The following is a 60,948-nucleotide window of genomic DNA, read 5'->3' as shown; positions in this document are numbered from 1 at the left end:
AGGCCATTGGCCAGGGGAACACGGAGTGGTGGCGCCCTGAAAATGGTGGCCTATGCGATCTTCGGAATGGCATACTGCTGGGAGGCTGGGGAGCTTGCTTGAGTCAGGCAGTAGGCCTTTAAATATGCAAATTGGGGGTCCTATGACAGACATGGGACCCAAGTTGCCATTTTAGGACAGAACTGGGCACAGCCAGCTCTATGCATGCTCCACCCAGTTTTTGAGGGAGGAGCGCTCCTCTGAGCTGCACAAAATTAACTTGGGCCACTGCTGCACCGGGCTCTGCACCCCCACCTCCCCCAGTGACGGAACAACCCCCTCCCCCCAACCTACATCGTGGCGACACCATACCTTCAAACTCGGTCAATGCCTTAGGCAGTTTCCCTGAGGAACTGAGTTAGTGCCCTCTCCTCGTGTGGAGTGAGGGCCCAGGGTCGTGTCTGCAATGGTCCTCTCCTGGTGGTTGTGCACAGCCTTGTTTTGCAAGCAGAACACAGTGAGGTATATTAGAGAAACTCATACAGCACCCCAAATAACAGCGCCTTGATCAACACTTCCCTCCCAGGACTAACATGCAAGGAGTCAATACACATCTGTGTTAGGGGTGCTAAGCATTGAATTACCTGCCCCGCACAATCAGTGTAAAGCTTAGCACTGACGCTACAGTTATAAGGGAGATTTACCAATGTGCACTCCTGGAGCGGCCAGCAACAAGAGTGGATATCAGGAAGTTGCAGGCATGCTCCCCACAATTTTCCAAATTCGCACTCCCAGCGCCTCGCCCACCAGGAACACAAATTCAGAAAATCAACCCTGTAAAGTAAATGCATCCTAAGTCAAGGCTTGACCTTAACTCTTTAATCTTCAAAACGTAATTGGGCCTTATCTCCAGACTTGCACCACAGAATGGCCTGACAGTAACTCCTTATTCTTAATTAACTTAAATCAGACCTTAACTCCATTCTTACACTACACAAGGGCTTGACTGTAACTCCTTATCTTTAAATAACATAAAGCGGTCCTTAACTTCAGATTTACACTACACAAGATTAACACTGGTGAGGAGCAGAAATCACTTTGCACTTTTGGTAAACTTGTGAGTGTATATTTTGAAGAAAGAAAGACTTGCATTTATATAGTGCCTTTCACAACCTCAGGGCGTCCCAAAACACTTTACAGCCAATGAAGTACTTCTTGAAGTGTAGTCACTGTTGTAATACAGGAACGCGACAGCCAATTTGCGCACAGCATGTTCCCACATGCAGCGATGAGATAACGAGCAGATAATCTGTTGTAGTGATGTTGGTTAAGGGATAAATATTGGCCAGGACACCGAGGAGACCTCCCCTGCTCTTCTTTGAAATAGTGCAATGGGATCATTTACATCCACCTGAGAGGTAGACAGTGCCTCAGTTTAATGTCTCATCCAAAAGACAGCCCTTCCGACAGTGCAACACTCCTACAATACTGCACTGTCAGCTTGGATTATGCGTGTAAGTCTCTGGAGTGGGACTTGAATTCACAACCTTCTTGACTCAGAGGTGAGAATGCTACCACTGAGCCACAGTTGACACATACAAAGTTGCACTCCCGATGGGTGAATCTCTTGGTGGAAACGCAAATTCCGAATATATACCCTGTAGTGTAAATTCACTCTAAATGTAAACTTAGTTGCTAAATATAAGCAATGTCATGACACATACTAATTAGATACTTTCAACTATTTAGGCTTTTAAGAAACTGCATGAATGTTGAGGATTACTGGTGAAATTCATTAACTGTTCTTACAGGCGAAGTTGGCATTCATTTCATATTAACTTTGGCAATCAAACCAAAGGACAGAGAGTATTATGGGATTACAATACCTAATGTGCACACAGGTGGTATGTTTTTCTGGGAAGCATTGTCATGGCAGTACAAGGAGAACCTATATCCAATCGGGGAGCAATTAGTACAGCCTAAAATGCAAATGTATGAAAAGAACCATCCTATGGAATGTCTCAGCTCGATAATTGCAGTCAAACATTTTGCATTTTGTTTTACCCAGTAACAGTACTGTGGATTGTGCTGGGCATCAGTAGCCATGGTAAAAAGGAAAATAAAAAGTGCAACTGAAAAATAGCAGGAGATGTTGAAAATACACAGCAGCTTAGTCAACATCTGCAAAGAGAAAAGGCAGGTTAAGGTTTGGAATGCAAAGCCCTTCCTCAGAACAGGAAGGCTGCTACACCTGAAACTTTAGCCAGTCTTTTCTCTTTGCAGATATTGATTGACCTGCTGGGTACCTCCAGCATTTTCTACTTTTGCCACACTATTTCCTCGGGGCCTCTCCCGCCCCTCTGCCGTAACCTTCGGCAGACGTCCAGCCGGTATTGGGTGTAAGTGAGGTTTCCGACAACGTTACAGTGGATGAGCAGGAGATGCCCCGAGGAAATTCACCCCCCTAAACCTCTTCTTTGTGCAGCAGTGAATTTCAAATTCAATTACAGAAGAACCCCACCCCCAACTTTGGAAATGGCCAGTCTACACTCACCAGACTAAGCAGAAACTTTGAGATAAGCATCTGACCTGAACTAATTCAAAAGAACCAGGGGGGAGATAAGGAAACACTTTTTTAAGCAGCGAGTTATGATGATCTGGAATGCACTGCCTGAAATGGTGGTGGGAGCAGATTCAATAGTTAGTAGCTTTCAAAAGGGAATTGGATAAATACGTGAAAAGGAAAAATTTGCAGGGGAGTGGGACTAATTGGATAGCTCTTTCAAAGAGTTGGCTCATGCACAAAGGGTCAAATGGCCTCCTTCTGTGCGGTAAGATTCTATAATTATTGTTATTACAGCAGGATGAGTGCAGCTCCAACAACACTCAAGAAGCTCGACACCATCCAAGATAAAGCAGCCCGCTTGATTGGCACCCCATCCACCACCCTAAACATTCACTCCCTTCACCACCGGCGCACTGTGGCTGCAGTGTGCACCATCCACAGGATGCACTGCAGCAACTCGCCAAGGCTTCTTCGACAGCACCTCCCAAACCCGCGACCTCTACCACCTAGAAGGACAAGAGCAGCAGGTACATGGGAACAACACCACCTGCACGTTCCCCTCCAAGTCACACACCATCCCGACTTGGAAATATATCGCCGTTCCTTCATTGTCGCTGGGTCAAAATCCTGGAACTCCCTTCCTAACAGCACTGTGGGAGAACCGTCACCACACGGACTGCAGCGGTTCAAGAAGGCGGCTCACCACCACCTTCTCAAGGGGCAATTAGGGATGGGCAATAAATGCTGGCCTCGCCAGCGACGCCCACATCCCGTGAACGAATGAAAAAAAAGGATAGCCTGATGAAACAGAAAACTTCACTTACCCCTTGTGTATCTAAGAGAAGTAGGGCAATAATCTCTTTGGAGATTATTGGTGACCCCCTACCTGGAATTATCATTATTATGGGGATCGGGCGGGAAAGTGGAGTTGAGGCCAAAGATCAGCCATGACCTTGTTGAATGGTGGAGCAGGCTCGAGGGGCCGTATGGCCTACTCCTGCTCCTATATCTTATGTTCTTAAAATTATCAAAACCATACTTTGTTTTTCAGTGAGCGACAGCTTTTCAATTCATTGCATGAATTAATTCACATTGAAGTCACTATTATGATTCAGGTACTTTTTAGATATTTTTACGTGTGTCTAGTGAAAACAGCCACTTCATAGGTAAGCCCAAGCTTCCTATGAACTGAAGTGTGGCTTTATACATGAGGTAATGTGGGAGATAGCTTGCTCTGAATAAACATTTATGGGACAAAAATAATTAGGCTTACAGGTTCAGTTTAGGAACCAAGGCCGAATGACCAATGCAGGAATCATACGAAGGATAAGCTTAAATACAACAGAAATACAGAGCCAGTTAAAGAGCTTAACTGACTTTTGACTGCAGGAAGGACACACTTGAGCAAATCAGACAAAGCAGGACGATAAAGCAGAAGAATAGAGGTAATTGTCGATGGTTGACCACAATGTAAACTGAGGCAACTGCTAAATTAGAAAATGGAAACTGCTACGTGACTGTCTGCATCTGGTGCTCATTTATTAAATTGTATGAATAGGGACACAAAGCAAGGTTCAAGTAGAGACTTTAACCATCTTTAAAGAAACGAACCATGAACAGCTAATGAGTCCATCTTACTTATATGTACTACTCTGCATGCAGTCTTATGATGAATGTTCTGAGATTATAATAAATGCAATGAGTTATCTGACATATTACTGTCTCTTGAGTCCACAAATCTGTTATTTGAATTAAAAGGATAGGATTATCCAACACTATTTTACCATAAATATGTACATATGGAAGCAGGAACTCCAGGCCTCTCTGACTAACTGACAAATAACACTCCTGCAGCATCTCCCTCCCCTGTGACCTCTAACACTGAGAAAAATAAGACCAGCAATGTTGTGGGTACGCCATCATCTCCAAGTCACACACCGACCTGACTTGGACATATATTACCATTCCTTTATTGTCGCTGTGTCAGTATTCTGGAATTCCCTACTGAACAACTTTGTGGAAGCACTAGCAACACAAGGAGTGTAATGCTTCAAGGAGAAGGCCCACCACCACCTTCTCAGGGTAATTAGGGATGGGCAATAAATGTGGCCTTACCAGCATCACCCATACCCCAACAGCTAAGGTGGGTACATGGAGTGAGGTCACAGGTCCACCATGATCTCATTGAATGGCAGAACAGGCTCGAGGGGTTAAATGCCACAGCCACTTGCTGCCTCCAGTTATGCGCCACTTTCTCCTGCAAGAAAGCGGGACATGTGTCTGGGTGATGTGCCTGTCATGGTTGAATGGCTGCCAGTGTATGTGGTATGTGGGCTGCGGTTGGGTGGCTTGCAACAGTGGTAATGTGTAAGGGTGAGATGAAGCATCTGATTGGAAGAGTTGAGTACCGATGTAAAGAGTTTGTTGGTATATGGGTGACAGGGGTGTGGTGCGTGGAGCAGTAGATGCGGCTAGTTGTGTCGTTGGTAGGAGAGGCCACGTGACAGTTGACCTCACTCACCTTGACCACTCATGTCAAAGCATTAAACTTCTTCCTGCACTGCATCCATGTTCATGATGCTGTGCGCCTGGCATTGACTTTATCCCCCGCTGCCTCCCTTTTGGGTAAATGTCAAGAGGGCCTTTTGCCCCCCCCCCCACCTCTTGCACCAAGGTCTCTAGTGCAGAGAACCTTGGTGCTCGCACTCTTGCAGGCATGGCACCAACTCAGATCAGCACATTGGTGAGGTCTGGCATGCAAATTGGAAGATGTGGGATTTAGTGGTGCGCAACCTTTACATAAGAACATAAGAACATAAGAAATTGGAGCAGGAGTAGGCCAATCGGCCCCTCGAGCCTGCTCCGCCATTCAATAAGATCATGGCTGATCTGATCCCAACCACAAATCTAAAGAACACAAGAAGTCGGAACAGGACCCGGCCACACAGCCCCTGGGCCCTCTCCGCCACCCACAGGGCATTGACCGATCCGAACTCAGCTTCATGTCCAATTTCCTGCCCGCTCCCCATAACCCCTAATTCCCTTTACTTCTAGGAAACTGTCTATTTCTGTTTTAAATTTATCTAATGATGTAGCTTCCACAGCTTCCTGGGGCAGCAAATTCCACAGACCCACCACCCTCTGAGTGAAGAAGTTTCTCCTCATCTCAGTTTTGAAAGAGCAGCTCCTTATTCTAAGATTATGCCCCCTAGTTCTAGTTTCACCCATCTTTGGGAACATCCTTACTGCATCCACCCGATCAAGACCCTTCACAATCTTATATGTTTCAATAAGATCGCCTCTCATTCTTCTGAACTCCAATGAGTAGAGTCCCAATCTACTCAACCTCTCCTCATATGTCCGCCCCCTCATCCCCGGGATTAACCGAGTGAACCTTCTTTGTACTGCCTCGAGAGCAAGTATGTCTTTTCTTAAGTATGGAGACCAAAACTGTATGCAGTATTCCAGGTGCGGTCTCACCAATACCTTATATAACTGCAGCAATACCTCCTTGTTTTTATATTCTATCCCCCTAGCAATAAAAGCCAACATTCCGTTGGCTTTCTTGATCACCTGCTGCACCTGCATACCAACTTTTTGATTTTCTTGCACTAGGACCCCCAGATCCCTTTGTACTGCAGTACTTTCCAGTCTCTCGCCATTAAGAAAATAACTTGCTCTCTGATTTTTCCTGCCAAAGTGCATAACCTCACATTTTCCAATATTATATTGCATCTGCCAAATCTCCGCCCACTCACCCAGCCTGTCTATATCCCCTTGCAGGTTTTTTATGTCCTCCTCACTCTCTACTTTCCCTCCCATCTTTGTATCATCTGCAAATTTTGATATGTTGCACTCGGTCCCCTCCTCCAAATCGTTAATATAGATTGTAAAGAGTTGGGGACCCAGCACCGACCCCTGTGGAACACCACTGGTTACTGGTTGCCAGTCCGAAAATGAACCATTTATCCCAACTCTCTGCTTCCTGTTCGATAACCAATCCTCCACCCATGCCAGAATATTACCCCCAATCCCGTGATTTTTTATCTTAAGTAATAATCTTTTATGTGGCACCTTGTCGAATGCCTTCTGGAAGTCTAAATACACTATGTCCACTGGTTCCCCTTTATCCACCCTATACGTTATATCCTCGAAGAACTCAAGCAAATTTGTCAGACATGACTTCCCCTTCATAAAGCCATGCTGACTTTGTCCTATTAAATTATGCTTATCTAAATGTTCCGTTACTGTCTCCTTAATAATAGACTCCAAAATTTTACCCACCACAGATGTTAAGCTAACTGGCCTATAATTTCCAGCCTTCTGCCTACTACCCTTTTTAAATAACGGTGTTACATTAGCAGTTTTCCAATCTGCCGGGACCTCTCCTGAGTCCAGGGAATTTTGGAAAACTATCACCAAAGCATCCACAATCCCTACTGCCACTTCCCTCAAGACCCTAGGATGGAAGCCATCAGGTCCAGGGGATTTATCCGCCTTGAGTCCCATTATTTTACTGAGTACCATCTCCTGAGTGATTTTAATCGTATTTAGCTCCTCCCCGCCGAGAGTCCCCTGTTTGTCCAGTGTTGGGATATTCTTAGTGTCCTCTACTGTAAAGACTGAAACAAAATATTTGTTCAGCATTTTTGCCATCTCCATGTTTCCCACCATTAATTTCCCGGTCTCATCCTCTAAGGGACCTATGTTTGCCTTAGCCACCCTTTTTCTTTTTATATAACTATAGAAACTCTTGCTATCTGTTTTTATATTTTTTGCTAATTTCTTTTCATAATCTAACTTCCCTTTCTTAATCAATCCTTTAGTTACTTTTTGCTGTCTTTTGAAGAATTCCCAATCTTCTATCCTCCCACTAAGTTTGGCTACCTTATATGTCCTTGTTTTTAGTCGGATACTATCCTTGATTTCTTTACTTAGCCACGGATGGCTGTCATTTCTTTTACACCCTTTTTTCCTCAGTGGAATATATTTATTTTGAAAGTTGTAAAATAACTCCCTAAATGAACACCACTGCTCATGTACCGTCTTACCCTTTAATCTATTTTCCCAGTCCACTTTAATCAATTCCGCTCTCATACCATCATAGTCTCCTTTATTCAAGCTCAGTACGCTTGTTTGAGAATCAACCTTCTCACCCTCTAATTGGATATGGAATTCAACCATGTTGTGGTCGCTCGTTCCAAGGGGATCCTTAACTAGGACATTATTAATTAATCCTGACTCATTACACAGGACCAGGTCCAAGGTTGCCTGCCCCCTTGTAGGATCAGTTACATACTGCTCAAGAAATCCATCCCTGATGCACTCAATGAACTCGTCCTCAAGGCTGCTCTGCCCAATTTGATTTGTCCAGTTAATATGATAATTAAAATCCCCCATAATTATGGCTGTTCCCTTATTACATGCCCCGACTATTTCCTGATTAATACTTCTTCCAGCAGAGTTGCAACTATTAGGAGGCCTATATACTACGCCCACTAATGTTTTTTTTCCCTTATTATTCCTTATCTCCACCCAAACTGTTTCATTATCTTGATGCTTTGTCCCAATATCATTTCTCTGTATTACAGTGATTCCTTCCTTTATTAACATAGCCACCCCACCTCCCCTTCCTTCCTGCCTGTCCTTCCTGATTGTTAAATACCCTGGCATATTTAATTCCCAGTCGTTGTCACCCTGCAGCCATGTTTCTGTAATGGCCACAAGATCATACCCATACGTAGTTATTTGTGCCGTTAACTCGTCCATTTTATTACGAATGCTACGTGCATTCAGATAAAGAACTTTATTCAATGTTTTAACATAACTCATCAGCTTGTAAACATAGGGATGGGAGCTGCATCTATGTTTTGCATGTGCGATGTCTGATCTTCGTTCAGACTCCGTGCAGGCAGCAGCCTATTATTTTCAGCAAATAATAGGTACCGACTATCTTTAAAAGATTTTTAAGAGACAGTCTGCCTTTAAAAGATTGATGCTTTCCCTGCTGGTGGAAATTGGTGGCAAATTGCATGGAATCCTCGTTCAACGCTGATTTCCTACTCAGATTGCAGGTAAGTCCTCAAGCCTGACGAAAGTCTCGTCCTGCCTGCGCAGAGGCCATTGGGCGCAGGGTAATAGCGGATCGCAATTCCCACGCCCAATAAAAGGCCCTATTCAATTTTTTTTTTCCCCCAATGTATCTCAAACTACAAATTATAAATCAGGTTTACTAATAAGTAAAATTAAACAGAGGCAAGAGCAAACAAAACAGAATTCACTAGATTGCAGAGAAAGAGCATTTGATTTCTCACTACTTTAGACTCATTTTGGAATAATGGACATCTTTAAATTTTACTAATTTTTGTAACTTGGACATATATATATGAGGAAAAGCTTACCTAGGAAATTGTATATTCACTGAATGTTTCCATTTCCTAAGTTTATTCAACTGTCTGATCAAGTGAAGATTAATTTAAAAAAACCTTGATACAGGCCTCAGTTTTACCCTCTCTTTGCTTTGAAGTTCAAACTGAGACAAAGGAATATCTAAAGGTGTCATTCACAACTAGTCAGAAATTGTGACAAAAGAAGTTACACAGAAATTGGTTGGCAGTACACTGAGCCAAAGATCATGTCTTTGTAAGATGTCAGCCTTAGCTCAGTGGTAGCACTCTAAGTCAGAGGGTCGTGAGTTCCAGCCCCACTCCAGAGACTTGAGCACGTAATCCAGGCTGGCACCTCAGTGAAATACTGAGGGAGTGCTGCACTGTTGGAGGTGCCGTCTTTCAGATCGGACGTTAACCCGAGGCCTCATCTACCCTCTCGGGTGGATGTAAAAAAATCCCATGGCCTTATTCGAAGAAGAGCAGGGGAGTTATTTTGGTGTCCTGGCCAATACTTATCCCTCAACCAATCTCACTAGCTGGTGAGATTATCTGCTCATTATCTCACGGCTGTTTGTGGGTCCTTTCAGTGCACAAATTGGCTGCCATATTTCCCTACATTACAACAGTGACTACATTTCAAAAGTACTTCATTGGCTGTAAAGCACTTTAGGACATTCTGAGGTCCTGAAAGGTGCTATATAATTGCAAGTTCCTTCCTTACTTTGAAGTGATACTCTACAAACCAACCAGTAATGTGGATTTCCTCCAATACAGAGAATTCAAATCAGCAGAGAATTTCTCCCAGAAGCAGTTGGAAGAAGTCATTTTAAAGTGGCCCAAGGCTGATGTTCAACAGACGAAGTAAAATTAAAACATAGAACACCCAAAGTCATGAAATAAGACACATCTCTGATTTATTAGTCAGCTTGAGAGCAGGCAACATATTTGAAGTCACACATTCTGAAAATGTTGTAAAGCTGCTCAGTTTTATCACGAGTGCCAACGTGATATGACATTTAAGCTGCAGTTATACCATTGCTCTTGGCCTCTGTGCAATGCAGTGTGCTGTTTGCTGACCAGACTTATATTGACAACTGCACCCTGCTGCAAGTCTCAACAAGGTCGGCCGCAAAGGAACTCTGCACCTTTGTGTGACGCGTACGCAGAGCTGTTGTCATGAGATGCTAGTTTTTAATATTAGGAGAGAGAGGCAAGGAACATATGTTCTCTCATCACATTAAACAGATTCCATACAAAGTTTTAGAAGTTCCCAGGAAGTCCAACATACTGTACTTGGTGAGAACTCAAAGTTTGTGATGGTGTCCTAGAGTGGATCTCACATTGTTTAGTTTTAGTGCACTTGGGAGTCTCATCACTATAAGAATTTAACTGCCATTTTCCCGTTGAAGCACAGTTAAAAGTTCTTCACATCAATACAAAGGTACGAGTATCACTGCGCCCTTAGATGTCTCATGAACTTGACTGCGCTCAATGCATTTGTAACTGTTGCTCAAGTGTTATGTAGTCATTTGCACTCGTTGTTTGCTAATAGAATTTGAACAAAATCAGAAATTATTTCTAAAGAAAATTATATAAATAATCATAGGTTGCTTACCTTATACCAATGTGTTGAGTCACAGAGAGATGCCAGAATTGGAAAAGAAGAGCTGGTTGCTATGCGAACAGATCTCTTTACATGGTCCTGGTATGTGTTGTATTAGTAGATGGTTGGAGCCTGGTTTGGTGGATTTTGTGTGCTGTGAAGTTAGACGTTGGACAATAATTTGGATGATGACATGTGGTACTGAGATTTGCTGGTGGTGGGGTTCAAAGTGTCGTGCATTTAGAATAATTTTCCATATTTCCAGAGCACATGATGTATTTTTTTGAACAGTCGATTCATGTATATTGTTCGTGTGATAGGATTGTTGTGTTTTGTGTCTCCACCTTTTTTCACTTTTTATGGGAAATCCAAAGATTTATTTGGGTCTTACCAGAACAGTGCTTATTACGCAGTGAAATCTGATCACATGGTGCAACATTTTGTTTGTGATATTTGACGATAGTTCATTGAAAATATGTCAGTTCCAATTTCCCGTTGCTAGCCAGGCATGTCATTGTGGAGCCATCTTAACCTCCAAGAAATCCAACTTACCTCATCCCCAAACACAATAGTCTCTAGTCATTTCAGAATACAGGATGAGACATCTGTTAAAGAAATAAAGACAGGCATGAAAATCAAAGATGCTGATATGCCAAGAAATAACAGTTCCCCTGGGAAATGGAACACTATTTGTCAAACTTGTACAATTCAACAAATGGCATATGCGTAATGTAGACAAGTGCAAGGTGATTAGACTGGAGAAGGAGAATAAGCAGGGTTGTGGGAGACAATAAGGCACAAGACAGGAGAAGGATCTGGGGGATAGTTTCCCTACTTTACAACATTGACTACACTTCAAAGAGTACTTAATTGACTGTAAAATGCTTTGGGACGTCCTGAGGTCATGAAAGGCTCTATATAAATGCAGGTTCTTCTTTCTTTCTTAATGGTGAGAAGTCTCATTGAAACCAATAGAATATTGAAACCATCGGTGAAGTGTGAGATAAATAAGTTACTAAGTTTCATAGCCAGAGAGATAAAGGATAAATCCCAGGGGGTATAAGTGAGCTTGTACTCCAATCCCATCTGGAGTTCTGTGTACAGCTCTGGTCACTGTACTACAGTGAGTACATCCAGGCTGCAGAAAAGGAACAGAGAAAGACAATTAAAGTGATATCAGGGATTAGGCATGTGAGGGATGAGGCGACACCAAGGAGTCTGGGAATGTTTACATTGGGAAAAGGCAGCTCAGGGAAAATCTTATAGAGGGTTTAAGTTTCTAATTGGTAAACTAAACCCTAATAAAGTGTTGACATAAGTACAAAGAAAGAGTTTTCATTTATATAATGTTTTTCATGTCTTCAGGATGTGCCAAAGTACTTCACAGTCATTTAATTATTTTTGAAGTGTAGTTACTGTTATTATGTTGGCAAATGCAGCAACCAAATTCAGCACAGTGAGGTCCTACAAACGGTAGTGAGATAATGATCAGTTAATCTATTTTTGGGTGGTGTTGGTCAAGGGTTAAATGTTGGCCATGGTACTGGGAGAACTCCCCTTCTCTTCAAATAGTGTCATAGGATCTTTTACATCCACCTGAACAGGCAGATAGGGCTTTAGTTTAACATCTCATCCAAAAGATGGCAGCTCCAACAGTGCAGCAGAATGAAGTGTCAGCCAAGATTGCTCAAATCCTTGGGTGGAGCTTGAATCCATGACCTGCAAACTCTGTAAATAGGGGGCACGGGTTTAAGCTCAGAAGAGAGCAGGTGAACAGACAGTTTAGATTGAACTACATCACAAACAGGGTGGTGAATGTATGGAACAGGCTGGCCCAGGGAAGAGGGGCAGGTCGACAGTGGTAGCAAATTCAAGAGACGGATAGGTTTTTATCGTGAAAGTCATTTTTGAAGGACACAAGACTTGTTGGGCGCTAAATTGGGCCGTGTAGCACCTGTTGTTTCGGCGCTACACGGCCTCTCTGGCATCCAAGATGGTGACTTGGATGCGCAGGCACGTTTTCAGCGTGATGTGCACCAGACGCCATCTTGGTATAGGAGTTAGCGCAGGCACAGAAAACAAATGCTGGAATCATGTAAAGTAGGGAGAAAATGGCATCAATCAGTGTGCAATGCTGATTTAAAATGGTAGATACCATTTTGGGACTTAACGCTCAACTCAATGCACAGTCTTAACCCTGACCATCTGAACGTGTCTTAGAGTACCTGGAGAACCCCCTACCAGTGCTGTTTAAAGGGACCATGCAGGATTTACAGTTAGTGGCCGGATTATTGCTTCTGGCTGCCGAGACATTTGTAACCGTTTTTGGAGGTCTCCTAGACTTGAATACTAGGACCTGGGGACATAGCCTAACATTTAGAGCCAGGGCGTGCAGGAGTGAAGTTAGGAAATGCTTCTACACACAAAGGGTGGGAGACGTTTGGAACGCTCTTCTGCAGATGGCAGTTGATGCTAGCTCATTTGTGAATGTTAAATCTGAGATTGATAGATTTCTGTGAACTAAGGGTATTAAGGGATATGGGGCTAAGGTGGGTATATGCAGTTAGGTCACAGGTCCACCATGATCTCATTGAATGGTGGATCAGGCTCAAGAGGCTAAATGCCACTGTCACTTGCTGCCTCCTGTTATGCGCCACCTTCTCCTGCAAGAAAGCGGGATGTGTGTCTGGGTGATGTGTCTGTCATGGTTGAATAGCTGCTGGTGTGTGTGGCCTGTGAGTTGTGGGTGGGTGGCTTGAAACAGTGGTTAGGGGTGTAAGGGTGAGGGGAAACATCTAATTGGAATAGTTGAGTACTGATGGAAAGAGTGAGTTTGTTGGTATGTGGGAGATGAGGGGTGTAGTGTGTGGTGCAGTTCGTAGGAGAGGCCTCTTGACAGTTGACCTCACTCACTTTGACCACTCATCTCAAAGCATTGAACTTCTTCCTGCACTGCATCCACGTTCATGATGCTGTGCGCCTGGCATTGACTTTGTCCCCTGCTGCCTCCCACTGCCTTTTGGATATATGTCTATATATCTAGAAAGGCCTCTTGTTTCCCCCCCCCGTCCCGTGTATATAGGATGTCCCTTCTACTGTCCACCTCTTGCACCAAGGTCTCTAGTGCATCAGCAGAGAACCTTGGTGCAAGCACTCTTGCAGGCCTGGTACCAACTCAGATCGGCAGATTGTTGAGGTCTGGCGTGCAGATTGGAGGATGTGGGATTTAGTAGTGCATAACCTTTATTCAATGTTTTAACATAACTCATCAGTGTGTAAACATAGGGTTGGGACCTGCATCTGTGTTTTACGTGTGTGATGTCTGATCTCTGTTCAGACAGCAGACTGTTATTTTCAGCGAAGAACGAACTACCTTTAAGAGATTTCTAAGAAATTCCCCCATCCTCCCTTTAAGAGATTGGGCTCCTCCTGGTGGTGGAAAGTGCAAATTGCGTTGATTCCACTTGCAAGGCCTGGAATGGAACGATGATGGCAAGTGCGTCCTTCGGCTGGCCAAAACTTGCGTCCTGCCTGCGCAGGGGTCACTGGGCGAGGGGTAATAACGCATGACACTACCTGTGCCCAAAAATTACCCTTATCCAATTTTCCCCCCATTCTTTTTTAAATTTGGGACTGGCTAGTGATCCACAGTGGCCTTTTCTGGTCCTATTCTGTGTCGACTGCCTCAACCATGGCTCAGTGGTAACACTCTCGCCTCTGAGCCAGAAGGTTGTGGGTTCAAGTCCCACTCCAGGGACTCGAGTACAAAATCTAGGCTGACACTTCCAGTGCAGTACTGAGAGAGTGCTGCACTGTCGGAGGTGCCGTCTTTTAGATGTGTCGTTAAACTAAGTCCCCGCCCCTTATGCCCTCTCAGATGGATGTAAAAGATCTCATGGCACTATTTCGAAGAAGATCCTTCAACCAACATCACTAAAAGAGATTATCTGGTCGTTGTCCCTTTGTTATTTGTGGGATCTTACTGTGTGCAAATTGGCTGCCGTATTTACTACATTGCAACAGTGACTTCACTTCAAAAGTACTCCATTGACTGTAAAGCACTTTGGAATGGTCCTGAGGTTGTGAAAGGCAAGTTCGTTCTTTCTTTCTATACATTCCTATAAAACAATGTGTGAGCCTTTGCATTTACACAGGCAAAAATAATCAGTCTCAGAAGGAAAGGGCAAATGGTCATATCAAATAAATCAATGCAAATGGAATTACCCTTCAAAAATAATGCACTAAACCATTTTGAAAATAACTATTTTTATCTGTGTGCTGCCAGTTGGTCTGTGGGGACTGTTCTGAGCCCAAATTTGTCACGAGCAGCGACGAAAATACAGCGTGAGCTTCAGTTTTATTACCCAGCTGAATCAATATGCTAATTAACCAGAGACATAACCGAACGACATTTAGATTATTGCTCAACAACGTTTCCTGCCACGTCAGGCTGATGGTATATATTTCACACTCCCGTTTAAAAATCCCTCAGTGTGTGAACGAGCTGAGAGCTGCTTTCACAAACTGGATGCAAAAAAAAACTTTTACCGAGAAAAAAAACAAAAGAAATGGGACTGAGTCATTGTAGAAATTTAGTGGGGGACTGTCTCCAATAGACTGCAGCAGGGGGGTCACAAAAAGGGGGAAGAGGTTCGGGAAAAATGGGAGCTGTGCTCAGTATGATGGAAAGGGTCAAATTTGAAGATGGACCATGTGAAACGTGATACAACAAAGGGAATTCCCAATAATGTTTAGCAGGAAGAGATAAACCGTGAGTTTTAAATCTAACTTTACTACCTTATGGAACACAGAAGAACATTTGGTGGGCTGTGAGCTGGAAGCCTTTCTTTTGTTTCTGTCTATCCCCCAGTTCTGAGAATATGTTGATCCATCTCAGACTGCACGTCACGTCGGTTCTGAGGCTGGGGGCTTCGTTTTGTCACAAACGGCCACGGACCGCTCAGCTTTGGAGAGAATTTGCACAGTCCCAAGGACCGATCGGTGCCGGGCGAATTTCCCCTATGGAGAGTCCCAGGTAGAGGGACCTAGTGACCCCCGTCTGTTTGTCAGGGCTTCTCAACTCGCCTAATTTCCTACAGCAATGACTCCAAACAAAAACTAACCTGGCCGAGTGATTGGAGTCCTGGGAGCACCGGCCAACTGGTGCCCAGTCTGGATTCAATGTGCACGCTGGGTGAACTGGTGGACACATCTTGAACTTCAAAGGTTCTCCACAGACCAAATGCTCTGGGCAGTCTCAGACCTGATTATGGACATTAACGGCAGCTATATAAGTAATATCCGCTGGCACACCATAGAGGGAACCCTACAAGAACTCGACACCCCTGTGATGATAGCTGGCTCTTTGGACCCCCAGCTCCTTCAGATTGTCCACTATCCCACCACAAGCGTTCGGCCAACTCCTGCCGCCTCTTTGCAGCACAATGACACCAAATGCGCGAAACAGTTTCTGCCCTATGGCGACACGGAGAAGGTGGTCATCGGGGCCATCCTTTCCGTCATCACCCTGCTCACCATCTCCGGCAACTGCCTGGTTATGATCTCGGTGTGTTTCGTGAAAAAGCTACGCCAGCCCTCCAACTACCTGATCATGTCCCTCGCCCTGGCCGACCTGTCGGTGGCCGTGGCCGTGATGCCCTTTGTCATCGCTACCGACCTGATAGGCGGCCAGTGGATATTTGGACAAGTCTTTTGCAATGTCTTCATCGCGATGGATGTGATGTGCTGCACCGCTTCGATCATGACTCTGTGTGTGATAAGTATAGACAGGTGAGCTCTCCAACAACCTGCTCCAGAGTATCGGTGTCTCTAATTCATTGGTGTATCTGCTATAGAATGAATGGAAGTGTAAGAACTGGACGTGTTGTCCAGTTATATAAGGAAGTGTATAAATAGATTACAGATCGATTGCTGTTAAATGAATAATCTAAACATTAATTAGCTCAGTTATCAGAATTAAGTAAGATATGAATTAAAAACACGAGTATGCGTGAATTTATCCATTTTAAAAATTATAGTGAAATAATTCCCGAACTGTTTCATTGAGTTCAGGTAGTTTGAGGTGACTCCTCCACAGAAAGTAACTGTGAATACAGTAAACGTGCAATCTCGACAAAACATGCACTAAGCAGAGATGTCACAACGAAAACAATTCGGTCAACACGAATCAGTATGATTCTGGACTTTCGTATTTAGCTCAGCCAAATATCCCACTTCAAATTCTCATTTAAGTGGCTGTTGAAGGTATAGATAGCTGAAGGTATCCCCGGTTGATAGATGAGAAGAGGGAATCATCTGTCCGTACTGACATGTCTGCGATATAGAGTCTTTGCTGTATCTTCACTGTCACAGATTATCCTGTGTAGTGGTATGTGTGGGTGTACAGTGCCTTTGTAGTGTTTTTGTTTAAATCTCCATGTTGAATGAAGTCTTTAGAAACATACAGTCATTCTCCACCACCTGCAATTGCAGAAAGCAGGGTGTGTCGGTGGTTGATGGTATGTGTCCTCTTGTAGAGGAACGGATGTTCCTATCAAGCAGGAAGTCCTGTTGTCAGCAGCGATCTCCTGCTGTAGAACGAGCAGAGATCTCACTGATAACCGCATTTCTGGTTACACGGGTGTGCGGGGCTGGGCAACAAAGTCACTACTCGCTCTTATACAATGAAAATGTCCCTTTCGACCAGTTGATGTTGATGCGATATCTTGTGGGACTACAGGAGTGCCTCAGCACAGACAACCTTCCCGAACCATAAGATTGTGTAGAGAATCCACATTTAATGTTACAAACATGTATTAAGAAACGAATCGCTTAAATAGAGTGAGAACAACATTTTTCGGATCCCCGAGCTATTCTATTTTTAGCAAGAAATTGCCATCTGCTGGTAAATTGCCCTTATATAGTCAGGACACGAATGAAAACATGAGAATAAACCAGTTCCCCTTTAGGTAATCTTTATATATAGTCATTCAAACAGCATGTGCCTGCTTTTAATTTTTTTAAAAAATCCTATTGCATTGTTTTTATAAGGCCGACATAAAACCGCCAATACTGAACAACAAACCACTAGATTTAGAATCAACACCGTTAAACTTAATTAGAAATTGCGGCTTCAGCCTTTTTAATTGTCCACAGGAAGCCCTTTTGTAACGAATGCCCATGGCGCCTCCTTTAAGGTAAAACAAGTCTGATGTGCATATTATGTGTTTCCATTACATGGATAGTTTTGTAAATTTTGCTCCGCATAACTTACAAATGGACAGACAAGATGAGAAGAGGACAGTTTTAAATAAACCCATTCTATTGGCTTAGTATTACTGCAACTTGTATCTTTTTCCCTGTCATATAACTCAACAATTCCATACACCAGGGTCCTGTTTTGGAGAAGCAATTGTTTTATTATAGGGTAAGCAGAAATGGGGAAATATAAGAACATAGGAACATGAGAAATTGGAGCAGGAGTAGGCCATACTGCCCCTCGAACCTGCTCTGCCATTCAATCTGATCATGGCCGATCTTCGACCTCAACTCCACTTTCCCGCCCTATCCCCAAATCCCTTGATTCCCTTATTGTCCAAATATCCATCGATCTCAGTCTTAAACATATTCAATGACTGAGCATCCACAGCCCTCTGGGGTAAAGAATTCCAAAGATTCACAACCCACTGAGTGAAGAAATTTTTCATCATCTCAGTCCTAAATGGCTGACCCCTTATCTTGAGACTATGACCTCCAATGCTAGACTTTCCAGCCAGGGGGAACAGCCTCTCAGCATCTACTCTGTCAAGCCCTCTAAGAATTGTATATATTTCAATGAGATCACCTCTCATTTTTCTAAACTCCAGAGAATATAGACCCATTCTACTCAATCTCTCCTCATAGGTTAACCCTCTCATCCCATATGTCCCTTGACTAGTCATGTCACACCACTAAAGGTGTTGTCTCCCCTTCTCAGTTTGTCCTTAACACTGCGGTAAACTACTCTCATGCATTGGCATGCTGTTTATTTGTAGTTTAAATAAAAAATAATCAGTCCCTGAGTACTAGGGCTGAATGTTATGGAATTTAAATAATCTGTGCAGAGAATGATTAGGGGAAAACAATTGCAGAAATTCAACAAGAACATATATTTTGCTGAGTGAAATACTTAATAAAGAATCTATATGATAACAATGATGTCTACAAATATAGCACGCATACATAAACACAGTTAAAGAGTTAATACACTCTCCTCAGCCTACTTAGGTAGCTAACATTACAAGCACTGCCACGTGGAGACTTCACCAATGAGTTTTTGGTGATTTGAAAGTCCTTTTATCATCAAATCAGACCTGTCCTATAAAACAGTAGTAACTCACAGGTAAAGAAACAAGTATACACATAAACAATACTAAACAGCAGGGTTATACCTTTGCTCTTTAAAGCTTGGCTATAAGGGTACAAAAAGTCTGGCTACAGGGTAATAAAAAATTGTCAAGGTTCACACAAATAATAGGCACCTGACAAATTATCAGAGGACCATCGGCATCCTTGGAGCCATATTCCAGCAACGTACCAGCCATGGTATCAGGAAATCACCAGCATCATTGGAACCATATTCTAGCAAGATATTAGGTGAAGTATCAGAGGACTACCGGATATCCTTGAAACTATACTCCAGCAAGACATTAAGTGAGGTATCAGAGGACCAGCAGCATCCTTGGAACAATATTACAGCAAGATATCAGGTAGGGTATCAGGGGACCACTGGATATCCTTGGAGCTATAAAAAGGTTTAGGAGAGGAGGGCAGGGAAGGAGAGAAAGTGGACCGAGAAAGATTGTTGCAAACTAAAAAAAAGGGAAGAAAGGTTTCCTGCTAAAATGTGATGTGCTTGCAAAAAACTTGGGGAAATTCCTTTATTGTCTTTACATTTACTGTGGAAAATACATTCTCACTTTTAAGAAATTGCTGCAATTAAGTGCCTTTTATCTCATATACATATATATATATATATAATTACACACAATGTCCTTAAAGATAAAGGAGGCAAGTTTGAGAATAGTTTAGAATGTAATTTCATAACAGTGTGAGAAATGTTTTTGTACTTCAGCAAAATAAAAATCAGAAAGAAGTAACAGATTAAAGCTTTAAAATTTGAGCTGTCACTTTAACTTTAATCCACATTTATGGAAGCAGATATAACTGTAAGAAAGTAAAGTAAGTTATAGAAGAATGTGGAAGATCCCATATTGTATATTTTGTTATTAATAAATATAGTTCTGTAATGAATATATTGTGTTTCATAAGGAATATATAAATTATCCTGGCAATCTTAAATCATTTGTTTCATTACTCTTAGCTTCCTTGTTATTCCTGACTGTCTTTATATTAATCATATCAATTCAATCTGACATGTCAACATCAGGTCAATGTCAAAAAGTTTCTTTCTTCGTGTAAGTGCCAGTATCTAAGTTTGAGATAATGCTAAATGTTTATGTCTATTTATTTCTTTTCCAGTTGCCATTGATTTGGTTACTTTGTCATGGTGATTTATTTTTGATGCTTTATACAATAAAGCAAAAGGATTTAAGTATTCTCAAAGGGTGAAACAAAAATTACTTATTTAACAATACTAAATTACTCAGCTTCAGAAACAATGGGAAGTTATGTTAACTTTTGTGTCATTTTGGTGCTGTGACAATTTCTGACTGATATATTTTGATGTATTTCTATATAATATCTAGATAAACATTATACTCAGCATTTAGTGATAGAGAGAAGGACCTCCCTTGATAACTTTAGATTGGGAAGCATTCCTCTAGGAAAGGGGTCAGCTTTCAGCAGCCTCAAGGGTTTCCCTAATGGAAGTAATTCCATGAAGCACAGTATGTAAAGTATCCAGTCCTTCATTAGAAAAGGGTATAGGTGTATCCCTGGGGGTCTCCATTCCAGAGTTCAATCCCAAACTAACAGAAAACCTGCGTTAATATCCAAGAAGTTAGACAAGTTTTCACTTGTGCTTTTAAAAACTGTGCAGTTTAGTTTGGATCTGCCTTCCAGCTCAGTGACCTGGAATCACCCTGATCCAAACTGAGGTTTATCCACAAAAACAAATATTTATAAAACATATATATTTCTAACTGTGCCATAGATTTTTTGACATGTTATATATTTCACTGCTCTCACATGACACGAGTACATGCGTACACACAAGCTAAAAAGAGAGCACATCCCTAAGCTGAGCCTTGACTCATTTTGGGTGGTTGAGTTGTGCTTTAACCTTTAGGCAGTTTGGGGTTTTTGTAGAATTGTCTTCCCTCTCAGTGATCTAACCGCACTCCCTGTAAGCAAACCTTGTTCCCTGTGATCTAGAAGCTACACCTTTTCTTTACTCTGAGGATCAACAATCACGTTACTTGTAGCAATTAATTTAGGTGATTTACATAGTTTCGTTTATCCTGTGCTGACAAACCCTTTTTCAAGTAGTGAATATTACCAAAAGGTTTATAGACTAAAGACCAGAGGTTTATGGACTAAAACATCAAGTAAATTTATTTGCAATTAAATAGTAATATGAAGCACAAAAAATTCAGTAAATATTAAGAACTGCAAATATATATAATATATACGAGAACATTTATGATGCGCCAACAACTTTCTGTAAAAAAGATTCATCTGATTGACAAGAGTCTCTGTAGATTTGATAAAATTCTGGTTTCTGACACAACAACTTGCATTTATATAGCACCTTTAACGTAGTAAAAATGCCCCAGACACAGTAAATTCAGTTAGTTTTGTCTTCTCATGAAATCTTTTGTGTCAGTGTATTGTGTTTCGTAACTCTCAATCAGGGATTGAAATGAAGCCTCTCAGTTGGTCAGGTGCCAGATTCAGAAGTACATTTGGCTTGTTTCAATCTCTAGCATTTACCCCGTTACATGCCCAAGTCCTGCACTTCTATTCGTTTCTTTGACGCATAGTTTTTCAGACACATTCCACCATTCTTCATACTTATACACAATTGACAAAAGAAGAAAAGATGTTGAATAATCCCAAAAGATAACAGCATTTAATGTAAACAATCTTACAACACCAGGTTATAGTCCAACAATTTTATTTGAAAATCACAAGCTTTCGGAGGCTTCCTCCTTCATCAGGTGAATGTCAGGAAATCCTTGAACGTTTCGCATTTCTATTCAGAGAACAATACCTGGTGATTACAGATAATCTTTCCAACTGCCTGTTGTCAAGGCAATCAAAGTGTTCAGACAGAGAGGTGTTACCTACAGGACCACCGAATATACAAACGGCCAGAACACAAAACAGAGAGAGAGAGGGAGAAACATCCGAAAGGAAGAGAAAGACAGAAAATGACCTGTTGTATTAAAAACAGATAACTTTTATTCGCTGGTGGGGTTACGTGTAGCGTGACATGAACCCAAGATCCCGGTTGAGGCCGTCCTCATGGGTGTGGAACTTGGCTATCAATTTCTGCTCGACGATTTTGCGTTGTTGTGTGTCTCGAAGGCTGCCTTGGAGTACGCTTACCCGAAGATTGGTGGCTGAATGTCCTTGACTGCTGAAGTGTTCCCCGACTTGTGATTTTCAAATAAAATTGTTGGACTATAACCTGGTGTTGTAAGATTGTTTACATTTGTCAACCCCAGTCCATCACCGGCATCTCCACATCATGGCTAGAATTTAATGTGATTGAGTTACTTAGAAAATCTACACTGAATACATCATTTGTTGTACAAAGGTACAAAGCTGTGAATTAAATCAAGAAAAGAACTACTTTGATCTTTTAAGTAAACAATACTAGCAATTAAAACTTCATTACACCCATAAAACAATCCCAATATACACAAAGCCAGCAACTGCACGAAGTATCAGGTTGTAATTGCAGAAAGAATAACTATCAATCAAAAGCAAAATACTGTGAATGCTGGAAATCTGAAATAAACACAGAAAATGCCAGAAACACTCAGCAAATCAGGCAGCATCCGTGGCGAGAGAAACAGAGTTAACGTTTCAGGCCGATGACCTCTCATCAGAACTGGAAGATGTTAGAGACGAACAGCTTTTAAGCAAGTACAGAGCCAATGAAGAGGGAGCAGGAAAAGAACAAAAGGGAGAGGTCTCTGATAGGGTGGAGGGCAGGAATGTTGAAATAACAAATGGGCTGATGCTACAAGGCAGAATTGGGTGATAATGAGACAAGTCTAGAAACAAAAGATGGGTCTGGAGGAGGTGTAAATGGCTACAACAGAAAGCAGAGGGGTAGGGAAGCATGGAAAATCTGGCAAAGCGGAGTGTTGCCATGGCCTGGGAATGTGGTGGAAGGCAGGTAGACCCTAGTGGTGCAGACCACCCTGCCATGTACCGATAGGTGATCCCTACCCTAAGCATTAGTCCACACCTTCTCTACTCCCAGTGGCTCTGGTACAGCCATCCTCTATTACTAGTAGCTGCTGTCCGAGAGAAAACGGGAGTGGTGGTTAAGATCTAATGTTGTTAAGCTCAATGTTAAGGTCGGAAGGCTGCAGTTTTTTTAAATACAGAATAATTTCCACTGTTATATTGGCCACTGGGAAACTTTGCATTTTTTGCAATTTGATTTTTTGTAGAGGTGCTTTAGTTTTTGTGGAATATTAAAGAAAACATTTCAGGAGCCCATATACACTCATATGAGTGACATTATTAGGTCCCAGATGATGCAATTAATGTAAATCACATCACTGATACATTTTGGGAGTCATGATGTGGAGATGCCGGTGATGGACTGGGGTTGACAATTGTAAACAATTTTACAACACCAAGTTATAGTCCAGCAATTTTATTTTAAATTCACAAGCTTTCGGAGGCTTCCCCCTTCCCCCTTTCACATCGTTCACCTGAGGAAGGGGGAAGCCTCCGAAAGCTTGTGAATTTAAAATAAAATTGCTGGACTATAACTTGGTGTTGTAAAATTGTTTACATTTTGGGAGGGAGACCAAGAAAAGGTGATGCACATTAAATAGTAAAACTTTAAAAGAAGTAAAGGGGAAGAGAGACAGAGGCCTCAATATTAACGAGGAGGCAGGGAGGATGCAGGAGAGGTAGGTAGCGGGCAAAGAACCCGGCAAGGCTGGGGGCGTGGAGGCCCTGCCGATGTTAATTTAAATAAAACTCTGCAGAGTCCCGCACGACACCCGACCAGATTGACTAACTGGCTGGTGGGCAGGAGTGTAAATCTGGTCGCTGCCAGGGACTGGTGGGAACAGTCTGTTGGAGGGGATTCCCTCGAATCGCGGTGGGAGGGGGCAGCCTGGTTTCTTTTCAGCGATCAATCACGGCAGGCTGGTGCTGGGAATTCCCCAAAGATCGGGGGGATGCCAGTGTTGGGGAGGGGCTCCTTGAGGGGCCTGGGGGCGGCACTCTTGCTTCTCCTGGCCCACAGGAGCTCAAAGAAAGGCAAATTTTTAAAACTTACCTCTTCTGGCCAGTCGACTCCTGCTGCCTCGTAGCTGCTGCTGGGCAGCAGACAGAGTGGGACTCCCCGCGTGGACCTTAAATTTACTTCATGGCAACGATGACATCATTGGGCCGTGACATTTGAATCTTAAGTAGGCCCCTGTTTGGCTTTAGTGGGAACGTCGTCGAGGGCCTGAATCACCGCCATTAGTATTACAGCGGTCTGGAACGGGGCAAGTTGGAGGAGGGATCTTAAGTTCTTGCCTGTTGGGGGAGGGGTAAAATCGAGGCCCGGGCTTCAGATACAGAAATCTCTAAAAGTAGATTGACAAGTTGATCAAGCTGTTTTAAAAATGCATATGGGATCCTAGATCTGCGAGTGAGGCAGGTACGGGGATCCAGGAGGTAGCATTGCAGGAGCCTCAGCCTCTGCACTTGTCCAGTAGATATGAGGTTCTTGCAGCCCTTGTGGACGAGTGCATGGACTGCAGGGAGGATGAGCAAACTGGCCACGGCACCATGGTTCAGGGGGTCATTCAAGTGGGGGGAGTAAAAAGGAATCTAGTTTTAGTAGGCAACAGTATAGTTAGAGGGATGGACACTGTTCTCTGCAGCCAAGAGCGAGATTGCCGAAGGTTGTGTTGCCTACCTGGTGCCAGGGTTAAGGACACCTCCTCAGGGCTGGAGAGAAACTTGGAGTGGGAGGGAGAGGATCCAGTTGTCATAGTCCACGTAGGTACCAACGACATAGGTAGGACTAAGAAAGAGGTTCTGCTGAGGGAGTTTGAGCAGCTAGGGACTAAATTAAAAAGCAGAACCACAAAGGTGATAATCTCCGGATTACTACCTGAGCCACGAGCAAATTGGCACAGGGTAAAACAGATCAGAGAGATGAATGCGTGGCTCAAAGATTGGTGTGGGAGAAGTGGGTTTCGATTCATGGGGCACTGGCACCAGTACTGGGGAAAGAGGGAGCTCTACCGTTGGGACGGGCTTCACCTGAACCATGCTGGGACCAGTGTTCTGGCAAACCAAACAACTAGGGTGGTAGAGAAGGCTTTAAACTAAATAAAGGGGGGGAGGGCTCAGGTGGGGCAAAGTTTAGATTGATAAAGCGAAAAGACAAGGAAGTAGTACAGGAAAGTGATGGGGGTAATGATAAACAGAGTGTGTCAGGAAGGGACAGAGCGTACAAACATAAGAGTGCACTAGCAAATGGGGCCGGGGTAGGAAAGAATGGTAAAAATTAAAGGTTCTTTATCTGAATGTGCGCAGCATTTGTAATAAGATAGATGAATTGACGGCACAAATAGAAACAAATGGGTATGATCTTGTGGCCATTACAGAGATGTGGTTGCAAGGTGACCAAGGTTGGGAGCTAAATATTCAGTGTTATTTAACATTTCGGAAGGATAGGAAAAAAGGTAAAGGTGGTGGGGTAGCTCTGTTAATAAAGGATGAAATTGGTATAATAGTGAGAAATGATCTTGGCTCAGAAGATCAAGATGTTGAATCAATTTTGGTGGAGGTAAGAAATAACAAGGGAAAGAAATCACTGGTGGGAGTAGTATATAGGCCCCCTAACAGTAGCTACACTGTAGGGCAAAATATAAATCAGGAAATAAGGGGGACTAGTAAAAAAGATAATGCAATAATCATGGGCGATTTTAACTTTCACATAGATTGGACAAATCAAATTGCCAAAAAAAGCCCTGAGGAGGAGTTCATTGAGTGTATTAGGGACTGTTTTTTAGACCAGTATGTCAGGGAACCAACCAGGGAACAGGCCATTTTGGATCTGGTAATGGGTAATGAAACAGGATTAATTAATGGTCTCAAAGTAAAGGTTCCCTTGGGAAGCAGTGATCATAACATGATGGAATTTCACATCCAGTTTGAGAGCGAGGATCTTGGGTCTGAAACTACTGTATTAAACTTAAATAAGGGCAATTATAAAGGAATGAGGGCGGAATTGGCTAAAGTGGACTGGGTAAACAGATTAGATGGTATGATGGTGGATAAGCAGTGGCAAACATTTAAAAAGTTATGTTATGACTCGCAACAAAAATATATCCCTGTGAGGAGGAAAGACTCCACAAAAAGGGTGAACCAACCATGGCTAACTAAGGAAGTCAAGGGTGGTATCAGGTTAAAGGAAAAAGCATACAACATGGCAAAGATTACTGGTAAGCCCGAAGATTGGGAAAACTTTAAAAACCAGCAAAGGATGACTAAAAGAATAATAAAGAGGGAGAAAATAAATTATGAGAGTAAACTAGCAAGAAATATAAAAACTGACAGTAAAAGCTTCTACAAGTATATAAAAAGGAAGAGGGTAGCTAAAGTAAACATTGGTCCCTTAGAGGATGAGACTGGGGAAATAATAATGGAAAACAAGGAAATGGCAGAGGAATTGAACAGATATTTTGTATCTGTCTTCACAGTAGAAGACACTAATAGCATACCAATAATAGTAGACAATCAAGGGGCAAAGGGGAGGGAGGAACTAAAAACAATCACTATCACTAGAGAAAAAGTACTAGGTAAACTAATGGGTCTAAAGGCTGACAAGTCCCCTGGACCTGATGGCTTGCATCCGAGGATCCTAAAGGAAGTGGCTACAGAGATAGTGGATGCATTGGTTGTAATCTTCCAGAATTCACTAGATTCTGGAAAGGTCCCAGCGGATTGGAAAACCGCAAACGCAACACCCCTATTCAAGAAGGGAGTGAGACAGAAAGCAGATAACTATAGACCAGTTAGCCTAACATCTGTCATTGGGAAAATGCTAGAATCCATTATTAAGGAAGTAGTAGCAGGACATTTGGAGTCTCATAATACAATCAAGGAGAGTCAACATGGTTTTATGAAGGGAAAATCAGGTCTGACAAATTTATTAGAGTTCTTTGAGGAAGTAACGGGCAGGGTGGACAAAGGGGAACCAATGGATGCAGTATATTTGGATTTCCAAAAGGCATTCGATAAGGTGCCACATAAAAGATGACTGCACAAGATAAGAGCTCATGGTGTTGGGGGTAATATACTGGCATGGATAGAGGATTGGCTAACAGAAAACAAAGGGTCGGGATAAAAGGGTCATTTTCAAAATGGCAATCTGTAACTAGTAGGGTGCCGCAGGGATCAGTGCTGGGGCCTTAACTATTTACAATATATATCAATGACTTGGATGAAGGAACAGAGTGTCTTGTGGCCAAATTTGCTGATGATACAAAGATAGGTGGAAAAGCAAGTTGCGATGAGGACACACAGGGCCCGATTTTACCAGGCCTGCGGGTTTCCGGCGGGTTGGGTTTCGGGAGCGTGGTCAACACGCTCGGTGAAATTCGTGGGTTGCCCGCGCGATTATAGCAGGCAACACACCAATTGGATCCACTGACCTGCTCCTCCGGGCTCAGCGCTGCTGGTCTGCGCGTCGGGCGGGCTGCGCATGCGCAGTACGATCTGTCAGCTGGAGGCTCTCTAGTTAAAGGGGCAGTCCTCCACTGACAGATGCTGCAACCAATAGAACACATTACAGCATGGAGCAGCCCAGGGGGAAGGCTGCTCCCAGTTTAATGATGCCTCACCCCAGGTATCATCAGATGGGGTGAGGAGGAGGGGGAGGACAGAGCTCTTCCACCCGGCGGGCGAGAGGAAGCGGCCTGCCTCTGCCACCAAGAAGGCCTGGCTCGAGGTGGCAGAGGAGGTCACCTGCACCACCAACATATCGCTCGCATGCATACAGTGCAGGAGGCGCTCCAATGACCGCAGTAGGTCAGCCACAGTGAGAACACGTAGTCTTTCCCCTACACTCCGTCTGCCACAACACTGCCCCCACCCCATATCTCCTTCGGCACCGCCAACACCACTCTGTTACATCACCCCTCATACCCACTCAAACCCCATCCTCATCTTACCTGCACCTACTCACCTCGCGAGTACTCACCCCGCCACTAACACGCAACCCAATCCTCATACAATCTCATGGCTCTATCCCATACTCACCCTCTCGTGGATCTCTCTCACGGCCAGCCTCACTCAACCTGCCACCACCTGTGCTGCAGCCACAGGGCATGCATCACATATGTGCAGTAGGCAGCGTAAGGCAAACGTGTCGTGAGCATGAACGGGATGCACAAGGGTGTCTGAGGGTTTGTCATGGGTGTTACCTATATTGAATTTCAGAATAACTCACATCACACATTATATTGGCACCACCACTGCCATGTCTCCGCGAATCCTGTCTGTTTTGTGCAATAATGCCCGCTCCTGGGTATCACTATGAGGACCCACCACTGATGCCACCCATTGTGTTACTGCAGAGTAGGTGCAGGTGTATTTGCAGGGCTCTTCCGCGCAGACGACTGAGAAACATCGGCGGTGTACCCGGCTGCACCCTGGAAGGATGCGGAGGAGAAGTTGTGGAGGGCAGTGGTGACTTTGGCAGCGACAGGTAAGCAGATGGTGCTGGGACCAGCCAGGAGCAGCTCGGCATGAAAGAGGCTGCAGATGTCCACGACTACATGTTGAGTGAATCTGCGCCTCTGTGTGCACTGCTGCTCGGAGAGGTCCGGGGAACTGCGCCTCGGTCTGTGGACCCTGTGGCGAGGGTAGTGCCCTCTGCGACGCGTCTCTCTCTGCGGTAGCCCTCCCTCCTGCTGTACAGGTGGATGTGTCACAGCACTCTGTTGTGGAGCTCCACGTGTCAGAGGTGGACGGCGAGGCTGGTGATGCTGTTCGCCCTCCGAGGGGGTCATGACTGCAGCTACGACGGCCCCCATCCACAATATGTACATCTGAGGGGGTCCGCAAGGTAGGCACATGTCTCTGGACCCCGGGGTGAGTGTGCAGGTTGGTGACTTTGACCGTCAGGAGGGGGGTGGTGGAGGCCACACTTTGTCCCAAGTGACAGAGCAGCCTTCTGCAATGGGTGAGGGTCTCCCCCCCCACCTGTCAAATGGACCTTTGCAGCTGCCACAGGCTGACGGCTGCAACACGTCCAATTCAACTAGGACTGTTTCCCCCAGTGTGTGAAACAGTCCCATGTTTCTCCAAAATCACACACAGTCCCTTAATCAGGTCAGTTAATATCCTGAACAAGCAAAATAAATACACTCAAGTGGCATCCCGCTGGCTTTAATTGCCTGCAGGATTCCCACCAGCGGGGGCCACGAACGCACCCCCGCATGTCATCGGGGAACCCGGAAGTGGGCGGGATCGTGGCGTGTTCCGGTCACGTGCCTGGATATCGGGATTTTCGGGGCCCCCCTGCTGGAAACACACTCGAAACCCGCCGGTAAAATCGAGCCCACAGTGTCTGCAAAGGGATATTGACAGGTTAAGAAAGTGGGCAAAAATTTGGCAGATGGAATATAATGTGGGAAAATGTGAAGTCATCCACTTTGGGAGGAAAAATAAAAAAGCAAAATATTATGTGAATGGAGAAATACTACAAAATGCTGCGGTACGGAGGGATCTGGGTGTCGTCGTACATGAAATACAAAAAGTTAACATAAAGGTGCAGCAGGTAATCCGGAAGGCAAATGGAATATTGGCCTTTATTTCTGGGGAAGTCATGCTACAACTGTACAGGGTGTTGGTGAGACCACACCTGGAGTACTGAGTACAGTCCTGGTGCCCTTATTTAAGGAAGGACATACTTGCATTGGAGGCAGTTCAGAGAAGGTTCACTAGGTTGATTCTGGGTATGGAAGGGTTGTCTTATGAGGAAAGATTGAACAGGTTGGGTCTATACTCATTGGAGTTTAGAAGAATGAGAGGAGATCTTATTGAAACATACAAGATTCTGAGGGGACTCGATAGGGTAGATGCTGAGAGGATGTTACCCCTCATGGGGGAATCTAAAACTTGGGGGCATAGTCTCAGAATAAGGGGTTGCCCGTTTAAGATGGAAGTGAGGAGGAATTTCTACTCCCAGAAGGTCGTGAATCTTTGGAATTCTTTACCCCAAAAAGCTGTGGAGGCTGAGTCATTGAATACATTCAAGGCTGAGTTAGACAAATTTTTGATCAGCAAGGGAGTCATAGGATATGGGGAAAGGGCGAGAAAGTGGAGTTGAGGTAAAAATCAGATCAGCCATGATCTTATTAAATGGCGGAGCAGGCTCGAGGGGCCGAATGGCCTACTCCTGCTCCTATCTCTTACGGTCTTATGGATTTTATAAATATTGGTATAGTGTATGAAAGCAAAGAGGTAATGCTGAACCTATACAAATCATTGGTTACGCTACAGTTAGAATATTGTGTCATGTTTTGGATGCCTTACTTTAGGAAGGATATCAAGGCCATGGAGAGAGTACAGAAGAGATTCACTAAGATGATGCCAGAGGTGCAAGACTTTTGTTAATGAGAGACTAGAGAAACTGGGGCTTTTTTCATTAGAATAAAGAAGGATAAGAGGAGATCTAACAGAGGTATTCAAAATTATGAGAGGTTTAGATAAAGTAAATCAAGAAAAACTATTTCCATTGGTCACTGACTGTAAGTAGAAGGCATAAATTTAAGATCACCATCCAAAGAATAAAGGGGGAGATTAGCAGAATTTGTTATGCAGAGGATTGTTAGGACATGGAAGAACTTATCAGATGCAGTGGCAGCACTTTTCACCTTCACTGCTTGGTCAGTAATCTAACGGAGTGGATCGTCCGCCCATTATAGAATCTGCCTGATTTTCATTTCAGTGGAAATGGTTCTATAACAGGAGAATGATCCAAGTGGGGATGGAGAAAAATACCCTCAGTCAGTGGAAGCAGAATCCGTAATAGCCTTTGAAAGGGAAGTGGATAAATATTTGAAAAAAAAATATTAAAAGGGTACAGGGGAATGGGCTTAAGTGAATAGCTCTGTCAGAGAGCCAGCACAGATTCAATGGGCCAAATGGCCTCCATGCGTGCTGTAAATGTCTATGATTCTACCTATAATGCAAACTGCACTGAATAGTTCCAATAGTAGTTCTCAGTGGTGATGATGATCCTTTCATTTAAAAAAGTCCCCCAGCACAAAACCACCACTGACTATTGTAAAACCTTATGGTGCAGCAGGTACAAGGTCTGATGCATTGCTGCAGTACAAACTTACACTGACAGCCAACATGGCCGACTGTCAGTACAGATTGTGGATTAGGATTTTTAGGCAGTTCCAGGAACTCAGCCTTCTCCCAGGAAATTTGTAAGATGATGCCCATTTTATTGTTAACAGAAATTTTGGAAATACTTCACAAATATTACATTGGATACAGCCAACTCCAGTGCTGAAACACATTGCTTCTAGGTGTCTGGGTACGCAATGGGTTAGCACACAATTCTTTCACCTGTAGTACGTGGATTTGAATGCAGCCCAGATTGATGGGATAAATGTCGCCTCACTCTGCTTGCTGTATGGCTCCAATATGAAATTAATTTGGGAACTATTAGCAGTGGTGGATTTGGCTGGACATTTCCAGCATGGCTTTCCGGTCCTTAAAAATCCTCACTCTCAATCTGACACTTAAGTCCTGGCTCAGATCTATTGCTGTGCTATTTCCAACTCCCCATTTGCTACCACCTGAATCCTGCCTCCCCATCCACCGACACCTGCCCTCCCAGCCCGCCTCGCCCCTCCCCATCCACCGACACCTGCCCTCCCAGCCCGCCTCGCCCCTCCCCATCCACCGACACCTGCCCTCCCAGCCCGCCTCGCCCCTCCCAATCCACCGACACCTGCCCTCCCAGCCCGCCTCGCCCCTCCCCATCCACCGACACCTGCCCTCCCAGCCCGCCTCGCCCCTCCCAATCCACCGACACCTGCCCTCCCAGCCCGCCTCGCCCCTCCCCATCCACCGACACCTGCCCTCCCAGCCCGCCTCGCCCCTCCCAATCCACCGACACCTGCCCTCCCAGCCCGCCTCGCCCCTCCCCATCCACCGACACCTGCCCTCCCAGCCCGCCTCGCCCCTCCCCATCCACCGACACCTGCCCTCCCAGCCCGCCTCGCCCCTCCCCATCCACCGACACCTGCCCTCCCAGCCCGCCTCGCCCCTCCCAATCCACCGACACCTGCCCTCCCAGCCCGCCTCGCCCCTCCCCATCCACCGACACCTGCCCTCCCAGCCCGCCTCGCCCCTCCCCATCCACCGACACCTGCCCTCCCAGCCCGCCTCGCCCCTCCCAATCCACCGACACCTGCCCTCCCAGCCCGCCTCGCCCCTCCCCATCCACCGACACCTGCCCTCCCAGCCCGCCTCGCCCCTCCCCATCCACCGACACCTGCCCTCCCAGCCCGCCTCGACCCACCCAATCCACCGACACCTGCCCTCCCAGCCCGCCTCGCCCCTCCCAATCCACCGACACCTGCCCTCCCAGCCCACCTCGCCCCTCCCAATCTACTGACACCTGCCCTCCCAGCCCGCCTCGCCCCTCCCAATCTACTGACACCTGCCCTCCCAGCCCGCCTCGCCCCTCCCAATCTATTGACACCTGCCCTCCCAGCCCGCCTCGCCCCTCCCAATCTGGTGATTCCTGCCCTCCTTTCCAGTCTCTTCCCTTCCAATCTACTAATTCCTGCTCTCCCATCTTTTGAGTAGCGACTCCCAAAATTCTGTTGCTTCCTCCCTAAGCCTCTGATGTGTTGTGTACTCCTCTGGGCAGTTCATCTTCTAATACAGAGCCCAACTACTGTGTGGGAACTGCAGGAGAAATCTTGGTAATAAAATCAAAAGTTAATAAATGGAAACTGGTACTGTCCACGTGCAAGCATGGTGTGTGGATGGCACGTGTATTGGATTTGCCTTTGTACAGTAGTTTTCTTCTTTTATTCTCAGTTTAGGTTTCTCCTACATATTGGGACCTGATACTTTCCTTTTGCAGTTGCCGTATGTTCCATTCCACGAAACAGCTCTTAATTTAGATGGGACATTTTTTGGAGTTATCAAGAATGTGGATCCACTGCCCAAGCAATAATAAATAAGGCATATGTTTTCGGGTTCAAGTCTTCAGTTCTCACACAGCTGCAAGCCTTGCAATTGAGCCAGACGTGTACAGAGAGGGATGGAAGGGTAGTGGGATCAAGTTACTACACCATTGCCTGGTGGCAAGTTATGTCAGATTCTGGTCCTTGTCTTAAGCCTGCATGTGGATACACTATGCAGTTCACTTGATCAGTGCTTCTGCTACTGGACTCAACACCCACCCCCTCCCTCACCGGTAAAGCTGTAGTACGTACTATCCACAGGATGCTTTGACAGAATCTCCTTCCCCCATGACCCCCTACCACTGAGAAGGACAAAGGCCACAATGCCTTGGGAACACCGTCACCTCCCAGATCATCTCCAGATCACACACCATCCTGACCTGGACATATATTGCCATTCCTTCATCGTCACTGTGTCAATATTCTGGAACTCCCTACCTAACAGCATCATGGGAGCACCATCACCACATGGACTACCGTGGTTCAAGAAGGCGGCTCACCATCACCTTCTCAGGTCAAATAGGGATGGACAAGAATGATTCAGATAGCAGTATTCTCCAGCTGGAGGGGTGAATCTTTCCATTGTTCTAATGCTGGTACTGAGGGGGCAAACACTTCAAAAATTTGCCCTGGAACACAGTCCATACCCAAATTCCCCATAAAAACTTTGTAGTAGAATCAAGGTTTTAGTCAGAGCTGTTATTGACGTTCTTGTTTCATGTAGATCTGGTTTAAACTCACCTTTTGTCTGTACTGACCTATTGCATGTCACAGGTTGCTCTGGTATTTTCAAAGGCTTAGTAATGGCAGCATCCCATTCAATATAAAACAATCACAAAACCTAATTACAGACCTCACCAGTGAACGATATTCCAAATCTCTACTTTCTGCTCATATAACTTCTGTGTCCCACATACAAGACTGTTACAATACAACAAAGTGTTTTTTATGTACGTATTATCCTTCAGGAAACACAATTCCACCCAGCAGTGCAGATTTCCAGTCTGTTGGTATAACTACAGAGTTGCCAGCTGGAATCTGAAGATGCCCATACATGTTACACATAGAGTAATGAAGCAATTATAATGGCTTCTGTAATCTTGAAAGCAATATGCAACTTGTCTTTCAAATGTTTATTTATCACAGAGCATTTTCTGCTTCTGAACTTTAATCTGTCACTAGCAACAACCCAGATTTGTCATAGTAACCAATTACTTGGATTAATTTCCTCTCAGCAAGCTTGAGCACAGAGGTTGGTAAAGGCAGACAGTGAACCTCTGACCTCTAATGGATTGAATGGCTAACAGACTGAGGACTTTCAACCAGGAATTTGGTGAGTGTGGGCTTTAAACCAGCAAAATGGGGGGAGGGATCAGATAGCAATAACAAAAGCTTAAAGATAAAAGAAACAGGGCGTGAGTGTAAAGGTCAGACCAGAGTAAGGAATAAAGATAACCTAAATGGTCAAGGAACAAATACAGTTATAAAACAGAAGTATTAAAGGATTGTGAAAAACAAAGTAAAAGGAACAGTTATTAAAGATGAATTAAACTGCCTGTACAGCAATATACACAGCGTCCAAAATAAAACGGGGGAACTGGAGGCAATAATTCATAGTGAGGAACCATATATAGTAGGAATATGGCTACATAAAGAACAGGAGTGGCAACTAAATATTCCAGGCTATAACATAATCAAAAAGGATAGGGAAGGAAGAAGGGGGGAGCTCGGGGTTAAATTATGAGGAGAGATTACACAAACTAGGGTTGTATTCCCTGGAATTTAGAAGGTTAACGGGCGATTTGATCAAAGTTTTTAAGATATTAAGGGGAGCTGATAGAGTTGATAGAGAGAAACTATTTCCGCTAGTTGGGGAGTCTAGGACTAGAGGACATAGCCGAAAAATTAGAGCCAGGACTTTCAGGAGTGAAGTTAGGAAACACTTCTACACACAAAGGGTGGTAGAAGTTTGGAACTCTTCCGCAAATGGCAGTTGATGCTAGCTCAATTGTTAATTTAAAATCTGAGATTGATAGATTTTTGTTAACCAAAGGTATTAAGGGATATGGGGATAAGGTGGGTATACGGAGTTAGGTCACAGATCAGCCATGATCTCATTGAATGGCGGAACAGGCTCGAGGGGCTAAATGGCCTACTTCTGTTCCTGTGTTCCTATAATAAGGCCATAAAAAAGCAAACCAAGCACTGGGGTTCATTTCTAGAGGGATAGAATTGAAAAGCAGAGAAGTTATGTTAAACTTGTATACAACCCTGGTTAGACCACACTTGGAGTACTGTGAACAGTTCTGGTCTCCATATTATAAAAAGGATATAGAGGCACTGGAGAAGGTGCAAAAAAGATATACTAGGATGATACCAGAACTGAAAGGTTATACCAATGAGGAAAGATTGAGCAGGCTGGGGCTCTTTACCATAGAAAAGAGAAGACTGAGGGGTGACCTCATAGAGGACTTTAAGCTTAATAAAGGGTTTGATAGGGTAGACGTGGAGAAGATGTTTCCACTTGTGGGGCAGACTAGAACCAGGGGCCATAAAAATAAGATAGTCATAAATAAACCTAATAGGGAATTCAGGAGAAACTTCTTTACCCAGAGAATGGTTAGAATGTGGAACTCACCACCAGACTGGCATAGATGCATTTAAGGGGAAGCTAGATAAACACATGAGGGAGAAAGGAATAGAAGGATATGCTGATAGGGTTAGTTGAAGTAGGGAGGAAGCTTGTGTGGAGCATAAACACGGCATGGATCTGTTGGGCCGAATGGCCTGTTTCTGTTCTGTACATGTGCTGTAATTCTATGTAATACCGATGCGAAACAAACCTTAACTCAATTTAGATCAACGTGTACTTGTAATGAAGACTTGTTGGATATATCCACTGATGATTTTATGTCTGAGATTGCAATAATAACATTTCTAGAAATGAAGTGTTTGATTAAAAGCCAAAGAGAAAAAATGTGAAGGTGATGGCCCTTTAATACCTCTTCATCTGCTAGATGACCTCTAATGTTTAATCACAATCATTCTTCCTTTGTTAAATTAGTCTTCTAAAAGTCACTTGGCACTCACATTAATAACTCTTCAGTCTGTAATATTTGGCAGATTGGTTGCTTTTAAGCTCATCTGATTAAACTCATCCGTTACCTTTCTGAACCACGCTTTTTTTCTGGTTGATGATTCAATGCATAGCCTTCAGCACTGTAAATTTAAAATATATTTTCAAATACAACCTAATTACATTCTCTGTATAAGCCTGATTTATTTATTGGGTTATTATAAAGAGATAAAGACTGGCTCTTGCCAGGTACTGGACTCATCTGTGTACATGGGAGTAAATGTAGACTGTAGAGATTTCTCTTATGTGGCACTGGTTTTATTAGATAGACTAGTATTTTTATAACTTTCATTGGAATAAAGTGTTCACATTGAATATGGAGATCACCAATTACCACTTCTTTGTTGTTGCAGGTATTTAGGAATAACAAGACCATTGACATATCCAGTCAGACAGAATGGGAAAGGCATGGCCAAAATTATCATTTGCGTGTGGCTTTTGGCTGCATCCATTACACTACCACCTCTGTTTGGCTGGGCCAAGAATATCAACAATGACAAGGTCTGCCTGATCAGCCAAGACTTTGGTTACACCATTTATTCTACTGCAGTGGCATTCTATATCCCGATGTCAGTCATGCTTCTAATGTACCAACAGATTTTCAAGGCTGCCAAGAAGAGCGCCGCCAAACATACGTTTGCTGGATTCCCTCGGCCAGGTGACAAGCGCACGGGTGAAGCCGTGGAAAGAGGGGTGAAGCCACGCAAAGAGTCGGAGGAATGCACCAACTTTGCCCGACTTTTGAAAAATGATAGGAAGAACATGTCAATCTTCAAAAGGGAGCAGAAAGCTGCAACCACCCTTGGCATTGTAGTTGGGGGATTCACTTTGTGCTGGTTGCCATTTTTCATACTTTCTACCGCACGACCTTTTATCTGTGGCACTGAGTGCAGCTGTATACCCTTTTGGTTGGAAAGAACAATCTTGTGGTTTGGTTACGCAAATTCTCTGCTAAACCCATTTATTTACGCATTCTTCAACAGAGATCTGCGGACAACCTATTACAATCTGTTGAAATGCAGGTACAGGAATATTAACCGTAAACTCTCTGCTGCAGGAATGCACGAGGCTCTGAAGCTGGCAGAGAGGCCAGAACTGGTACTGTAAGAGGGGCACGTTCTTTGAAACAGAAATACCTCAGGGAAAGAATTCTCTTTAAGTCTGTAAACTGTTGTTGCTGTATCTTGGACTCTTAAACAGAAAATCTAAGAAATTGTTTTATTTGTCAGGCATCCTACACGCATCAAAGAGGTTGCCTGAGCTGGATTGGTTCTAGAGTTACCGTGGGCCAAATTCCGTCCCTCCCCTCAGGTGGGAGTAGGGTGGTGGTGTGACTTACCAGCCCATTCCACCAACATCCAGGTCAATGGCATTTTGGTTGGAGCTATGAATTAGACAACCCACTTTCCCACCGGAAACAGGAGGGAGGTTCATTAGCTTTTCCAAATTGGGGTCCTAGGACGTCAATAGGACCATGATGCAATTTGAAGTATTAATAGGTGGAGCTTCTTCTGCCTTTTGGTACTTGGCATCGAGCGGCCTAACCGGTGGTCCTTAAAGGGACTGCTGCAGGCTTCTTGTTAATGCATTAATGCTCCTCCTGGCCCCACAAAATCCACTCCTCCCAATACATAACCCACTGTGACCCTCCCTCGTGAGCACCTCCCCCCCTCCCTTTTAACCTACCTGGACCAGGTGGGGGCCACAGAGGAGCCGCCAGATTTCCTACTGTCCTCGATTAGCGAGCTGTGCTAAATGCCATGAAAATGGTTCAGGCCTCCAACCACTTCCATTGGTCTCCCACCCAAAGGAGGCAGTCACTTCAAAATGGAGCTCATCATGTGATTAAGCAAGCCGCTAAAATTAGCAGCATGTTTTCAGAGCTGTACTTTACAGGACCTCGTACTCCTGTGTCATGTAAAGTTCCAGGATCTCCACAATTGTGCCACCTCTTCTTTTCCCCCCACGCACGGAATCCCTGTCTTGCAATTTCCCAACTTCTAGAGCTGTTCTCTACAACTTTTACTGTATTTTAGAAGGGGTAAAGAAAGAAGAAAGAAACTGCATTTATATGCTGCCTTTCATAATCTCAGGACGTCCCAAAGTGCTTTACAACCAATTAAGTACTTTTTTGAAGTGTAGTCAGCAAGTTGTAATGTAGGAAACGCAGCAGCCAATTTTCACACAGCAAGGTCCCACAAGCAGCAATGTGATAATGACCAGATAATCTGTTTTTAGATGTTAGTTGAGGGATAAATATTGGCCAGGACACCGTGGAGAACTCCCTTGCTCTTCCTTGAAATAGTGCCATGGGATCTTTTACATCCACCTGAGAGGGCAGGTGGGTCCTCAGTTTAACATCTCGTCCAAAAGACGGCGCCACCAACAGTGCAGCACTCCCTCAGTACTGCACTGAAGTGTCTGCAGAGATTTTGTGCTCAAGTCTCTAGAGTGGGACTTGAACCCACAACCCTCTGACGCAGTGGTGAAAGTGCTACCACTGAGCCATGGCTGACAAGTATAGTATTAGTGACTTTTATCTGTTTCAATCATTTTCATTATGTTCCCTTCTAACCCCTGGATCCTAGAATGAAAACTCATGACACAACATGGGCCTAAATTAATTTGCCATAAGCTTTAAATGACCCGCTGATAACTTATTTAAAGCAAAGGTCACCCTTTACAAGGTACAAAACTGAAAAAAAAACACCTAGCTGTGGGTAGGAATATCTTGGTATGTCGGTTTAGTCCTTTAGACTCTGCCAAAGAAAAGTAGAAGAGACAGAAAGATTAAAGAGCACTCAGGGTGCGGTCCTACAGTATACCTGTGCTAAGCCAGACCCCAGAACGCAGCAATAAAGATAAATGTGTAGCTTGCAAGGAGAGAAGCGCATCGAATAACCGGCCACTCTCTGGTTTCAGTTGGTTATACAAAAAAAATAGCTAAACTAGTGACTGAGACTGACTTCTGGTAATTCTGTGCTGAGCAAGCTGATCAATACTCAAACCTAGGATTACAGGAGATTTAGCAAAGAGGAGAAAACAAATTGTTCCTTCCTCTGCCACCAAAGGATTTTTGGTGGCAGAGGAAGGAGGAAATCTCCGAAAGCTTGTGAATTTAAAATAAAATTGCTGGACTATAACTTGGTGTTGTAAAATTGTTTACAATTGTCAACCCCAGTCCATCACCGGCATCTCCACATCATGACCAAAGGATTTAACATTGTAAAATGATGCAGCCGCCTGTGCTGCACAGGAGGATTGCTCAAATTGGGTTTCCCTAATACATAATCCATTATTTGCTAAATAGGGGTTTCAATGTTAATGGAAATTAAAATCTGAAGCGATGTATAACAGGCGGCTGAATCAATAGCACCCGTTTTACACTAGCACCCCAAAGTCAAAACTGTTTTAGGATAAAAAAAGCAAATTCTCTAAGAAAGAGTCTAAAAAGCCAATTGTTCCCTGTAGAGTTCTTCTTACCAGGAAACATCTGGCCAATGCTCACGGGGAGGAGCTGAAGACTTACAGGTAATTGTTAGTCCAGGGAGTCCATGAACAAACCCGTTTGGCCAATTTCAGGAGGAGGGGGTAGGATTGCTGCCTCAATCCTATTATCAACAAGCACCCCGGAGCAAGACCAACTAGTGTACCTCAGGCTATACCGATTCAGATAAATCCCTCTCCACAGGGAGGTGCGCTGTTATAGTTGGGCTCATGGGGGTATTATCGACATGCCGAATGCCACTGAACATTCTTCAAAGACACTGCAGAGAAAATACCACTAATAAAATTCCATTCAACCTATCTAAACTAAAATAATGATTCCTAGGTTACAGCCATATCTTTCAGGTTGGATCTATAAAGCATTAACTATCTTACAGTGCCTATTTGTCACTAAAGGCTTCAAGCAACCTGGTGGACACTTGGTGCTCACCTGGGTGTGTGCTACAGCTCTGAACATGGGCAAACAGGCGCAGAGACTGCTCCCAAGCTGCATACTGGGGCTTTGGCTAAGCCCAGAGCAGAAAGCCTTAGGAAGTGTTCTGATCTTCTCACCCTGCAGACTGGGTGACCAAAGACGAGTATGTGGGCGAAAATTGTAACCAGAAATTGAGGAGTAGCTTTTTCAATGAGTGCAGACATCTTTAGTCATCCTCGTTTTTACAATCCGGGTTCTTTATTACACGTACCTTAAAGCAATCTCAGCTAAGACGGTGTCTATCAATTCCGTTTATTGTAGGGCACCCTCATTGGAAGATTCAGTAGACTGTGGAAAACAGTAAATGGTACACATTAGGATTTAACATCTTCCCTTTGTGGGAATGAGGTTGTGGGGTGTGGAGGAATAGAGAGACGTGGGGGTGAAATATATCATTTCCTGAAACTGTGAGAGCAGGCAGGTAAAGTCACAAAACGGCCTAGGTTTTATAAATGGAGCACAGAGTACAAGAGCAAAGAGATACAATGGTTATGCCCCAGTTAGAACATTTCACAATTTAAAGAACTCTACTATAGAAAGGTCATTAAAGTCATAAAGAGCGTACAGTGTGAATTCACCGGGATAATCCCAGGAATGAGATCGTTATGACGAGAGACTCAAGATATTGGGGTTATTTCCACTGGTGTAGAGAAGGCTAAAAGGAGATTTAATTGAGGTTTTTAAAACTATGACGGTATTTAATAGAGTGAATAGGGAAGGACTATTTCCTCTGGTTGGGGGATCAGTGACCAGGGGTCATCAATATAAAATTGTTTCTAAGAGAGTGAGGAGAGAGGTTAGGTGACATTTCCTTACACAGAAAGTTGTTGGAGCTTGGAATGCATGGAATGAAGCCGAGATCTTTGCATCTTTAAAGGAAAGAGTAGATAAACATTTGATGCAGAGGAAGATGCCGCCTTATGAGGGGAGAGCAGGACAATGGAATTAGTTTTGGATTGCTGTGGCAAAAAGCCAGCACAGACACAATGGGGTAGATTTAACTTTTGGACAACCGACAGGCAGAGTGGGCCAGCCAGCCGCCCGCGCCAGCCAGCTGCCCGCGCCATTTTGAAGCCTGGGCCTCATTTAAATAGATCGGGCGAGCTGCGGGTACCAAAAGAGTGTGTCCCGATGCAGCATGCCGGAACCGGGCTGTCGCAATACAGAGGGACGGCTGGCAGGGAGGGGGGTTATTTGAGATCATAGGGAGGAGCCTGGGGCAGCAGCGGCCCAGATTATTTTTGTGGGAACTTGAGGAGAACTCCGACTACTCCTGGTCCCACAAAAATAAACTTAAACTTACCTTTTTTTAGGGCCTCTTCAGTTGTGCCGCCCGTAAAAGTGGGCGGAGCCTGCACGGCACAGGTGAATCCTAAAATGTCAATTAGCATCCTTTGTACATCATACGACCTTAATTTGCATATTAAAAGGGCCTACTGCCTGAAACAATAGGGATAACGGACGGGGCTGGACCATCAGCTTAAATTGAGCAGTAAGACCCACCCAGCTATTTTAATGCCGCTACCGCCCCATGCACACCAATGGGCCGAATGGCCTCCTTCTGTACTGTAATATTCCAAGGTTCTATTCATGCTCTACCTTCCCACATTCTCCACCAGTCCACTTTCTGTAGGTGCTGAGTGGGACTGAAGGTGAATGGCCATAACCCGGGGGAGGGGGAGGGTGCTGACAAGCTCTGCACATGGCGCCGTCAGTGCTAGTCTGTAGAGAATTAATTCTATTAATCACATTGCCAAACTCCCGACACTACGAGTCAGGCAAGGGCCGTCAGCAGAAGCCCCACAGGAATTCTCAGTAGAAACCTTTCACCAGTCTCAGGTACTCTGAAGGAAGAGAGGAAGAAAGAAAGACTTACATTTATATAGCACCTTTCATGACATCACGGCCGGCTTTGCTCATCGGTCACCCAAAAGCTAAATCTACCCCAATTAGGTGTAGAGGGCGATGGAGGTGCTCATTTTTTTTTTAAAAGGTGAAAAAAACCCAAAACAGACTAAAAGTAATTATCTATAAATAAATGGATAGTTTAGTTGAGAGAAGAGGCCTGAGCACCGGGGAGGAGCCCCAGGTATCAGTACAGAAACGGGAGACGAGGGAAGAGGCACTGAGCACCGGGGAGGAGCCCAGATATCAGTACAGAAGCGGGAGACGAGGGAAGAGGCACTGAGCAGCGCGGAGGAGCCCCAGGTATCAGTACAGAAGCGGGAGTCGAGGGAAGAGGCACTGAGCACTGGGGAGGAGCCCAGATATCAGTACAGAAGCGGGAGACGAGGGAAGAGGCACTGAGCAGCGGGGAGGAGCCCCAGGTATCAGTACAGAAGCGGGAGTCGAGGGAAGAGGCACTGAGCACTGGGGAGGAGCCCAGATATCAGTACAGAAGCGGGAGACGAGGGAAGAGGCACTGAGCAGCGGGGAGGAGCCCCATTCACCAAAAACAGAGAGAGTGACATCACAGTGAACATTGAAGAAGAGCTCTGAGAGATCCAGAATAAAAGGGTAGGTTAATCGGTGTAAGTAAACAGTAAGCAAATTAATAATAATCGAGTATCTAAAGGGAGTTTAAAAAAAGTTTCTAAATATAATGGGCAGGCAGCTGAGACCCACTGCCTGCAATTCCTGCACCATGTGGGAACTTCAGGACACTTCATATGTCCTGGAGGGCCACAAGCTGAGGGTTTCTGAGCTTGAGGGGCAGCTTGAGTCACTGCAGAGCATAAGGGAGACTGAATGTTTCCTGGATCGTACGTGCCAGGAGGTAGTCACCCCGCAGCCACAGAGAGTTCAGGATAGCAAAAAGCTAGGAAGGATAGGAAGAGGCAGGCAGTGCAGGAATCTTCTGGGTGAGGCACTCTCAAACCAATATTAAGCATTGAATACCAATGAGGGTGATGACACCTCGAAGGAATGCAGTCCTGAGTGTGGCACCATGGGGCAAAGGATTGCACAGGGGGGGCATAGTGAAGTGTAGAAATACAATAGTCATAGGGGATTCAATAGTCAGGGGGATAGACAGGTGTCTCTGTGACCGCTGACATGAGTCCCTCATGGTGTGTGGTGCCAGGGTAAAGGACATCACGGAGAGAGCGCAGAACATTCTGTGGGGGCATGGGGAACAGCCAGAAGTGGTGGTCCATGTGGGTACCAACGACATAGGAAAGAAAAGGGATGAGGTCCTGCAGTCACAGTTTCAGGATCTAAGGAGGAAGTTAAAAAACAGGATCTCAAACGTAGTAATCTCTGGATTACTCCCAGTGCCACTCGTTAGTGAGTAGGAAGATAAGGCAGGTTAATGCCTAGCTAGAGACATTGTGCAAAAGGGAGGGCTTCAGATTCTTGGGACATTGGGACCAGTTCTGGAAGGGAGGGACCTGTTCAAGACGGACAGATTGCACCTCAACAGAGCTGGGACCAATGTCCTCTCGGGGGGGTTCACTCGTGCTGTGGGGGAGGGTTTAAACTAATGGGGGATGGGCACCAGGATGTAGCATTAAAAAGGAAAAACAAGGTGCACAAAGGATGGGGAGAGACAGATAGCACTGGAGTAAGAAATAGTACAGTATTAGGTGGGATCAGACTAAGAGAGAATACGAGACGGTCAAAGATCGGTTTAGAGTTTATGTGTGTAAACACACGAAGCGTGGTTGATAAGGTTGGTGAGCTGCAGGTGCAAATAGCCACATGGGAATATGATGTAGTGGTGATAAGAGAGACCTGGCTTAAAAAAGGACAGGATTGGGTACTAAATATTCCTGGATACAAGGTATTCAGGAAAGATAGGGAAGGAAAAAAAAAGGAGGTGGGGTTGGCAGTATAGATTAAGAAGAATATTGCAGTGCTGGGGAGAGAGGATGTCCTTGAGGGGTCAAGGACAGAATCTATTTGGTTAGAGTTAAGGAACAATACAGGTGCCACTGCACTACTGGGTGTATTCTATAGGCCACCAACTAGTGGGAAGGATATAGGAGCAAATTTGCAGGCAAATTACAGAGAGGTGCAAGAACTATAGAGTAGTGATAATGGGGGACTTCAACTATGCTAATATAGACTGGGATAGTAATAGTTTAAAGGCCAAAGAGGGGGGGGAATTTCTGAAGTGTGTTCAGGAGAACTTTCTTGATCAGTATGTTTCCAACCAAATGAGGAAGGAAGCATTGCTGGATCTAGTTCTGAGGAATGAAGTGGGTCAAATGGAGCAAGTGTCAGTGGAGGAACATTTAGGGAACAGTGATCATAGTTTCATAAGGTTTAGATGAGTTATGGAAAAGGACAAGGAGCAATCTAGAGTAAAAAATACTTAATTGGAGGAGGGTCAATTTCAATGGGTTGAGAATGGATCTGGCCTGGGTAAATTGGAATCAAAGATTGGCAGGCAAAACTGTAATCGATAAATGGGCGGCCTTTAAAGAGGAGATGGTTTGGGTACAGTCTAGATACATTCCCACGTGGGGGAAAGGCAGGACAACCAAAGCCAGAGCTCCATGGATGACGAAAGAGATAGAGAGTAAGATAAAGCAGAAAAAGGGGGCGTTTATCAGATGTCAGGTTAATAATACAAGTGAGAATCAAGCTGAATATAGAAAGTACAGAGGAAAAGTGAGAAAGGAAATAAGAGGGGCAAAGAGAGAGTATGAGAATAGACTGGCAGCCAACATAAAAGGGAATCCAAAAGTCTTCTATAGACATATAAATAGTAAACGGGTAATAAGAGGAGGAGTGGGGCCGATTAGGGACCAAAAAGGAGATCTACGCATGGAGGCAGATGGCATGGCTGAGGTATTAAATGAATACTTTGCATCTGTTTTTACCAAGGAAGAAGATTAATATATTAATGATTTGGACTTGGGTGTGCAGGGCACAGTTTCAAAATTTGCAGATGACACAAAACTTGGAAGTGTAGTAAATAGTGAGGAGGATAGTAATAGACTTCAAGAGGACATAGACAAGCTGGTAGAATGGGCAGACACATGGCAGATGAAATTTAATGCAGAGAAGTGCGAAGTGATACAATTTAGCGGGAAGAATGAGGAGAGGCAATATAAACTAAATGGTACAATTCTAAAGGGGGTGCAGGAACATAGGGGTATATGTGCACAAATCTTTGAAGGTGGCAGGTCAAGTTGAGAAAGCAGTTAAAAAAATCATACAGGATCCTGGTCTTTATAAATAGAAAACTGTAAACAATTTTACAACACCAAGTTATAGTCCAGCAATTTTATTTTAAATTCACAAGCTTTCGGAGGCTTCCTCCTTCCTCAGGTAAATGTTCAATTTACCTGAGGAAGGAGGAAGCCTCCGAAAGCTTGTGAATTTAAAATAAAATTGCTGGACTATAACTTGGTGTTGTAAAATTGTTTACAATTGTCAACCCCAGTCCATCACCGGCATCTCCACTTTATAAATAGAGGCATAGAGTACAAAAGCAAGGAAGTTATGATGAACCTTTATAAAACACTGGTTCAGCCACAGCTGGAATATTGTGTCCAGTTCTGGGCACCGCACTTTAGGAAGGATGTGAAGGGCTTAGAGAGGGTGCAGAAAAGATTTGCTAGAATGGTTCCAGGGATGAGGGACTTCAGTTACATGGATAGACTGGAGAAGCTGGGGTTGTTCTCCTTAGAACAGAGAAGGTTAAGAGGAGATTTGATAGAGGTGTTTAAAATCATGAAGGGTTTAGATAAAGTAAATAAAGAGAAACTATTCCCATTGGCGGAAGGGTCGAGAACCAGAGGACACAGATTTAAGGTGATTGGCAAAAGAATCAAAGGTGCCATGAGGAAAAACTTTTTTATGCAGTGATTTGTTATGATCTGGAATGCACTGCCTGAAAGGGTGGTGGAAGCAGATTCAATTATGGTTTTCAAAAAGGAATTGGATAAATACTTGAAGGGAAAAAATTTGCAAGGTTACAGGGAAAGAGCAGGGGAATGGAATTAACTGGATGCTCTTACTCACGGGCTCGATGGGCCAAATGGCCTCCTTCTGTGCTGTAACCATTCTATGATTCTATGATGCTATAATTCTATCAGGCCATCCCAAAGCACTTTACAGCCAATGAATAACTTTTTTTTTAAAATAGTGTAGTCACTATTGTAATGTAGGAAATGCAGCAGCCAATTTGCACACAGCAAGCTCCCACAAACAGCAATGAAACAGACTTCCATTATTTCAAGGAATGGTGTGCTCAGATCATTTGCAGAATCCACTCATGAAAGAAACTGTATCATCAATAACAACTTTACACAACACCTTTAACATAGTAAAACATCCTAAGGTGTTTCACAGAAGTATAAGTTAAATAGATGCCGAGCCATGGAAAGAGGATTAGGAGGTGTGACTAAAAGTTTTATCAAAGAGGTGGGTCATAAGAAGGGTCTCAAACGAAGAGGGGAATGTGGTAAGACAGTGGGGTTTAAGGAGAGAAAGCCAGAGAATCAGCTGGTGAAGCAAGTGGTGGAGCAAAAAGGGGAACAGAAATTTCGGGGGTGGCGTGTGGGGGAGGTTACAGAGCGGAAGGAGGTTACGGAGAAAAGGAGATATAAGACCATGTGATATAAGTTTTAAGTCTGCACTATTCTCTCAGGTTCAGCGTTACTGGTCTCACCTGTAAGCGGATCCCGCATCCCCTATGATCAGGAGTTTTATTGCCCATGATAGCATGACTCAGGTGCTGTAATAACAAAACTTCTTGTTATATGAACTGGACAATATAATCTCACATGTGCATTTCTCCAATCTTCGGAAACGCTGACTGATTAACACTTTAGTGAAACAAGGCCAGATACAAACAGTCAAGCTGCTTTATTTTACAGACCATGGCGGGTAATTTTAACTTTTGTCGTTGGTGTAAAATGGGTAGCCGCCTATTATACAACATTCCCGATTCTCCTTTCCATTGAAATCAATAGAAGGGCAAATTGAGCGGGGTGTCCAATGGGCGGCCAATTTAATATCATCCATTTTTACATCAAAGTTAAAATCACCCCCTTAAGTGAACAAACAGGGTAATATATATAATAAATTATATGTTACTTCAACTTAATTCAGTAATATCTCTCACAACATAGAAAAATAACAAAACATGCCACATTATCTATATGCGTCGGTAAAATTGAACCTTTCTGACTAGTGCTCACGTTGACCTTGGTCGGTACTATCTTGAGAATCTGCTTCCTCCATATCTGGCCCCTTCAACTGCCTTAGACCATCAGATAGAAATTAGCTTCAAGCCGTTTTTGGGCCTAAAGTGGGCAACACGCTGCAAGCATGCACCAGGATCCGGAGGCTCACACAAAATGGTGCCTCATTTTAATAATATAGGCAAGCTGCCATTGCCTGTTGTGCCTCCAGAGGCAGCTTGCTCGAAGTCAGAGATGAAACACGGGCCTGCTGCTGCGCCGGCAATGGTCCTCAGGTAATTCCTGGGTTTGGTGGTGGGGGGTGTAGAAAGGAAGGTCAGAAAAAAAAGAAAATACTTTTTGGTGGCGTCGTTTCTTAGGCTGCAGCAATCCCGCTACAACCGGAGTGAAGCAGGCCCAACGCCTGCTCCTGTCAGCACTGACCAATGTTGCTGAGGGGTCCTTAAACAGCTGTTAGGCCCCTCATTATCATATGCAAGGAGCTTAATGTCTGTTTAAGTTGGCCGGACACCTGAGAATTGTCTGAGGCCAACAGAGCATAGCCCTACAAAATTGTTCATTGTTGCCCTATTTTTTGCGCAGAAAACATCCTACAAAAAATCCTACTGTGTTCCCCAGTCCTAATTCCTGAGCGGAATAGGAAGCCAGAAACTTGACCTCCGACCCTTTCCCAGCTCTCCGTGTCAGAGGATTGGCCAGTAGGGCTGTCCATTAAAATGAATACTGCCCTCCTTGTTGGGGTTCCTAGAAATCAGCTCCTGCAATCCTCAAATGAATAGACCATGATAACATAATGAGGCTAGATAGTCCGCAGAAAGGTCTAAATGACTTCCATTCTCTCAAGCTGAAGTGGTTTCGAGAAGCACCATGTAACAAATTGGTTTGTCTGGCTTTAATCCACATCCACCAGTCCTTGGCTGTTCAGAGTTTAATCTCTCGAGAGTTAAATTCAATTTAATTTAATGGTATGTTTTAATGTAAATTATACCAAAGTCCTTCCGTGGAAACTTAGTCAGAAATCCCCGAACGTGACACCAAGGATGGAATTAAAGACAAGGAGAAGAATGTTAGATTTAAGGTGTTGGGGGACTGGTGACCAATGTTATTATCTAAAATAAGCAAACATATGAATTTGGGAGCCATTGACCATCATCACTATAAACAACAAAAAGGTTTTTTTATTCACAGTTCTTTCTCGTGCCCAAGAAATTGGGACGATTCTATCCAATATTCGGCCTCAGAAAGCTAACCTTCTCCATTAGTCATTAAAAGTTCAAGTCACCTTTCCTCATACAATCCTGGAGATTGGTTAGCAACTATAGATCTAAAGGTACACACTTTCATATAACCATTTCACTCTGCCATTGCAAGATTCTCAGGTTCTGTTTCCAAGACACGAGCTATCAGGTGCTGCACTTTAGTAGAGTCGTAGGGATTGATCTTGATTTTGTGCAATAGTGTCAAATGGGTGGTAGCGAGTCGACAGCCCGTTTTACATTTCTCCCGATTTTTATTTCCATTGAAGACTTATTTGCAGGGACTAGGGCTGAAGGTAGCGGCCACCTTTGTGTTGCCAATGTGCAATTGTTAATAAGAATCCTTCAGTTAAACAAAGAATGTTCACTATGGGAGCCTGCCTAAGCCCATCTGCTTCAGATAGAAAAAGCATCAACCTAGGATCTCCTATGGTGTGCTTAGGGAAATAATGTCCTACAAGGAGTTCACCTTCAACCACCTCCCCTTCAGTTGATGGCAGTACAGATTGTCTTTGTTGGCTCATCTTGAAGCTGAAGTGCTTAACAGATTAACAGAGACCTTCTGTCACTTTACAGTCACCGCACATTGAGGTAGATCAGGGGATCTTCAAGGTATGGGATTGGCCAGAGATAGAATTATTTACACCTGCAGACAACCATCAGCTCTCTTGTTTCTGCGTTAGCATAAGGTGGATCTGCTTGGAAGTTGGATGGTCTCTGTTTTGCCTGAACACTAAAATTTCTGTTTCTATTTCCCCCATTTCATCTGATCTGCAGGGTATGGCAGAAAATGCATGCGTACTTTCAATTGATGGCATGATAATTGAACGCTGATAATGGTTAGGACCAAATTCTTAATCGAATGTAGTTGATAGGTTGATTTATTCCCATAACGTTTCCACTAATGGAGCTTAGAATATTAAATGACAAGAATTTGTAGGATGATATGTTTCCAAGTTAACTAACCATACCGCATGTGGGTTACATTATATTAGAGTACATACGACATTCATTTGAACTGGGTTTTAAAGCTGGTAGATTTAGTGAAGTGCCCGCGCGAGTCATGAATCAACCTTATTTGATTTGACATGACGATAGAATAGTTTTTAGGACTCACCTAGGTTTCTCCCCAAGCTAGTTTCCCAATTTCAATTAAGTCAATAAAATTGTTCCTCATTTTATTCATCAATGATATAAGAGCCTTAGGTTCCGATGTGCAGACGTTCACAAAGCTCTTTGCCTTGAATACCTGAGCTCCTGGGTTCAGTGAATGTAAAAACAGTTAGTGGCACCCTATATTGAGAGAACCCTAAAAATTTGATAACTAGGCAGCAGGTGACTGGTAAGGCACATTACTCACTGCTACCATCTGACTGAGAAGCAGTACAGGAATCAAGTTAAAGATTATTCCACCCATTTTATGGCCTATTCTTGGGCATTGCTTAATCAAGGTTCAATTGACGGTGTCTGTAAATCAGCTACATGTAATACTGTTCACACATTTACCAAACGCTACTATTAAAGTTTGACTAATGCACAGATAAATTTGTTTTGACAACAGAGTTTTCCAAATCGGGCTTCCCTGTTCCCAGGTACTACTTTGGCTCCTTTGCTGCATGACGAATGCTGGAATGAAGATAGATTACATTCCTTGTAGGGCCTTCTTCATTCATCAAATGATAGCCATCCTTCATAAATTATGAACGCTCCCCTCCATTCCCTGTTAGAGTTGATTTGGCTTGGTTAGGAATATTATAGTCCGTGCAGATTAATTTCAGGTCAAAACAAACTGGTGCTATTGTGCAGTTCCTTGGGCTTTACACAATGAGGGAATAGGAGATCACATACATTATTGTCCCAATGACATTTTGATACAAAATTTAGGGGATTTCTTAACTATCTCCATCCCTCATAAACAATCAAGCTTGTGAAAGCTCCTACAGTATGTGAAGAATGTCTATCATTCAAAGAATGAAAACCCTGCAAGATAGCTAATCTGTAGCATAAAAGTAGACTACCATTCCATATTCTGAGTTAAGTTGTTTTGTAGCTGGCTTTGTGATGTCCTTCCTATGATGTAAGGTGTATAAAATGTAAGCATCAAAATCATTATAGGATATGTGTATATGTAGGATTTTGTCTTCATTGATCAATGTTTAATATATATCACATACTGCAATGCAATTATACTTGGAGAAATTCTTCTAGATACCAGATTGTATAGCCATCAACAGCAAATCGTATTGAATGGAACTGAATTAAGACAAAAAGACCTTCACGCAATCCCCATCCTTAGTTTGGATATGGTTTGTGGAGATGATAGATAGTAGAAAGTATTACTTCATACAGTATTATAGCAGACTTCAAACAAATATGTCTCCATTGTTGTTGATATTTTCTTCAGATTAGGCTTCATTTCAGCAAACCTAATTACTTGTTCATGACTGTATTTGCTATTAATTGTATTTACACAGCAGTAGTTGTTGCATGAAATTGCAATTTATGTGAATTATCTTTCCCTGGTAATCATTAAATCAACTATTGCAAGAAAAGCTTCATCTCTTTAAATTGCCAATGAGTAATCAGATACCATTCTGCACTGATGCTTATGCTAGTCAACTGCCTTCAGGAGAGAACAAAAATGCTTGCTGCTCTGGATATCCAGGTGATTGAATAAGAAGTCTTGACCTGAACCACAAAACAATCACTGTGTCTATGGACCCACACTGACCAGTGCCAGCTGATTCCTAGACTGGGTCCAGAAGCGGGGTTTGCAGGAGGGAATGACCTGGATGGGTTGAATGCACATTTCTGGTGCTGGTCTTGTGATATTTTTGTTGTTGTAAATACATAGGAAATTTCAAATCCTGGATTGAAAAAGGATTAAAAGAAGCTGGTTCAATCCAAATTATACCTGGTTTGATTATATTGATTGCTGCCAAAAGGTGTGCTCCAGTAATGATGGGTCTGTAAGTATTAGTGATGCAACTGAACCATTGTAAAATTACAGAAAGTGTGCAGATTAGAACATCTAGACAGGACTGCAAACTCTTTGCGTCTTAACATTTATTTTATCCGTTCCCTGTTACTGTCTTTGGGTAGCCATTCAAATACATGTTACAGCAAGAGGCACATTATAGAATAGATAAAGGATACTAAGGGGTTCCAATATTACAGTAACATTTTTAAAAACATTTTTTTTATTCGTTCATGGGATGTGGGCGTCGCTGGCAAGGCCAGCATTTATTGCCCATCCCTAATTGCCCGAGAAGGGCAATTAGGGATGGGCAATAAATGCTGGCATCGCCAGCGACGCCCACATCCCATGAACGAATAATAAAAAAAGAAGCAATAAGCCAATGTGTCAACATAACACACAAGTGACAAAGACGAGAGTGTGTCATGTCCCACGGCCCCATAGGTTTTAAATGTGGTTTCATGCTCATGCAATATTGTATTTATGCGATAATAAAATCATTTGTTTTTAAGTTTTGCAACATTACTTTGATACTTCAGATGACTCACCTTTTATTTACGTCTGTCAATAAGGTGTATGGTGGTTATGCACTGTTTTTGCATTTTATTTATTTTTGAAGCTTTTTCCAAGGGTATTTGCACATGCTCGAACTTGTTTGAATGTTTTATTGGTTGATTTCCTTTTGTATTGTATTATTTTCTCCCTCTTTTTCAAAGCCTGAATAGAGCAGAACGAGAGTAGGTGTACAATAGCTGGTCACATCAGAAAATGCAACACTGGTGTAATCACCCTGCTCCTGAGGTCTCGCCCATTGTATTAAAAAAAGAGCTTATGCAGTATTTGCATTAATAAAGGAACTTTGTACAGCCTTTTATATCAGTAACTATAGAGTGCAAGGGAGTGGTAGTTACAGAAAATATGTCTTACTCCTGCTGTTTTCCCAATTACCAAAGGCACAGTGAGGACTGAAAATAGAGATAGATGCTTAAATCCACAGCAATCGTAGGAGAATCAAATGAAAATCCAATAAGATATGGTTAAAACTCCATCATGTTTGAAATTTGAGATTCTTGAAAGGTCAGCACGTTTTTGGTATTTAAAATACAGACCTGAAAAACCTGATGGTTAAAGCCTGAGATGGCAGAACTGTAAAGAAGGTCCAATATCCTTGGTCTGTCCTGTTTTTGTCACTGTTTTACAACACTTAACCATCCAGGTGCAAAAGCTGAACCTGTGGAAACTTTTGGACAACAGCTGATAAAAACATGGTCTAGGTGGAGATGGACTTGTACAGCCCAGAATTGCCTCTTCAGTGTGATTTCCACTGGACGTATGGCAGGATGGGAATTCTATCCCAGCGATGGCTCTGCCTTCCATGAAGTTTCCAGGGTCAGCCTCATTTGATTACTTTGAGCAAGCTCCGAGCATGGTAAACTCCTAGCTCACCCTGAAGATTACTATTAGGTCTCCTTTCCCACCAATCAGTCACCATGTTGAGCCAGTGCCAGTGGCGAGGCAGGAATGCAATTGCATGGATGCTGCTGTCTCTCAGGATAGCAGTGCGTGTGTGCCTGCCCATCCACTAGCAGCACCCACCTCCCCCACCTCAGATGCTCCAAGTGTGGCAGAAAGGAGGCAGGGATAGGCTGTCCAGGCAGCAGCGCAAGAGGTGCAGCCTGCAGCACATCGATCTCAGGACTTAGCTGTCATGAGGTGAGCACCACCTCGGTCCCAAGACGCTCCTAATGCACCACTCTAGCCAGCCACCTCATGCTCTCCTGCCACTCGGGTGACATCTAGGAGAAATAGAAGTAGGATTAGGGTTAAGAGGCCATATATTACGCACTTGCTCCAAGGGGAAACATGATGGAAAGAAATATTAAGCACTGTGTGGGCTTTCATTAAAATTGTGGTTGCATTAAAGTTGTGCATGCAGACATTGGCAAGACTGGATGTGGCTTTGAATGGAAGCTATGTGAGTAGATGCACATAGAGAAATGTCTATAGGTGACGGTATCTTTGTGGTGCGGGTGGGGGAAGATGTAGACAAGATAATTCATGCAGTGGGCAGGGCGCCCATATCACATCACCTTGTAGCAGCTACCAAAAAATTGTCCTCTGCATCCTCTTCAGGCTGCTGTTGCTCTTCTGATTGATCCAGGTGCTGCCCTTTCTTGCCTTCATCCTCCAGGGTCTCCCTGAGGAGACCTCTTTAAAAGGCAAGGTTGTGCAGCAGGCAGCACACCACCATGATCCTACAGACCCTAGTTGGACTGTGTTGCAGACTGATCCAATTGTCTGCTGTATGCTGACTCTGGTGAGAGAGTGGACCTCATTATAATAGTGCTTATCTAGTGGCCTGGGAAACTGCACAGGTATCATCAGCCATGGCTGTACAGGGCAGCCTTGATCTCCCAAGATGCTCCGGATACTTGCCTCTCTGCATCAAAGAGTGCCGGCATAGTGGACTGCTTTAAAACAAAGGCATACAAACATTGTGGTGCTTCTGGCACAAAGGAGCAGGACACTGAAAGTTTGGAATCTTTTCCTATCGATGTCAGTGATGGGCTTGATCAAGGGTGCACATATGGCCACAAGGGTGCAACCTACGACTCCAGCCACTCGGTAAAATGGCAGTCCCCCGTCATGGAAATGGTATTCTGACCTTTACGGCCTTTATTGCAAGGGGGTTGGAATACAAGAGTAAGGAAGTCTTGCTGCAATTGTACAGGACTTTGGCAAGACCAAACCTGGAGTACTGTGTACAGTTTTGGTCTCTTTACCTAAGGAAGGATATACTTGCCTTAGGGGCAGTGCAATGAAGTTCACTAGATTGATTCCTGGGATGAGAGGATTGTCCTATGAGGAGAGATTGAGTAGAATGAGCCTATACTCTCTGGAATTTAGAAGAATGAGAGGTGATCTCATTGAAACATATACAATTCTGAGAGGGTTTGACAATGTAGATCTGAGAGGCTGTTTCCCCTGGCTGGAGAGTCTAGAACTAGGGGGCATAGTCTCAGGATAAGGGGTCGGCCATTTAGGACTGAGATGAGGAGAAATTTCTTCACTCAGAGGGTTGTGAATATTTGGAATTCTCTACTCCAGAGGGCTGTGGATGCTCAACCGTTGAATATATTCAAGATTGAGATCGATAGATTTTTGAACTCAAGGAAATCAAGGGGATATGGGGATCGGGTGGGAAAGTGGAGTTGAGGTCGAAGATCAGCCATGATCTGATTGAATGGCGGAGCAGGCACGAGGGGCCATATGGCCTACTCCTGCTACTATTTCCTATGTTCTTACGCTGCCACTGTTTTCCATGGGGGAAGTGAGTGGCTTGCTATAGTAAACAATACCTCTGCGACTTGCTTCAGTGCACAGCTGATTGGTTAATGTTACTGATATCCTAGAGGCAGCCTGGAGTGTGACCCCATACCATACCATAAAACTTTTCAATGCAGCTGTGAACATCACTGTCACTGGCAGTGCAGTATCTATGGTGTAATTAGGCTGTAGATTGAGTTGCAGCACCTGGCAAACTCACTGATGGCTCATCTTGTGCAGCTTCCACAAGCACTGCTTGTGGGTTAGCTCAGTCTGCATATTCTGTAGTGGGGTTACCAGGGGGTGGGTGCTGCCAGACCAGTCTGCCATCTCTGTTACTTCTCCTTGAGGTGTCAGCTGTAGCTCAGTGGTAGCAATCTTGCCTCAGAAGTTTGTGGGTTGAAGTCCCACTCCAAAGACTTGAGCACAAAATCTAGGCTAACACTCCAGTGCAGTACTGAGTGAGTGCTGCACTGTCGGAGGTGCTGTCTTTCAGATGAGACATTAAACCGAAACCCCGTCTGTCCTCTCAGGTGGACATAAAGGATCTCAGAGCACTATTTCGAAGAAGGGCAGGGTAGTTCTGGCAACATTTATTCCTCAGGCATCATCACTAAAACAGATTATCTGGTCATTATTACAATGTGGTTTGTGAGACCTTTCTGTGCACAAATTGGCTGTTGCGTTTCCTACATAACAACAGTTACTACACTCCAAAAAGTAGTTCAATGGCTGTAAATGCTTTGGGATGTCCTGAGGTCCTGAAAGGCACTATATGAATGCAAGTCTTTCTTTTCTCCTTGTCCTCCAAAGAAGCATGATACTGGGGTATTCCCAATAGGAAAACCCTTTGTGGCCTCTTTAGAATGGGGATAGGGGAAGAAATAGAAGTTCCACAGCAGAAGGTGCAAAGGTAGATGGTGAAGCAGTTGCGAGCAATGAAAAAAAACAAAAAAAGAATGATCAAAATCAGATGGGAAATAAACGTTTAATAAATCCTTTCACAACAGCCACCAGTCTCTTTAAATCTTACCACTTAGCAACGTTGGGTGTTTTGTTTACTATGGGTGTGTGTTAGAGATGGGAAATCACTGTGTCTTTATTGTCTCATTTAAAATACATCCATTTATTTTAAGGCCGGCACTTCTGCCGTAGCTGGAAATTAAGTCAGAACATTGGGCAGGTAGAAAAATGTGTGGAGATCCAGAAAAACAGATCTCTGCTCCATTCTCTGCCTCTGTCCTTCAAAATGACCACCCAAAAGTCAGGCAGTAAAGGTAGGAAAGTCCAGACTGTAGGCTCCAAAGCCACAAGATTAATGGGACTTTCCAATTATAGTTAGGATACGTCTGCATATCTCCAGACCTCTAGTATCACAATGCTCATCAATAATACCTAAAGACCTTTTGTAAGTTAAGATTTAAAACATATTTAGCAGACTAAGATCACATAAAGATGTAAGCAGACTCAGAAAGAGACCAGAAATACTGGAAAAGAGCCAATAAATGAAATTGACTATTTGAGAAATTTTTAAAAAAGAAATTTGTGCAGGAGAAGTCAAAAAGAGCTCTATTCAGTTCAGAGAGAGATTTAATTCAACAGCAGTTAATTTAACAACAGTTAAGAAAAAAAAGGGAGGAAAAGTCACTCCCAGACAACTTGAAGGATAGTCTAGATGTCCTGACCAGCAGAGCCAGAAGAAAATTGCCACAGAAGAGGATTAAACTTTGACCTGATGGTCAAACCATTCATGGAGCAAAGAGGTTGTAAGCCATGACAATGGAGAGCATACAATTGCTATTGGTTATGTTGGTATACAACCTAGAGAAAGCTACACATAGTGTAGTCCCAGAATGTGTGAAGCTGAACTGAGAAAGGTTATATTAAGCTGAACACAGCTATAGCTGTGTGGTCGTGACTCTGAAGTCAAGTTACTGTACTCCTTGTGATGATCATTCTGGAAACAATGTTATCTTTGCACGCTCAGAGTAAGGGAAGTAAAGGAATTGTTAGAGATATAGCTTTGTGTTGCCATTCATTTCTTCATCTCTGGTTAGCTAAGAGTTAAATGGTTTTCAACCAATGTTGCACTGCACTCAGGCTGTTGACAGAATGTCTTATTAATTCATGTTATTCATGAATTTAGGATCATTACAAGCTAAATATTGTATCATATTCCAAACCCGAGACATTCAAGGGCGAATTCTGCTTTATTTTGTACATTATTGGCTCAATTTTCAAACGGAGCCAGGAAGAGGGTGGGGGACCCAATTTGAGGTGGAGAAACCCATTAGTACGGGTTTCCCGGATGGCCTTACGATTTTGATGTAAGGACGTCTTTTATTTTTTTTTGTCGGTTTCCCGTCCGACTGACCGGCCTGATTGACAGGCTGGTCTCAGTTGGACAGGAGAGGACGTCTTCAGGTAAATCTGCAGATAAGTTTTTGTTTGTATGGGGGGTGGGGGGAATGGGGGGGGGCACAGGTGGGCAAGGGGGTCACGAGTCATGTGGGATGGGATCGGGGGTCAGTCGGGGGGGCAGGATCGGGTGGTCCGCAATCGTTGAAGGGGAGGGTCGGAGGTCAGAGGATCGCGGTCGGATGACCAGGGTTGGGGTCGGATGATCAGGGTCGGATGACCGGGGTCGGAAGGTCGGAGTCGGGGTCGGGATCGGATGATCGGGGTCGGGGGGTGGGGGGCGGATCGGGGTCAGGGGATCGGGGGGTCCGCGATCGGTGGTGGGGGGGGGTGTCCGGTGCAGGTAGGCTTGTTGGGTCTGGGGGAAACACTCCTGCTCCTCTGGGCCCACAAGTTGTGCCTTTTTAGGCACCTACTTCTTAGTCTCGGGCCTTCGCTCCTCCTTTCACGAGGCGTAAAACTGAAGGCCCAGGAATCCCGAACCCCCTGGGTTGAAATGGGGAATTAGTTAAAAATGGAGGCCTGACGCCTCCTTGAAAGGTTTTAAGGCCCGACCCGCCTTCTGGAAGTGGGTTGGCCGCCCGCCCGTCGTCCTGCTTCCATGAAAACCAGAAATGAGCAGGTTGGAGGCAGGTTGGGGGTGGGTCTGAAATGGTGGTAATTTTCAATGACCCCCTGCCACCAAACCACCCATTTTTAACTTTGAAAATTAAGCCCTATGTGTGGGCATTGTAATGTCTCGTTAATTATCCCTTCATTCGCGGGTGCCCTGGGTCCAAAAGCTGGATTTGTATCGTAACAGGTCTGAGAGACACTGTAATTGTTGCTACAGAATGTCAGGGTAAGTTGTGGAGATTTATTTGAAAATAAGTCTCTATTATCTGTGCCACAAATTGGTAACTCAATGTTAATTTCTCAGATCTTTTCTACAGATAAATCGGAACACTTGAAATTGCAAATCTCTTCAATTGTAATTGAATAAACGCCATGTAATAAATAGCTACAATCTCACAGATATGTGGAGTATGGAATGAATTGGACACACTGAATAGGAGATAATAATGTAAATGGAGCTTCCCGTGAACTGCTGGCAGTTCGAAAAAAATCGCACAACTGTATTGCAGCATTTGGGGGCTGCGAGAGCCAACAGTAACCATAGCAACTCACACTGAATAATGGCTTCCTGTAACATCAGCAGCCCAAATAAGCACCCTATGCTACCAAGTAAGCACAACGTAGCAATCGAACACCCTCATGCTGACTGTCAGCCTCTGTGAGCAACCCACCTATCACCATGGTAACCATGGTGCTACTTCACGGTATTCCACCCCATGCAAGAAACAAACACCACAATACCAGGACAAAACCCCACAATTAAATGTCAGTTTATTTTAAATTTTTAACAAAACAACATGAAACTAGAGCAAATATGTTGCAGAAATAAAATGCAGTACAGGAAGTTGGTGGATATAATGATGATTCCATTTGTGGAAGAAATCTGTATAAGTCACTTGTGACCCAGTTGTTTGGAAGCTATTCAATGTCCTTCACTCACAGCCTAAAGCATGCTGTTCAATCACAAGCTGGTGCAGTATTCACTATTTAGTCTCACCAACTTGCTGTAACAAGGGACAATATTAATACATCATACATTGGCTTAGATCACAGTCGCAGCCTATCCTGCCCATAATCTTCTCATGTTTTCACCTTACGTGGAGTCCTGGATTGTTTGTGCATTGTGATTAGGTTTCGGGCTGCTATACGGTGAGGTGCACTCTTCCACTGATCATGAAAAAATGGTTGGTCTCCAGCTGGGAAAGTACACTGTTGGGATACCAACATATGGCACCATGGAATGGTAGAACATGGGTTCACAGCTGTGATTCCCTATATGGCAAGTCCCTGTTCATAACCAAACGATCTGAGAGTTGAGCTGTTTCCACAGAAGGAGGGTGGGGGGTGGATAGAGAATCTGAAACATTCTGATTATCTTCTAGCAGAGGTAGAATGGTGAGGAAGAGGTGTAATAAAGAAGAATTGCATTTTTTAGAAAGCTAGTTTATCATAATTGAGGTGAGTTGACTACACACAGTGAGAAGGCAGATAAATTGTGAAATACAGTCTAATTCTACTTCTTTTCAGTAGCTTGTGATGGAGTCTCAGAAAGACATTGTGTGGAAGTTGACTTCTCATGGAACTGCTGTTCGCCCCCTCGTGTTTGAGAGAATGGAAAGTAGAGAACTGGGGACTACAGGGCTGCTCCTCAGTTATCTGTCTCCCTTAACTTTGATGTTAAACCAAGGCTAATTGATGATTAAACAAATTATTCTCCATCTGCCAACTGAGCTATTAACCATTTCTAACATTTAAACATTAAAAAAATTCTCATCCTATGTGTACCAATCCCTCCATGGCCTCGCCCCTCACTATCTCCGTAACCTCTTCCAGCCCTATAACCTCCAAGAATTCATCATTCCTCCAATTCTCGTGCATCCCTGATTTCCTTCATCCCCCATTGGTGGCCGTGCCTTCCACTGTCTAGGCCCTAAGCTCTGGAATTCCCTCCCTAAACCTTTGCGCCTCTCCACCTCACTCTCCTCCTTTAAAATGTTCCTTAAAACCTACCTCTTTGACCAAGCTTTTTGTCACCTGTCCTAATATCTCCTTATGTGGCTTGGTGTCAAATTATGTCTGATAACGCTCCTGTGAAACGCCTTGGGACGTTTTACTACATTAAAGGCTCTATATAAATGCAAGTTGTTGTTTTTGTTAACCAGATGAGCTGTTAACAGTAGCCTCCTGGCCATCCGGTGGCCTATTTGCTTTTCATATCTTCTCCACTTTTTGCACACCTCTTATTGCTTATAAAAGATGTAAATTTTGAACATCTCCTAGAAAAAAGCCTCCTTGATGGTTCAGCTATGTTGGATATAATGCATTCATCTGTAAGCTCACATACTTTGACACTTGCCATCAATTGAAATCATTCCTATGTCTGACTAGGAATAGCTATAATTTTACAAAAAAATTCCCTTCGTTCTTCAAAGGGCCAAAAGTTTGACTAGGACCTAGAAGCAAACTCTGCATCCTGGCTAATCTACAAATCAAATTTCCATGTCATGCAGACAACTAGATTCCAGTCCCCATTTTGAAGTTTATTGAGGAAAGACAGTCTTCATCTTAACTCCAGCCATTTCTAAAGCCCAGTAACCTTGTATATCCACAATCATATAAAAATTTAACACAGAAGTCTCCCAAATATTTTGTCATAATTATTAGGAAATAAAGCTTTGTAAAAGAACTTGCAGGCAACATTAAACCTCATCTTTCATTGTGCATAATATGATCAACATATGTGGATGACTAAGTGGGGAACACATTCTAAATGATTCTGAAAACAAATTAATTCCACCAGCTTATGTTTAACTTCTTATGCTCAGTGATTATGTTATATACATTATTGCATTGCATGACAGTTCTAAATGAATGCATTTTATGCTCAAATTCTTCATACCTGAGCAACTCTTCAGATAATGAAGCAGTCCGTGCCCACATGCAGCAAGACCTGGACAACATCCAGGCTGGGGCTGATAAGTGGCAAGTAACATTCGCGCCAGACAAGTGCCAGGCAATGACCATCTCCAACAAGAGAGAGTCTAACCGCCTCCCCCTGACATTCAATGGCATTACCATCGCCGAAACCTCCACCATAGATATCCTGGGGGTCACCATTGACC

General features: G+C 43.8%; 1 protein-coding gene across 1 annotated transcript; it reads left to right on the top strand.

The window, feature by feature from the left end:
• The first annotated feature begins 15,226 nt into the window (after positions 1–15,226).
• LOC137340334 (5-hydroxytryptamine receptor 7) lies at positions 15,227–37,376 on the top strand. Its single transcript, XM_068002761.1, has 2 exons — positions 15,227–16,327; positions 36,448–37,376. Exons 1-2 carry the CDS (start codon positions 15,780–15,782, stop codon positions 37,199–37,201), a joined length of 1,302 nt encoding a protein of 433 aa, XP_067858862.1. The 5' UTR covers positions 15,227–15,779; the 3' UTR covers positions 37,202–37,376.
• The last annotated feature ends 23,572 nt before the right edge of the window (positions 37,377–60,948 follow it).

Source organism: Heptranchias perlo, chromosome 21 (genome assembly GCF_035084215.1).
Source record: "Heptranchias perlo isolate sHepPer1 chromosome 21, sHepPer1.hap1, whole genome shotgun sequence".
Lineage (NCBI taxonomy): Eukaryota > Metazoa > Chordata > Chondrichthyes > Hexanchiformes > Hexanchidae > Heptranchias > Heptranchias perlo.
Note: the sequence above shows the minus strand (reverse complement) of the source record. Positions and strands in the feature narration are given on the sequence as shown.

Coding starts and splice junctions, on each gene's coding strand:
- LOC137340334 (XM_068002761.1), top strand. CDS start 15,780: ATGCTCTGGGCAGTCTCAGACCTGATTATGGACATTAACGGCAGCTAT. Junction 16,328..36,447: donor TGTGTGATAAGTATAGACAG/GTGAGCTCTCCA, acceptor TTGTTGTTGCAG/GTATTTAGGAATAACAAGAC.